Source organism: Pistacia vera, unplaced genomic scaffold, assembly GCF_008641045.1.
Source record: "Pistacia vera cultivar Batoury unplaced genomic scaffold, PisVer_v2 Contig849, whole genome shotgun sequence".
In the NCBI taxonomy this organism is placed as follows: domain Eukaryota; kingdom Viridiplantae; phylum Streptophyta; class Magnoliopsida; order Sapindales; family Anacardiaceae; genus Pistacia; species Pistacia vera.
Window position 1 is genome coordinate 1,258,853 of NW_022196722.1, and position 70,699 is coordinate 1,329,551.

Sequence of the window (70,699 nt, forward strand, 5' to 3'; positions counted from 1 at the left end):
GTATTTATAAGTCTGTTCTCCTTACTTAAATGACAAGTCGATTGGTTATAACAGAGCAATAAATTTTGCTTTAATACATCATGAGTCGGCAGCAGTTGGGTAGCAAGGCTTTGACCTAATTAATTCATGGCACACATAATCAAATTATATATTAATTTTCTATTGCAGAAAACCAATAAGTTTTTGCCAACTCATATATAATATGATAACGGGCATGTCCACGTAGGTGTCTTTGGATGGTGTGGTATCGAGAGATTTAAGATGCAATCTTCTCCAGCTCTTTTCATATTGCTTGATTTTGATTCTTGCCTTCTTGGGGGTGATACAGACAGTTTGAGAAAGACAAGGGTCAAGTGGGGTGGTGATACTCAATTAAATTTATTTAAATCAGGGCTTATCTTATAGTCCTTCATTTAGAAAGCTCCTTTCGTCCCTGCCGAATTTTCCTTTTTTGATGTAAACTATAAGCATATATATTCTTGTAAATTACACATACCAAGAAGCTCAGGATTTCCAGAAATTAACAATATACTGCACTCTCACATAAGAATAATTTAAATTAATTCTGATTTATATCAGTTTACTGTGTATTGATGATATTTCTCTTATCATTAGCCCAAACTCCTCAATAATTGGTATTTTTGTATTAAATGGGAGGGCACGAATTCCTAAAACTTAATTAAAAGAGTGAAGAATGGTTGATGAATGATGAATAGACCAATAAACACATCAATTGTTAGGTGCCGACGCCTCAACAGTTGAGATAATATTGTCATATCGCTATGCTCATAGCCATATGTATTCCGAATTAATTACCCCACAGTACCAATGGAGCCACATTGAGTCCAGTGAGGCATAAGCCCCCACTCGATAAGAAAAATTTCTCAAATTCTCCTAAGTTTTGTTTGTTGACATTAACACATTGTTGCTTTAACACCCAATATTCTTGCACATCTTTCAACCCCCTTCAAATTAACTCTTCATTTTAGTGTTTCTCAAGTTCCAAATAAATTTTCTTTTTAACCACCACTAGATGGTTGAGAATTCAACTATGACTATTAGGTGTATTACTTAGGAGGTCTTGAATTCGATTCACTTTGATTGCTATTAGAGATGGTCACTGGAGGTTTATCCGATCGTTAATTTTATGGTCTTAAGGGATTAGTTGAACTGCATGTAAGTTAGCCCAAACATCCTCGATAAAAAAAAAAAATTACAAATAAATTTCTAACTTCAATCTTTTTCTTTCCCCACACAAACAAAATAAAACTTACCATGTATGCATTTGTTTAATATATAAAACTAATTTCTTTTTTTTTTTAATATAAAAATAATTGAAAGCTCAACCTAAAATACATTTGTTATAATATTTTCTATAAAATGTTTAAAGTTTTTTATATTCAAAAATTAAGAAAAGAAAAGAAAAAACCTATCAAATATTTCCTTATGTGAAATTTAACAATGAAAATTAAAAAAAATTCATTGAACAAAAACATTTTTGAATTAATAATTTTTTTAATTTATTATTATTTAATTAAGTTGCCCCCACATCTCCCTCCAATTTGCTTTAATTCTTGTATTTTTATTTAGTGTTTTTGTTTTCTGTGCCTCATGAATATTTAATTAATTTACTCTTATTCACACGCCTATATATATGCAGTGTGAACCTCAACGCTTCCCATATTCAATCGACAAAAACTTTCTTTCCAAACACCACTCCATTTTCTCGTCACTGTCCATCAAGAAATTGACCAAAATGGCTCTTCATCCCATCAACCAAGCTAACGAAAACAGCCCATATGGAGATCTCACCAGAGAACAATTTCTCAAAAAGCATCAAATCCTCCACCAAGAATCCTACATGTTTAACAAAAAGAACATGAAAATTTTCACTCAAACATGGCGCCCCGATTCCCCCGGACCTCTCAAAGGCCGCGTCGCCATGATCCACGGCTACACCAGCGACGGCAGCTGGGTATCCGAGCTCACTGCCGTCGCCATCGCCAAAACCGGATTCCTCGTCTGTGCTCTCGACCTCCAAGGCCACGGCTCCTCCGACGGCTACCCCGGCCACATCCCAAACATCGAACATATAGTTCAAGATTGCATCCAATTTTTCGACTCTGTTAAAACAAACCACCCAAAGTTGCCGTCATTTCTCTACGGCGAATCCCTCGGCGGTGCAATATCAATTCTGATATGTTTAGAACAAAAATACGAATGGGATGGTTTGATTTTGAGCGGTTCAATGTGTGGAGTTTCAGCCAAATTTAAGCCAATGTGGCCATTGGAGAAGCTACTTCCAGTGGCGGCGCTGTTTGCGCCGAAATGGAAAGTGGTGCTGTCGAAGCCGGTGGCGAGCAAGTCGTACAAGGAGGAGTGGAAGAGGAGATTGGTGGCAAGGAACCCGAATAGGCGGACGTCGGGGAAGCCTCCGGCGGCGACGGCGTTGGAGTTCTTGAGGGTGTGTGAGTATATAAAGAGGCATTGCCATGAACTGGAGGTGCCATTGCTGATGTTGCATGGGGAGAACGATGCGTTATGTGATTATGAATCGGCAAGGCTTGTGTACGAATCGGCGGAGAGTGAGGATAAAACATTGAAGATTTTTCCGGGATTATGGCATATGTTGATTGGGGAAAATGAGGAAGATGTTGAGGTTGTTTTTGGGATTGTGTTGTCGTGGATTGCAGAAAGGGCGGGTAAAGCTAAAGCTAAATCAAATATAAATTAATTAAAAATAATACTATTGAATTACCTTAATTAATTAGTCCTCTTTCTTGTATGATCTTATTTTCCTTAATTTTATCTTTTAAAATGTGTTGTCTTGGTGGAATACAGACCAAGTTAATATGTTATATTATGATGGAGAATAGTAGTAATTCTATTACAAATTCAAGTTTTATTTAGATTAATATTAGATTATGGAGAGGAAAGTATTCTATTTTGGTTTTCAATATCATATGCAGATTTCAAAACATTTCAAGCAATCCAACTCCATCCACTACACTTAATTTGATAAACCTCAACTAATTCTTCAGGATTCTAGAACTATTGGCCGAGTAAGAACTCTAATGACTACATTTATTAGCATCCAAGAAGAGACTTGAACTTATAACCTCTTGATAATACACTCAAGAATCTCAATCAAACCATCCGACCACCCATAAATAATTCATGCATGAATATTCAATTCATTTATATTTTAATGTGCACTTTCCTAGTAGATTTATACTGAGTTTTAGGAATATGAGATTGATTTGATGAATAATTTTGTGTGGAAGGTAATAGAATATTTGTGTAACTTGTGATGAATTAGAAGCATATTTAATTTTTCGCGTAAATTTCATTTTTGTTCTTTTTGTTTTCAGTAACCGTCATGATTTCGAAATATTGTTGAGACATTTGAGACATTCATAATTTCTCAAAGAGGAATGAAGTTATGATATTTCTTCATCCAAAACATGCTTCTAACATACTATATAAACGAACAAAATTCTCACTTTTTAATTTAACAAACTTACTAACAAAATTAATGTATCAATTCATACATATAATTTGCTTATATGAGAATAATTTGTATTATTTTGTAAATACGTTCAATGATTTCCCTTGAGATTTTCTTGAATAATTCCTCTTTCACGTATTTGAAACAACAATTTAATCTTTATTGTAAATTTATTATCCATTAATTAACGAAATATAGAAAATAAGTATTTTTCAAATAGCTGAGTGGGGAAATTGTATTCAAAGAAACCATATCTTAATTTAATATAGGGCATTAGCTTGTTTTAATTTTTGTTGAGTTGTTTAGATGGGGTGAGGTGACGTTGCGATATGAAAATGACATTTTCAAAGAATGAAATGCTTAAAATTAATAATCCTTTTGTACTTTATTATTTCTGTATGGCTGGGAAAGCCGGCTTTAGCTCCCACTTAATTAATGAAGTTGATTTGAAATTTGAACACTCAATTCAAAGGCATAATCTATTTATTAATCTTTCCCATCATCTTAATAATTGGGTTGAAGTATTAATAAGTTATCAGTCTGACAGGATGGCCAATGGGCGGGTTGTGACAGCGATCACCAATTCACCATCCCGGTCTTTGTCTATATAATAAAGTACTGCATTAATTCTTAAATTAAAAAACAATAAAGGTTGATTGAGGTTCCTATTTAACAAACTTTGTCTTGTAATTCTTAATCCGTTGATAAGACTTATTATTAAATAAATATAATTTAGTGTAAACTGTTATTTCCGCATCATAAAAAAAATTTATAAGATTGAATTATAAATATGGTATTGTCCATTAGACAATTCAAGTCATATATGAAAAATACCAATTGATTTACATTCAATGTTACTAATTATGTTAATATTTATATTCATCATTTTTAATTATATACTAACATACATATATAAAAGTCTTATATTCTAAATGTACCAAAAAAAAAAAAAAAAACAAAAAAGAATGATAATTTCCTAAAAGATTAATGAAAAATTAATACACATTTATAATCACATGCACACATATATTTTACACTGAAGTTTCCATATGTACTTCTATTGAAATTAGAATCTAATCTAACAAAATATATAATAATTTTTTAATTGAACAATTAATTAATATTATTAACCGTTTCACATGTTAAAAATAAGATGTAAAAAAGCAATTTGATAATGTTTAATAACTTAAAATAGAGCAAATTTAACGTTAAAAGTTCATTAATATTATAAAGATTTTTGTTATTTCAGAATTACTTTAAGAGAATTATTGCTATTATATCATACCTCAAGGGGTCTCTTTTTTGAACCCAAGGTGTTATTAGGATTGTCAGACGAGTCGAGCGGCTCACGAGCCGGCTTGGCTCGACTCGTTTGAAGCTCGTATAGAGCTCGTCTGGAGATCGACTTGACAATTATCGAGTCGACTCGGCTTGAACTCAGTTTATTAACCGAGTCGAGTTCGAACATGGGAGAGCTCGACTCGTGGGCTCGCGAGCCTGGGCTGGCTCGCGTATGCACTATGCACTTATGCAGGGTGCTTTGGTGAGTTTTATAAATCATAAGGTACTAAACTATCATATGGCAGTGAAAATTTTTTAAAAAAAACTGACACTTATCTTGAATCAACCTCTCTGCTTGAACAACGGTCTTCTCCACATTATTTGGCCACTTCCTCACATTTTCTTCAATCTCTTCCACATTTCTTTCAGCAGCATCAGCCTTGCACTCCGCTCTGTCTTTCGCATCCTTTAGCCTATTGTTGATGCGTGATTTTGCACCAACGAAACGCACGTGTGAAATACCCAGAAGTCACACGTGAATGTAATGGATAAAGAGATAGTAAATGCAATGGGGACAGTTTTTAAAGTAGTTCGGATGCTAAGGTAGCAAGTCCTACGTCCACTGATGCTTATATTGATGATAAGGGTCAGGTCGCTATTAGCTGACTGACTTTACAATGATATTACAAGGTATCAAGTGCTCAGAATTCTAAAGAGAGAGAGAGAGTAATTAATCAAGAGTAAAAATGTGCGAATCCCTTTAATGAGAGATGAATTCTCAATTTATAGTCAGATGCCATGAGGCAATGATCACTAAATCTGTAAGTTGGTGGGATTATCCGTGCAAATCCTTCTTTATGTCACATTGCCCACCTTCCAGAGTGATTTACGCAATTTTGATCAGGGATTGGACACGTGGGAGCACCACAACCTCATGACTTGCCTGACGCGCACCCACTATCCTGACAGACGTAGATGGAGGTTGTTCCAATGATCTGACTTTTGTGGGCTAAATGGTCCTGACGTCAGCCCTTGTATTTTTAGGCATAATAGAAGCCCCCTAATTTTTAAGGTTTGAGGATTGAACCTTAGAAACTACAGGTCGTGCCACAACGGGATGATTTCTGGAAATTTTAGTCCGCTTGAAAGTAGGTCAGAGTAGCATTTTTATGAGCGCGACCTCACATACTCAAGGACGAGCGACCTGGTTTCATCTGACGTCACCCGTTTATTCTGGTGATAGGAAGGCATTTAATGAAGCAATCCCTGTGCTGACAGGTGTGTCCCTTGCGTGGTAAATGCCAGCCAATCACATTTAATGCCTTGCATGCTGAAACAATGCGCTTTATCAGAACATTAAATGCATTATGCGTTGGAACAGCGCACCTTATCAGAGCATTAAATGAAGATTTGAGATGCAATTAATGCTCTGAGAGTAGTATGGCCGTCGTTTGAGCTTTTCAACTGGAAAGATGAAAGTTTGACTTTATCCAGTCGTTTCGTTCACCCTTCCCCGCTGATGAGTGACACGTGGCCAAGATCAACGGTAAGAAGCCTTTATCGCTCAAACGTCATTTCGATTCCGGGGAATCCAAACGCCGATTCATGCGTTATAAAAACCTCAAATCGTTCTCAGGCAATATCACCAGAGCCTTCTTCACAGAGAACAAAAGATTTCCACAGGCCAGGAACCTTTGTTTTCCAAACCTGCATTTTTCCGGCATTTGAAGTAGAAATCGTCGTCGTACTCTGAGAGGTAAGAGTTTCCTTGCCATTATTTCATTTTTTCCATGAGTTAATGGCGTCGGTCTTCCGGTAACCCATCAGAGACTAGTCGTTTGTGCCGGGTTCGAGCCGCGAATGGCGGCTCAAATCATGTTACTAGGGTTTTTCTTTAGGATTTAGGGAGTTATTTCCTCCCACGTCATCGTTCGATATAGCGTACGGAGGCCAAATAACCCCTCTACTTGTTGCTTTTGCAGACTGGCAAAATGGACCCCTCGGCTACCAAACCTGAGTAGGGAACCAGCTTGTCCCCGCATGGTGCTCCTAGCATCCCTCTCGAGGTTTTCTCGATACTCACCGAGGAAGAACTCGAGAGGGTAATAAGCCAATTCGGCATCGAGGTGGACGTTTTCCACGACCTGACACACTCGTCGCGATACCCAGCAAGCGGCCTGGCCGCGATCTCCGAGGAGATTATCAACGGTGGAGGACTTATCCCCCTGCACCCTTTCATCAGGTCGTTTTTGGACCACTTCAGGGTCGCACCGATGCAGCTGACCCCGAATGCGTACGTCATTGCTGTTGCAATGTACATCGTGTGTCAGGAAAACGGGCTGGGCGAGCTGACCGCCTTAGAGCTCGGCTGCTCGTATTATCTAAAAAAGAGCAAGGACAAGGATTCGTATTACTTGTCCAGGCGACCTACTATTGCCGACGGGATACATAGTTATCCCAGTAACGCGGGGGCCTACAAAACGAAGTTTTTCTTCTTTCGTTACGATGGCCATTGCCGCTTCCAAGATTCGAGTAGGCTTCTTTCTCTTTGTTTGTATTTCTGCTTTACTTTGGCAAACTTATTGCGTTCGAAGTGTGTTCGCTCTTATGACCTGGTTTTTTCTTCTTGACAGTTAACAAGACGACCAAAATAGGGCTGCTCCACGACAGGAGAAGAATTGTGCAATTCAGCTCCCTACCTGAGGACAAGCGCGACGCGAGGACACTTGTGATGACCCCGAACTTGCGAAAATACAGTTTCTTTAACGCAAGCGCGTTGTTAGAGCCTCCACCATGTAAGTTTTGCTAGCTAATTCTTTTCCTGGTCGTGGAATAGAGTGCCTTATTAACCTTGTCTTGGATGCAGCAACCATGCCGCCGAAGGAACCAGAGCAGCTCGACGAAGGCCTATCAATTTCCTCGGTCGAAGAAAGCTAAGGCGGCCGAAGCTGCTCGAACAATCCCCCCGACTGAGGGCGTGACCCCGAGCCAAACGGCGCTACCTTCCAGAACTTCTCAACCGCAGCCAGCAGAAGATGCAACAACGGGAACCACGAAGGTTTCCCAGCCGTCGCCTGCTCGCCCAAGGATGAAAATGATGGCTCAGCGAAAAAAGAGAAGGCAAATTCAGGCCAAGGAATCAGAGACCGAATCTGAAGGCGAGCAGCTAAGGAGGTCGCAGAAGGACATCAAGAAAAGGCTGGGAAAGGAACCAAGGGTTGAACCGACCGCTACTGAGGGTGCAAAGACGGGTACCCCAGTGTTAGACTCGCTGGGGAACCTGCTGGAGTACTTACAGCCGGTGGTCAACAGTTTACTGGAAAGCGGACTCTCGGAATCATTCGAGCAGTTTGCAAGTTCCAACGATGTTGACTTGATGTCCACGTTGATTCAGCACATAACCAAGGTGAGCAAACTGTTCCTGGCAAGGACTACCCTTAGCTTCTTTTGATTGGCTAACTCCATCTTTCTTTATTCGCAGGCCCTTCTTTCCATGCGAATGTCCCTGGAGAAGGCTCAACTGGGGGCCGCAAAGGGGGAGGTTGCGCTAAAGGAAGAGAACGCGACGCTCAAGCGAAACCTGGAGGTCACCAAAATGGAGAGAAACTTATCTTCCGAATTGGCGAACCGATTCTAGAACAAAAAGGACGCGACTCTTCGCACAGTTGACTTCCAGAAGACGCAGCTCGAGAAGTAGGGGGAAGATATAAAGGAACTACAAAGGACCATAGCCAGACTTTCTAGGCAGGTCGGGGAGAAGGACCAGGAACTGAAAGCGACATTCCTGCAGATCGTGCAAGCAGCACAGGAGAGAGAGGCTTTTGAGAAGCTAAGGCAGGCTCTTGAAGTTGAACTTCAGGGAAGTCAAGGGAAAGTTGCTTCCTTGACAGAGGAGATGCAGAAGCAAGCTGAGGAGGTCGAGGAGAGGGTTACCGAATGGGTGATCGAGTCTATCTACGCCCTACGGCCGAGGAATCCGCAGCTCAACCTATTCGACCTCCCTGATGACTGGCGTGAAACACTTATGACAATGGCGTGGGAGGATGATGAAGCAGCGACCTCCCAAGCAGATGGTTCGAGACATGCTTCGGGCAGACCTTTAACCAACCAGCCTTAGGACGTGGAGGTCGCCTCCTTTAGGAGTCAATTTTGGGTTCTCAGCCATATCTTTTTGCCTGCTGTACTCCTTATTAATAAAATTCACATTTTTGACTTACACAATTTCTGTTCGTTTCATTACGCATGAGTACTTTCTGATTGTTTACATTCATTCAGCCAAAGATAACATAACTCATTCGCACGAAAAGGATTATACACAGAGATTGTTACAAACGTCCAAGATAAAATTTTACAAAGAAATGACTTACAAAAATCAGAAATTAATTTACAAGGAAAGGTGAGTTCGGAATTACTGATAGTATGGCCGAAGGTGCTCAGCATTCCGGGCTCGGGGTACCTTGGAACCGTTTAGCCTTTTGAGATGATAAGTCTCCGGTCTGATTACTTTATCAATGCGGTACGGACCTTCCCAGTTCGGCCCTAAAACTCCCATACTTGGTTCTCTGGTTCCGAGAAGAACTTCCTTTAACACCAGGTCGCTGACCTGGAAGTCTCTTCGCTTGACCTTTGAATCGAAGAACTTCTTCGTGCGTTGCTGATACGCTGCTATCCTTAGCGAAGCCTTGCTGCGATGTTCTTCAATAAGGTTCAGGCTTGCCCTTATGAGTGCTTCATTATCAGTCTCATTGTAAAAGTCTCTCCGAAGCGAACCAGTTCCTACCTCGACAAGAATCATTGCTTCGTAACCGTATGCCAGCGAAAAGGGTGTTTCCAAGGTGGAGGTTCTTGGAGTTGTTCTGTACGCTCATAGGACTTTGGGGAGGTCGTCGACCCAATTCCCCTTAGCTGCGCGAAGTTTTGCCTTCAGAGTATGCTTGATGGTTTTGTTGACAGCTTCAACTTGGCCATTTGCTTGTGGTTTTGCGACAGAGGTGAATTTCTTATGGATGCCCAGCTCGTCACAAAACTGTTTGAATTCCTCGTTATTGAACTGTTTTCCATTATCTTAAATGAGGGTGTGAGGAATTCCAAAGCGGCACACAATATTCCTGAAAACGAAGTCTTTAAGCTTTCTAGTCGTGATCGCGGCTAGCGGTTCGGCTTCTACCCATTTGGTGAAGTAATCTACCGTGACCATGACATATTTGACTCCCTCTTTTCCAACTGGCAAGGGGCCAATGAGATCGATCCCCCACATGGAGAAAGGCCAGGGGCTAGTCATAGTTATCAGTTCGTGGGAGGGAGCTCGCGGTATGCTTGCGAACCGCTGGCACTTATCACACCTCTTGACAAAGTCGAAAGCGTCATCTTGAATTCGGGGCCAATAGTCCCCTTGACGAATGACCTTGTTTGCAAGAGATCGTGCGGCGGTGTGATTACCGCAAATCCCTTCATGAATTTCCCTCATGATGTAGTCCGCTTCTTCATTGGTTACACATCGAAGGAGAGAGGCACTAAATCCTCTCCTGTACAGCTGGTCCCCGGGGTGTAGCAAGCAGATCTTGTTCGCAGGACCCTTGCCTCGACCTTTTCGTCCGGCAAGATCCCATCCTTAAGGTACTTAAAAATGGGAGTCATCCAGGAATCAGAAGGCATCATATTCATGGCTTGTTCGATCGGGCTGATACTTAGGGTTTCGACGAGCTGAACAGGAATGCTATCTGGTGCCTCTGAGTCCAACGATGAGGCTATCCTTGCCAGGGCGTCCGCCACAGAGTTGTTGTCTTTGGGAATCTGAGTGATTTCAAAATGCTTGAATGGCTCGAGTGCGGCCTTAGCTTCTTTCAGATAACGGACCATGTTTTCTTCCTTGGCCTGATATTCCCCCAAAATTTGGTTGATGACCAGCATGAAGTCATTGTGGACATTGATTGCGGTTGCACCCATTTCTCTGGCCAACTGCAACTCAGCGAGTAGGGCTTCATACTCAGCCTCATTGTTGGTTGCTTTAAATCCAAACCAAAGAATGCCATGAATGCGAGCCCCTTCGGGGCTCAGAAGAAGAAGACCTGCACCGGCCCTTTTTCTGTTCGATGACCCGTCGACGTAGAGGCTCCAGGTCGACAGGTTCTGAATACTTTCCTGAATGGCTTCGCCAGGCTATTGTTCGCTTGGAAGATAAGACAATTCTGAGATGAAGTTAGCAACTACTTGCCCCTTGATAGTCGATCTCGGCTTGTACTTAAGATCGAACTGACTCAATTCCATGGTCTACTTAAGTAGTTTACCCAATGCTTCTGGCTTCTGGAGGACTTACCTAAGTGGGTACTTAGTCACCACATGGATAGTATGGGCGTGGAAATAAGGTCGCAGCTTTCTGGAGGCGATCAGCAAGGCATAGGCTAATCGTTCCATCTTTGGATATCGCATCTCAACATCCGTCAAGCGCTTGCTCGCATAGTGCACTGGCCACTGCGCCTTTTCTTCTTCCCGAATTAGAGTTGCACTAACTGCGAACTGAGAGACGGACAGGTACAGAAGCAGGATTTCTTGTGGGAAAGGCTTGGACATGAGAGGTGGTTTCTCGAGGTGTTCTTTTATGCTTTGGAACGCTTGTTCGCACTCGGGTGTCCACTCGAACTTCTTGTTGGCCTTTAGGACATTAAAGAACGGTAAGCAGTGATCTGTCAATCTCGATATGAAGCGACTAAGTGCCGCTATTCGCCCATTAAGACACATGACCTGTTTTTTGCTGGTCGGGCTCTCCATATCAAGTAAAGCTTGAATCTTCTCGAGGTTTATCTCTATCCCTCACTGGTTTACCATGTACCCCAAGAATTTTCCTGACGATACTCGGAACGAACACTTGAGAGGATTCAGTTTCATTCTATACAGTCGGAGGATATCAAACATCTCAGCGAGATGCGCGATGTGCTCTGAGGTGACCTGGGATTTGATAAGCATGTCATCCACATAGATCTCCATTGTTTTGCCAATCTGGTCAGAGAACATTCGGTTAACCAACCGCTGGTAGGTCGCGCCAGCGTTCTTGAGGCTGAAAGGCATAACTTTGTAACAATACAGCCCCCGGTCTGTAATGAAAGACGTATGCTCCTCGTCTAGCCTATACATCAGAATTTGATTGTATCCCGAGTATGTGTCCATGAAACTTAGCAGCTCGTGCCCCGAGGTGGCATCCACGAGCTTGACAATTCTTGGCAGAGGGTAGCTGTCTTTAGGGCAAGCCTTATTGAGGTCGCTGAAGTCAACGCAGGTTTGCCACTTGCCGTTTGGCTTTTTTACCAGAACCGGGTTGGTAACCTAGGTCTGGTAGAGTGCCTCTCGGATGGACCCATTTCGAAGGAGGTTGTCCACTTCTAATTTCAAGGCGGCATACCACTCCGGATCCATTACTCTTCCTTTCTTGTGAACTGGCTTGGCTTCGCTGTCGATGTTCAACGCATGGCAAATGATGTCTGGGCTGATCTCGACCATATCTGCGTGTGACCAGGCAAACACATCGATATTTTCTATCAGGAAGCAAATCAGCACGGATGCGAGCTGGGGGTTGAGACTACTCCCAATTCTTAACACTCAGCTCGGCTCTTTCGGATCGACCGATACCTTAGACAAATCCTCAGCCAGGCCGCTAGGAGGGGTTTCCTGGATTCGAGGATCTATATTATCCTCCGCTGGGCCAGGCTGTTGCTCAATCTGGCTGATCGCCATAGCCTGTCGGGGCATACACCGCGAAATGCCCTTTCCTTTACACGCCATCTGCACTGCTTTTATGTAGCAATCGCGAGATGAACTTTGCGATCCGTTCACTTCCTCTATCCCTATTGGGGTTGGGAACTTCATCTTGAGATGGTATATGGAAGTGACTGCTTTGAAGCTTCTCAATAGAGGTTGCCCCAGGATTCCATTAAAGGCCGATAGGCAATCCACGACCAAGAATTCAGTAACCCTAGTCACCTCGTCGTAGTCACCCAGCGTGACTGGGAGCTGGATCGTTCCTTTGGGGATTAGGTGGTCCCCTGTAAAGCCGTAAAGAAGGATTGAGGTGGGCTTCAGGTCGATCTCGTCCAAGTTCATTCTTTCGAAAGCGGTCTGGAATAGAATGTTCACAGCACTTCCGTTGTCCACAAGCATTCTGCGGACGTTATTGCGCCCTATGAGGGGCGTGATCACAAGGGCATCGTCGTGAAGATGATACAAACGAGCTGCCTCCTTCTCGTGAAAGGCGATTGGCTCCTCCTTTCAAGCTTTTCGTGGTTGCTACGATGTGTTCATCACCTTGATCGGGTCGTGATGAGCTTCATGAGCGTACCTTTCCTGCGCACCCTGTGTGTTTCCTGCGAGGTGCGGTCCTCCAAAGATTATGTTAACGCTACTATACCCTCTGCGATCACGATGTTTTCTCCCTTGTTCCTCTTGACTCTTCTCTTTTGTAGGAGCGGAGTCATCAATATACTCCTTGAAGTGCCCTTTCTTGATGAGCTCTTCGATTGCTTGCTTTAGAGCTTGACATTCATCTGTATGATCCCCGTTGTCCCGATGGAAGCGACAGTATTTTTTGTTATTTCTGGCTGTCGTAGGAGTTTTCATGGGTTCTGGCTCACCGAGTAGACTGGCCTCCTCGGATTTATCAAGAATGGCCGATACAGATACATTCAGTGGAGTTTATTGAATTCTGTCACGGTCGTGACGAGGAACAGGAGCATAGGATTTTTTGTCCTTATAGTGGGGTTTTTTCCCTTTTCGCTGATCGTCAGCATCCCCTCTGCGATCAGCTCTTCTACTATCCCCCCGACCAGACATACTGCTCGATGCGCCGGGGTCGCGACCGCGGAGTGCCGCCAACGAATTTTCTATTCGGAGGTACTTCTTCGCAAGGTTGTAGAATCCTGTGAGGGAGACATCGTCCTCAGCTTGTAATTCTTTCCACAGGTCGGTTTGTGGGCGAACCCCACTATGATGAGAGTCCGAACAGACTCTTCGGGAGTATGAGCCACCTTGTTAAGTTCTCTATGGAAGCGGTCAATGTAAGACTGGAGGGACTCATCCCTTTCTTGCCTGATATTGCTGAGGTAGCTCAAAGGCATCGAAAACTTCCGATTCGCTTGGAAATGCCTTAGGAACATCGTACTCATCTGAGGCCACGAACTGATCGACCCCGCTAGGAGCGACCTAAACCATCGTTTGGCATGAGAGGTCAATGTCACTGCTAAACAGCGGTATTTTGCCAAGTCTGAGACCTGGTGAAGCTCCATTAGGTCGTTCAATTCATACAGATGATCCTGCGGATCAGAATTTCCATCAAACGCCTGCATGTCGAGCATTCTGAATCCTGGTGGGTGTGGAGTGGCTAACACTTCGGGAGAGAAGGGAGACACAGATGCGACCTGTCCCTGCTCATTTTGCTGAGCCCTTAGCCTGTCTAGAGCTCGCTACAGCTCCTCAATTTGCAGCAACGGAGCCGCTTGGGGGTTGCTTTCACCCACTCGAGCTTGATTCTCGCGGTTACGATTGAGGAATGTCTGGAGGTCGGGCTCTTCTTCGCCTCGGCTGGCGGTTCCAGCCACTCTCGACACACGCTGACTAGAGGCGTGCGATGGTGATGAAAGATGCGGGGTATTCTCATGACCTTCGCGGTGGTAAGAACCGCCCCGCAAAGTGTGGGACCCTCTCGCACGGTGACGACCAGGATTGGTTTGCTGACGGTGATAAGAATCACCCCGTCCAGCACTTTTATGGGTGTGTACCTATGACGTGGCATGGGACAGCTCAGGCTGCGTCTTTTCACCGAGTCTCAACGAGACTGGTGTTCTGTTTGGGACACAGTCGGTGTTTGTTGGCCCTTTGGAGCCCGTGGGCTTGCTTTTTGCCACTTGCTTACCCTTTCGTCTTCACGCTGCAGTGCTCACAGCACGGGCTATTTCCCTTTGTCGCGCTTTCGCATGACCTGCAGGCGTTTTTGGCGGTTGTACCGCCACAGCTGACTTAGATGGCGCGCCTTGGTCCAAGCGGTCCAACCTTTGGTTGACCGTCTAGAGAGTATTGTCAAACCTCTCCAGGTAGCTTCTTATAGCGGGGTCAAACTGTGAGCTTGACGGGATATCTCCCACAGCATTCTGCGAGGCTGAAGGTTTTCTGGAAGAAGTATCCCCCTGAACTTGGGGGGACCCCTCAATGCCCTGGTTGGTTTGGTCATGTTCTGGTTGGCGGGCCATTCGTTGCTGTAGGACTGGTAAGTTGGAGATTCTCCTGATGAAGGATGAACACCAAATCAGGCCCTCCTTCTAGCGCCAAACTGTTGATGCGTGATTTTGCACCAACGAAACGCACGTGTGAAATGCCCAGAAGTCACACGTGAATGTAATGGATAAAGAGATAGTAAATGCAATGGGGATAGTTTTTAAAGTGGTTCGGATGCTAAGGTAGCAAGTCCTACGTCCACTAATGCTTATATTGATGATAAGGGTCAGGTCGCTATTAGCTGACTGACTTTACAATGATATTACAAGGTATCAAATGCTCAGAATTCTAAAGAGAGAGAGAGAGTAATTAATCAAGAGTAAAAATGTGTGAATCCCTTTAATAAGAGATGAATTCCCAATTTATAATCAGATGCCATGAGGCAATGATCACTAAATCTTTAAGTTGGTGGGATTATCCGTGCAAATCCTTCTTTATGTCACATTGCCCACCTTCCAGAGTGATTTGCGCGATTTAGATCAGGGATTGGACACTTGGGAACACCACAGCTTCCTGACTTGCCTGACGCGCACCCACTATCATGACAGACGCAGACGGTGGTTGTTCCAATGATCTGACCTTTGTGGGCTAAATGGTCCTGACGTCAGCCCTTGTATTTTTAGGCATAACACCTATTAACTTCTTCTCGGAGATTATCAAAGTTGGTATTGTAATTGTACAAGTACGTAAATCGACGCCCAATCGGAGCAGCCAACCACTTGCTAACTTGGAGAACAACACCCAAGACACTCGAAATATTCCCGACAGGTTCCACCATTTCAACCCTTTTTCAAGTTTGAAAAATAGAAGACAACGAAAGAAAATGAAAATAAAACAGAAATAATAACAGGACAACTAGGGTGCAAACTCAACTAACAGAACAAGAATATGGAAAAATGTTAGAAGATGTATATATATAATTTTTTGTAAACGAGAAATAGGAAAAAAGGATTTTTATTTTTTTCTTTAAAAAATAAAAAAGGGAGCTCGTAAGCTCGAGAGCTGACTCGAGCTCGACTCAAAATCAATCGAGCTCGAGTTCGAGTCACAATTCCCAGGCTCGTCTGGCTCGAGCTCGAACTCGAGCTTGACCCTGTAGTAAAGGAGCCAAGCTCGATAAGTCGAAAACTCGACTCGTTTACAGTCCTACGTGTTATCATTAGATGAAATGGCAATTAGGGTAAATATATATTACATATTAGTTAACTTTTGTGTTATGGTTTAAAATTAGATTTTCAAAGTAAAAAGGAAAAAAATATATAATATGAGGTAATCTGATAATTAATGAAATGAATTAAGCAAATAATACGCGAATAGATTAGAGCATCACGCATTGAGTTTTAATTAAATGATGGGAGTTGAACGTTGTTTGCATGAATTGGTTGCGTGATTGAGAAAGAGTTTTGAGTTCTGTCTCTAGCGAATTCCACTTTGTAACAGACATAACTAAACTACATGTGGACACTTCCTGTAACGCAACTTCTAATTTGAAGCTTTCCAATTTTTATTATTTTTTTAGTTTATAAAAATGATTTCCTAAATCTTACTCAAAAAGATTATATTAACTCAATAATATTATCATCTCGATATTATATTTGATTAAATATAATTTGATTGTTGTAATAGAAAGATTATATTAATTCAATAATATTATCATCTTGGTATTTTATTTATTAAATATAATTTGATCGTTGTACATAGAGATTACAATCACAGACAGGCGTCACAAACCCATTCATAGATGAGTGAAGGCTCATAATCCCACTTACAAAGAAATTTATTAATATTTGTTTTTTTTTTTTTTTTTAATTTTGATATAATTCACTTTGTAAATTTATCCCACCCATGTAGAAGTAAAATCAATTTTTTATTGTTTATTAAATAAATAAATTTATGTTTGTTCAAGAAGATAAGTATTTTATTAATTGTTTTTATCAATTAGAAGTCAAAAAGAAAATGTAAATAAACTATTTCTTGGCCCCTAATGTCATTTTTATCATAAAATTTATATTATTTATATTAAACTTGCCCTCTCTAACATTAAATTTTGGGTCCATCCCTTATTACAATTTGTTTTATAAGAATTCATATGATCGTGTACATATTAAATATGAAAACCCTTATAAATTATGATATTATAAAAAAAATTGATAATACAATTTACGTTATATAGAATAATTAGAGAAAGGAAAAGAAAAATAATTAAATATGATATCCAGATAAGGATAATCAATAACTCTGAGTAGATGAAACTTTTCTTTTAACTTTAATTACTTAAAAATCTGCTTAATTATAATCAATTATAATTATGTACTGTTTATTGTAGTTAACTATCTTTAGGTGACTGAGTGGTTCAATTAGAACTTTTGAGTGTATTACTCAAGAGGTTCTGAGTTTGAGTTCCTCCTTGGTTGTTAATAGGAGTAACTACTGGAACTCTTACCCGGTCGATAATTCTAGGTCCTAGATGATGAGGTGAGCGTAAACTGACCTGAACACCCTAATTATAAAAAAAAAAAAAGAATTTTCCTTATTCGTCCCTCCAATGTAGAAATGAGTATATATGCAAAGGAAAAAGAAAAAATGAAATCAGCTCGAGGGACTTCAACTTCTATATACATATATTTATATATGTATTTAATAAAATTTTGATTATGTTTACATTCATCATAAAAACTAATAAAATATTTAAATATAATAAACTTTTAGACGATGTATATACGAAAATTCTTAGCTGTCAACCTAGGAATTATTCTCCCCTTCTTGATCTCTACAAATATTTTCTATATATAAAATCTTTCATTCTCATCAATCTCCTTCATAACAAAAATGTCTTACTCTCACCCTATTCACCAAGCTAATGAAAACAGCCCATATGGAGATCTCACCAGAGAACAATTCTACAAGAAACATCAAATCCTTCATCAACAAACCTTCATGCTCAACAGAAAGAACATGAAAATCTTCACTCAGTCTTGGCGCCCCGATTCCTCCACCCACCTCAAAGGCCTCGTCGCCATGGTGCACGGCTATGCCTCCGATAGCGGCTGGCTGTTTGAGCTGACCGCCGTCGCCATTGCCAAAGCCGGCTTCTTAGTTTGTGCGCTCGACCTCCAAGGCCACGGCTGCTCCGATGGGGCACCTGGTCACATCCCAAAAATTCAATACATCGTTCGAGATTGCATAGCTTTTTTCGACTCTATGAAAGCTAAAAACCCTAAGTTGCCTTCATTTCTGTACGGCGAATCGCTTGGAGGTGCAATTTCGGTTCTTATTTGTTTAGAACAAAAATATGAATGGGATGGTTTGATTTTGAGTGGTTCAATGTGTGGTATTTCACCAAAGTTCAAGCCAATATGGCCCTTGGAGAAGCTCCTCCCTCTGGCTGCATTATTTGCACCATCTTGGAAAACAGTGGCCTCAAAGCCGGTGGCTAGCAAGTTATATAAGGAGGAGTGGAAGAGGAGACTGGTGGCGAGAAACCCTAATCGGCGGACGTCCGGGAAGCCGCCAGCTGCGACTGCAATGGAGTTTTTGAGGGTTTGTGAGTATATAAAGATGCATTGCCATGAGCTTGAGGTTCCATTTATAATGTTGCATGGAGAGGATGATACAGTTTGTGATTATGAATCTGCTAGGTTTGTTTATAAATCAGCTGTAAGTGAGGACAAAACTTTGAAAATTTTCTCGGGAATGTGGCATATTTTGGTGGGGGAGACTGAGGAGAACGTGGAGATTGTGTTTGGGAATGTGCTTTCATGGATGGAAGAGAGAGCAGCCAAAGCTAAAGCCAGAATGAAGTAACTAATTTCTTAGGTTTATTTGTTATATATTATTTAATGTTTGTATTTAAAAGAAAATGAAAATAATTTGTATGAATATGTAACAGCATGCATTAGGAAATGTGATTTTCCTATTTGCAGTTCATGTTCAAATAATTAGTTGAATTTTCACTATTATCAAAAGCTAAATTATAAGTTGAAGAGGTTTGTATTAAATAAGAAAAAAATGGTTTAGAAAATGTTCAAGATCGATGATGCACTACCCATTTGTTAAAAATATGAATTAAAATAAGTAAAAATATTAAGTTTTACAATAAGAATCGAGGTTACTAATTATTGGTGTTTGTTTAATTAATTAACAAGTTATATGAGTTGACATTCAAATAACTATCTTCTTGCAAATCAATTTGATAACATGATTGTACTAATAGTTTCATGTGGAGGCTTAAGACTAATTTTTGTAAATAAAATTAAGACTAAACGACTTTTTCCGACCCAAGTTTTGCCTAATGACACTTTTCCACCCAAAAAATTTCAAAATACTACTTTTCCACCCAAAGTTAATATTCCGTTATTTTCCAAAGTCGATTTCGACGGCGAAAATTCTTTCTATCACCGCCATTTGAATTCTTAATCTCCTCTCTACAAAACCCCTCTCACTCAGATACTTAATTTCTCGCTGATTGTTAGCCACCGTAACGCTAAGGTTTCCTGTTCTTAACTGATTTTTGACTGATTCTAATAATGAATATTCAATCAATCACTACTATTCGATCCACTGACCTCCACACTACAAAAACCCTCTTACCTTAACTCTTAGTAACTTGCCGAATGTTGACTATGAAAGTGAAGTGTATTTTGGATATTAACAGAATATAAACATTGGGTGAAAAAGTTATATTTTGAAACTTTTTGAGTAAAAAATCTGTTTATTCATAAAAATAATTGTTGATACATGAGTCATAGATAAAAGAACTTGCTCATCCAATTCAAATTCATCTTCTCATAAATGAAAAAGCGTCAACAAATGTTCCTTAATCCTTACTTAACCCTTTAAATGAAACCAATCCTACTTAATTAATCCATACATAAAACTTATTTATACAAATGAAAAATAAAAAATTAATTGAAATATATCACATAGCAATCGTGATAGATACCAGATTTTTCTATTTGTTTTAATTTTAGCCGCTGTTGGATAAGTGTTAATTGAGTCATGCATTTATACATAATTTGTAGGAATTTAGTTTTATTATGAACGTTAAGAGTTATTGTGTAAATAAGAGTCCTGCAGTGATTACAAGGCAGGCAGTTAGCGTATTAATAAAATCTGGGAGGTTTTGGTTCCCTTGAAGCAGCCAAACTTACGTTTCAGTGATAGGTCCAAAAGGCAAGAAAACCTCTTTTGAAAGATCCTGCAGTCTGTATATTCCAAGCTCACCTTAAAATCGGGGTTATCAGAGATTGCTAGGCAGGGATTTGAGGTGAGACATAACTTCTCTTTGAACTTGATCCCTTCTTATTTTCCCAGTTGTGGTGAGTGGAAATGGCTTACTCCATATGACAAATACTTTTGGTATTTTAAACCTGAAGGAGGAAAATTTAAATAGTAAATAATCCATGAATTTTCAATTCCTCCACATGCTGATTCTGGATAGACATGAAATAGAGGATTCTCTGCCCTCAAGATGAAACATAATTTAGAAGAAAATACCCGGTTAAATTATTTTCTAGGCAATGTTGTCTGAGAACTTCACTGGATAAATATAGCTGCTTATTTTCAGCAGGTTGCTCACTTTTTTTATCAGACCATTGCCGATTTTCTCTTAATTTGACACATGCAACCACCATCTCTGTCAGGCGGGTATCTGGGATTCCCACGACAAGGACTGCAATAACTCCTTGATGTCGTAATAGGATTGTCTCTATCTATTGTCAGAAAAAATTTACATTTCAGATCTTGAAAAATGACCAGAAATTTCGTAAAGAGATCAATTAACAACATGAAGATTTACCTCTTCAGGATAAATATTCTCCCCTCCACTCTTGATACGACCACTTCTTCGTCCAATTAGCCATACATTACCACAGTTATCGATGTGTCCAATGTCACCAGTGTCAAGCCAAGCCTCATCATCCGAGTCTGATGACTTTTCTGGATCATGATCCCAATATCTTTGCATTACATGTGGACCTCTTGTCAAAATTCTTCCGAAATTAGATGAGCCATCAATGCATATCTTTAATTCAATATGTGGTGCAGGCTTGCCAACACAAACACCTTGTGGTTGGTGAACGGAATTGCAATGTGTTTTACAGGATGTCTCCAGTAGCTGGCTGGGGGTTTCAATTGTAGGGTCATAGATGGTCGTGAAGGTTAGTGAAGAGCATGTCTCTGTCATCCCTGCATATAATACACAGAAAATATGAGCTAACAAGAGCAACCCACTACCAAATAGTGTAAGACAAGTTTGTAAGAAAAACAAGAATGTGTATATAATTCACTTTCAACAACTTCTATATACATACATGTTCTAATAAATTTAGACCATGCTCCCTAAGGGTGTTTAGTAAGACAAATTGAGTTAAGCTTTCTGGAACGTGCAGTGAGGATGAATGAAGTCCTACAAGCATTGTAAGTTTAAAATGCTCTACCTTATCTAAACTATTGTAAAGACACAGAAGTTCTCATTGCTTAGAGGGCAGAGCAAACAAGGCCCTAGGATTATCAATTAAATCCACTTTGGCATGAGTGCATATATTTAATGTATCAATTATACAGATTGTGGCCTCTAGAAGTCATTACGCACTGAAGTAGCTTCCAGATTCCAAACAACTACTACAGTGTTACCCCAAAGATAATTTTAAAGCACAATGTATTAGATCAACAGTGAAAGAAAAAAGTGGGACAAGCTAGACAAACCATAAGCTGAAAAAAGCTTAGCTTTAGGGAAATATTTGGCAGCATCTTTGATAAGCTCAACGGACAGACTCCCACCTCCATTTAGTATCTTCTTCACATTGTCCTTTCCCTTCCAAGTTTCCTTCTTCCTGACAAAAGTAAAATTATTAACAAAGGCAATCAACTACCTATTACAGATACAAAAACACCAGTATTATAACCTTTTGGTTCAAGCTGCGGGGGAACAATAACTATTTTAGAGTGGGAAATAGGTACAAGGCTTTAGAAGAGTATTCTAATAAATTACACTAGGCAGCAAGTAAAACATTACATAGATGATATAAAGGGTTGTGGGATGAAGAAAAAGGCTTAGAAGTATATATCTGCAAATTAGAAGTTTATATTCGTTCATGCCAAAACTTCAAGGAAAAACCATTTGTTTAGTAATGTGTACAGGTAAAAACATGATAAAATGCAATATTAAAGATAGTAGATCCATATTCTAAATTCAAACTACAGATTGTATGAAAAATAATGGATCAAATAACCAAAGACATTCTGAAACCTAGCACATCGTGATTGTTTCATGACTATTAGGATGCATTATTTACCTAATTAGGGTGATCAAATCTGCCATTATCGTGGGGACAGTGATTAGAGAAGTCACAGAGTGTTGTTCTATGGCTTCAACCGCCGACGTAGCTTCAAACTTGGGAAACAACACATGGCAACCTCCTACCATTAGCATGGCCATGGCTGAGGACAAACCACCAATGTGGCACAATGGAGCAGTATGCAAGTAAACCTGCAAATCCAACAGCATAAAGATGTAAAGGTCATCCTTGAGTTGTATCTACTGTTCAATCCTGCTCATATATGAAACTTCACTCAAGAAATTCTCAGCTCTTTATCCATCAGAATGATTACTTCATTGCAATATTCCTTCATTCATCCTAAATTTGAATATTTATTATATGAGGAAAGGCATACATCATCCTCACTGTAGCCAATGATGGCAATTTTTGCAAGAGATTGTACAACTAAAGCTGAATGGCTTATTGTAACTCCCTTCGGCCTTCCAGTGGTTCCTACAATAAAGAAACAATCAAGCCAAAATCCAATCTTCAAAGGTAGAATTTTGTGTGAGCTAAGGGCGTATGCGAGAAACTTGAAAGAAAATATCTAAAAGTCATGGCTTCACATTATACAGAATGGGTGCCACAATCTCTTCATTTGTGAACATCACATTTCATTATCCCTTCCCAACTTAGTTAAAAGTGATCCTAAGAAATTTTGAATGTTGCAAGCTGTTGAAACTTTGTATGTATGAACAGTGAGGTTCAGGCCATAGCAATGCTAGGAAGATCCTCAAATTCTTTTATTATTTATTAGTTTCTAATGAAGTCCTTTGACCAAAATAAAAAATAAAAAAGTAATAATAAAGAAAATACTTTGCATGCTACAGATGATTAGAGAAGTCTGTAGCTAAAGCGTATTGAAGACAGAACATTGGAGAAGTTAACACCATATGGAATTTATTTTGTATCTAACACTCGAATTTCCCATTTTTATAATAGAATGTTGTAAATTCATGTAGAAAATTCTTATTTGAACGTTAAGAGTTATTGTTAAATAAGAGTCCTGCAGTGATTACAAGGCAGGCAGTTAGGTATTAATAAAATCTGGGAGGTTTTGGTTCCCTGAGAGCAGCCAAACTTACGTTTCTGATAGGTCCAAAAGGCAAGAAACCTCTTTTGAAAGATCCTGCAGTCTGTATATTCCAGCTCACCTTAAAATCGGGTTATCAGAGATTGCTAGGCAGGATTTGAGGGGAGACATACTTCTCTTGAACTTGATCCCTTCTTATTTTCCCAGTTGTGGGGAGTGGAAATGGCTTACTCCATTGACAAATACTTTTGGTATTTTAAACCTGAAGGAGGAAAATTTAAATAGTAAATATCCATGAATTTTCAATTCCTCACATGCTGATTCTGGAAGACATGAAATATAGGATTCTTGCCCTCAAGATGAAATAATTTAGAAGAAAATACCCGGTTAAATTATTTTCTAGGCAATGTTGTCTGAGAACTTCACTGGATAAATATAGCTGCTTATTTCAGCAGGTTGTCACTTTGTTACAGACCCTTGCGATTTTCTCTTAATTTGACAAATGCAACCACCATCTCTGTCAGGCGGGTATCGGGATTCCCACAAAACGACGCATAACTCCTTGATGTCGGAATAGGATTGTCTCTATCTATTGTCAGAAAAAAATTTACATTTCAGATCTAAAATGCACAGAAATTTGTAAAGAGATCAATTAACAACATGAAGATTTACCTCTTCAGGTAAATGATTTATGCAAAGGAAAAAGAAAAAATGAAATCAGCTCGAGGGACTTCAACTTCTATATACATATATTTATATATGTATTTAATAAAATTTTGATTATGTTTACATTCATCATAAAAACTAATAAAATATTTAAATATAATAAACTTTTAGACGATATATATACGAAAATTCTTAGCTGTCAACCTAGGAATTATTCTCCCCTTCTTGATCTCTACAAATATTTTCTATATATAAAATCTTTCATTCTCATCAATCTCCTTCATAACAAAAATGTCTTACTCTCACCCTATTCACCAAGCTAATGAAAACAGCCCATATGGAGATCTCACCAGAGAACAATTCTACAAGAAACATCAAATCCTTCATCAACAAACCTTCATGCTCAACAGAAAGAACATGAAAATCTTCACTCAGTCTTGGCGCCCCGATTCCTCCACCCACCTCAAAGGCCTCGTCGCCATGGTGCACGGCTATGCCTCCGATAGCGGCTGGCTGTTTGAGCTGACCGCCGTCGCCATTGCCAAAGCCGGCTTCTTAGTTTGTGCGCTCGACCTCCAAGGCCACGGCTGCTCCGATGGGGCACCTGGTCACATCCCAAAAATTCAATACATCGTTCGAGATTGCATAGCTTTTTTCGACTCTATGAAAGCTAAAAACCCTAAGTTGCCTTCATTTCTGTACGGCGAATCGCTTGGAGGTGCAATTTCGGTTCTTATTTGTTTAGAACAAAAATATGAATGGGATGGTTTGATTTTGAGTGGTTCAATGTGTGGTATTTCACCAAAGTTCAAGCCAATATGGCCCTTGGAGAAGCTCCTCCCTCTGGCTGCATTATTTGCACCATCTTGGAAAACAGTGGCCTCAAAGCCGGTGGCTAGCAAGTTATATAAGGAGGAGTGGAAGAGGAGACTGGTGGCGAGAAACCCTAATCGGCGGACGTCCGGGAAGCCGCCAGCTGCGACTGCAATGGAGTTTTTGAGGGTTTGTGAGTATATAAAGATGCATTGCCATGAGCTTGAGGTTCCATTTATAATGTTGCATGGAGAGGATGATACAGTTTGTGATTATGAATCTGCTAGGTTTGTTTATAAATCAGCTGTAAGTGAGGACAAAACTTTGAAAATTTTCTCGGGAATGTGGCATATTTTGGTGGGGGAGACTGAGGAGAATGTTGAGATTGTGTTTGGGAATGTGCTTTCATGGATGGAAGAGAGAGCAGCCAAAGCTAAAGCCAGAATGAAGTAACTAATTTCTTAGGTTTATTTGTTATATATTATTTAATGTTTGTATTTAAAAGAAAATGAAAATAATTTGTATGAATATGTAACTGCATGCATTAGGAAACGTGATTTTCCTATTTGCAGTTCATGTTCAAATAATTAATTGAATGTTCACTATTATCAAAAGCTAAATTATAAGTTGAAGAGGTTTGTTTTAAATAAGAAAAAAATGATTTAGAAAATGTTCAAGATCGATGATGCACTACACATTTGTTAAAAATATGAATTAAAATAAGTAAAAATATTAAGTTTTACAATAAGAATCGAGGTTACTAATTAATTATTGGTGTTTGTTTAATTAATTAACAAGTTATATGAGTTGACATTCAAATAACTACCTTCGTGCAAATCAATTTGATAACATGATTGTACTAATAGTTTCATGTAGAGGCTTAAGCAAGGATTAACTAATTTTTGTAAATAAAAATAAGACTAAACGACTTTTTCCCACCCAAGTTTTGCCTTAATTACACTTTTTCACCCAAAAAATTTCAAAATACTATTTTCCACCCAAAAAAAAATTCAAAATACTACTTTTCCACCCAAAGTTAATATTTCGTTATTTCCCAAAGTCGATTCCGACGGCAAAAATTCTTTCTATCACCACTATTTGAATCCTTGGTCTCCTCTCTACAAAACCTCTCTTACTCTGACACTTAATTTCTCGCTGATTGTTGGCCACCGTAAAGCTAGGGTTTCTTATTCTTAACTGATTCCAATGATGAATATTCAATCGATCATTACCATTAGATCCACTGACTTCCACTCTACAAAAATCCTCTTATCTTAACTCTTAGTAACTCATCAAATACCGACTAAGAAAGTGAAGTGTATTTTAGATATTAATAAAATATAAACATTGGGTGAACAAATAATATTTTGAAACTTTTTGAGTGAAAAATCTGTTTATTCATAAAAATAATTGTTGATACGTGAGTCATAGATGAAAGAACTTGCTCATCCAATTCAAATTCATCTTCTCACAAATGAAACCGCGTCAATAAATGTTCCCTAATCCTTACTTAACCCTTTAAATGAAACCAATCCTACTTAATCCATACATAAAACTTATTTATACAAATGAAAAATAAAAAATTAATCGAAATATATCACATAGCAATCGTGATAGATACCAGATTTTTCTATTTGTTTAATTTTTAGCCGTTGTTGGATTAAGTGTCAATTGAGTCATGCATTTATACATAATTTGTAGGAATTTAGTTTTATTATGAACGTTAAGAGTTATTGTATAAATAAGAGTCCTGCAGTGATTACAAGGCAGGCAGTTAGCGTATTAATAAAATCTGGGAGGTTTTGGTTCCCTTGAAGCAGCCAAACTTACGTTTCAGTGATAGGTCCAAAAGGCAAGAAACCCTCTTTTGAAAGATCCTGCAGTCTGTATATTCCAAGCTCACCTTAAAATCGGGGTTATCAGAGATTGCTAGGCAGGGATTTGAGGTGAGACATAACTTCTCTTTGAACTTGATCCCTTCTTATTTTCCCAGTTGTGGTGAGTGGAAATGGCTTACTCCATATGACAAATACTTTTGGTATTTTAAACCTGAAGGAGGAAAATTTAAATAGTAAATAATCCATGAATTTTCAATTCCTCCACATGCTGATTCTGGATAGACATGAAATAGAGGATTCTCTGCCCTCAAGATGAAACATAATTTAGAAGAAAATACCCGGTTAAATTATTTTCTAGGCAATGTTGTCTGAGAACTTCACTGGATAAATATAGCTGCTTATTTTCAGCAGGTTGCTCACTTTTTTTATCAGACCATTGCCGATTTTCTCTTAATTTGACACATGCAACCACCATCTCTGTCAGGCGGGTATCTGGGATTCCCACGACAAGGACTGCAATAACTCCTTGATGTCGTAATAGGATTGTCTCTATCTATTGTCAGAAAAAATTTACATTTCAGATCTTGAAAAATGACCAGAAATTTCGTAAAGAGATCAATTAACAACATGAAGATTTACCTCTTCAGGATAAATATTCTCCCCTCCACTCTTGATACGACCACTTCTTCGTCCAATTAGCCATACATTACCACAGTTATCGATGTGTCCAATGTCACCAGTGTCAAGCCAAGCCTCATCATCCGAGTCTGATGACTTTTCTGGATCATGATCCCAATATCTTTGCATTACATGTGGACCTCTTGTCAAAATTCTTCCGAAATTAGATGAGCCATCAATGCATATCTTTAATTCAATATGTGGTGCAGGCTTGCCAACACAAACACCTTGTGGTTGGTGAACGGAATTGCAATGTGTTTTACAGGATGTCTCCAGTAGCTGGCTGGGGGTTTCAATTGTAGGGTCATAGATGGTCGTGAAGGTTAGCGAAGAGCATGTCTCTGTCATCCCTGCATATAATACACAGAAAATATGAGCTAACAAGAGCAACCCACTACCAAATAGTGTAAGACAAGTTTGTAAGAAAAACAAGAATGTGTATATAATTCACTTTCAACAACTTCTATATACATACATGTTCTAATAAATTTAGACCATGCTCCCTAAGGGTGTTTAGTAAGACAAATTGAGTTAAGCTTATTGGAACGTGCAGTGAGGATGAATGAAGTCCTACAAGCATTGTAAGTTTAAAATGCTCTACCTTATCTAAACTATTGTAAAGACACAGAAGTTCTCATTGCTTAGAGGGCAGAGCAAACAAGGCCCTAGGATTATCAATTAAATCCACTTTGGCATGAGTGCATATATTTAATGTATCAATTATACAGATTGTGGCCTCTAGAAGTCATTACGCACTGAAGTAGCTTCCAGATTCCAAACAACTACTACAGTGTTACCTCAAAGATTATTTTAAAGCAGAATGTATTAGATCAACAGTGAAAGAAAAAAGTGGGACAAGCTAGACAAACCATAAGCTGAAAAAAGCTTAGCTTTAGGGAAATATTTGGTAGCATCTTTGATAAGCTCAACGGACAAACTCCCACCTCCATTTAGTATCTTCTTCACATTGTCCTTTCCCTTCCAAGTTTCCTTCTTCCTGACAAAAGTAAAATTATTAACAAAGGCAATCAACTACCTATTACAGATACAAAAACACCAGTATTATAACCTTTTGGTTCAAGCTGCGGGGGAACAATAACTATTTTAGAGTGGGAAATAGGTACAAGGCTTTAGAAGAGTATTCTAATAAATTACACTAGGCAGCAAGTAAAACATCACATAGATGATATAAAGGGTTGTGGGATGAAGAAAAAGGCTTAGAAGTATATATCTGCAAATTAGAAGTTTATATTCGTTCATGCCAAAACTTCAAGGAAAAACCATTTGTTTAGTAATGTGTACAGGTAAAAACATGATAAAATGCAATATTAAAGATAGTAGATCCATATTCTAAATTCAAACTACAGATTGTATGAAAAATAATGGATCAAATAACCAAAGACATTCTGAAACCTAGCACATCGTGATTGTTTCATGACTATTAGGATGCATTATTTACCTAATTAGGGTGATCAAATCTGCCATTATCGTGGGGACAGTGATTAGAGAAGTCACAGAGTGTTGTTCTATGGCTTCAACCGCCGACGTAGCTTCAAACTTGGGAAACAACACATGGCAACCTCCTACCATTAGCATGGCCATGGCTGAGGACAAACCACCAATGTGGCACAATGGAGCAGTATGCAAGTAAACCTGCAAATCCAACAGCATAAAGATGTAAAGGTCATCCTTGAGTTGTATCTACTGTTCAATCCTGCTCATATATGAAACTTCACTCAAGAAATTCTCAGCTCTTTATCCATCAGAATGATTACTTCATTGCAATATTCCTTCATTCATCCTAAATTTGAATATTTATTATATGAGGAAAGGCATACATCATCCTCACTGTAGCCAATGATGGCAATTTTTGCAAGAGATTGTACAACTAAAGCTGAATGGCTTATTGTAACTCCCTTCGGCCTTCCAGTGGTTCCTACAATAAAGAAACAATCAAGCCAAAATCCAATCTTCAAAGGTAGAATTTTGTGTGAGCTAAGGGCGTATGCGAGAAACTTGAAAGAAAATATCTAAAAGTCATGGCTTCACATTATACAGAATGGGTGCCACAATCTCTACATTTGTGAACATCACATTTCATTATCCCTTCCCAACTTAGTTAAAAGTGATCCTAAGAAATTTTGAATGTTGCAAGCTGTTGAAACTTTGTATGTATGAACAGTGAGGTTCAGGCCATAGCAATGCTAGGAAGATCCTCAAATTCTTTTATTATTTATTAGTTTCTAATGAAGTCCTTTGACCAAAATAAAAAATAAAAAAGTAATAATAAAGAAAATACTTTGCATGCTACAGATGATTAGAGAAGTCTGTAGCTAAAGCGTATTGAAGACAGAACATTGGAGAAGTTAACACCATATGGAATTTATTTTGTATCTAACACTCGAATTTCCCATTTTTATAATAGAATGTTGTAAATTCATGTAGAAAATTCTACATTCTGTTTGTTTAGCAACCTTAGTTTAAAAATGACTCTAAGGATAACAGGTGATCCTCCTGATCAAAAGTTAGGAAGAGCTGAAAGTTGAGGATAAGATATTAAGTAGAAACTATGGTCTCCAACATTATGAGCAGTAATAATTTACAAACTAAAAATCCTGCGAGCCTCAGAATTCTGAGCTAAAATACCAGTCCTTAGCATATCACAGCATTCTAATAGTGTTACCTTCTACAAGCTTTTTTCTTGTAAATGGCAGTTCCTTACTCTCACTGAGCAAGGACATGAAATAATTTTTCATCTTAGAAACTTGCACATGTACAAAGCATTCTTTGATAAGAAATTTACAAAACAGACAGTCGCATATCCATATCTGGCCTATACTGCCATCCTATTCATTTGCCTGAGGAACACAGGCTTTTGGAATACTTGGTGAAGATAAAAGCCATTCTTCCTTCAGCTTGCATTCATATGTGCTCTATGTGAATAATAGATCAGAAAAGAAGTAAACTTTTACCCGAAGTGAAGCATATTATAACAGTTCCCTCAGGTGCCCAGGAATAATTCAGTGGTGGAGATGTTAGACAGTGCTCCCTAATCATATCAGTAGTTAATACTGGCAAAATGAAGAAAACAACAATGACATTATTAGAAGCAAATTACTGAAAGTTTAGTTATCATATTAATTGAATATCTTATGTAAATATATGATCAATAGATTGCAAGGACATTACATACTGCTCCATATTCTCCTAAAACCCGACAATAGGGAGCCCAAAGACACATGCCACTTCAAAGAAGGTATGGCATTACTCTGCAGTTCTGAGTACCAATAGTTACAACTCTCATCAGTAACCAACATTACTGGCCTTATAGTTGTCATCGCTGACCTTGCTTCTTTGAAACTCTGCAAGTTGATAAGAAGCTGATATTAGATCTGCAGTAATGTACAAGGTTATTCTTATGCAAAGTTCACTTTTGTACCATCTCCCTTCATGTGAGACAACTACAATAGAGGATAATATATGAATTTCTCCTGTGGCCAGTTTAATTTCACAGAAGTTGGAAATGCTTATGACTTTATATCTGCTCTATCATATTCAGTTGGCAAAACCTAGATTACCATTTCCTTTCTCCTAGCTTAATTGCTTAAATGAAAATCATTTCATCCTTATCTAAATAATGTAAGTGATATGGGGAACATGTTGCATCAGTATATCATGTACTATTCTAAAAAAATAGTTTTCCATGCATTTGGAATAATTATGGCATCAATAAGAATATGTATATATTAATAAATGAATGAAAAAGCCAAAACATGGAAACTTTATTCTTATAAATTTCATATATACTGACTTAAAAGTTTATCAGATTCTGCATGCTAAATTCAGCAAAGCTTCTTGTTATAAATACTGGCTGGTATTTTGTATCTTGGTTCCCAAAATTGTAATTCTCTTGAATTTGGGTCAGTAATTGATGGACCTGGCATCTCTAAGTGGTATATGCGCAAGACAGGAAATAGGAAAAAGAGGCAAAAGGGGTAAATCACGTGGGGACAGGTGGCTTGGTAGTTTGTTGGAATCCTAATGTCAGAATAAAAGGGAGAGAAAAGTAGGAGTAGGGAATATCTGATTTTGTACATGAATTGTACCTGGGAGGTGCTGGCCCTCGAAAACCAGCTGGTGGTACTGTTTTATTCACTGAATATTATCACCCATATTTTCTATTTTAATCTGATTATCTGATTATATTGCTCTTATTTGTTGCTGTTTACTGGTTGTGTTCTCTGTGTGTGTGGATTATTGTGTTGTGTTGTGGTGATTTGCTGATATTTGGCGTGGTAACTGGAAGATTTAGGACTGGTATTCATCAGTGATATACATTAATTTCTATAGCTCATTCATTAAACTATTGGCACTTACACAATACACATGGTTACCAATTTGGCTCCAGGAAACCTCTTAACTTAATTCTATGCAGTGTCTGCCTTTTCAATTTAAGAATTTGTCGCAATGGAAATATCAAAATTGCCAAGTCAAACTGTAATCAAGGAATCAAATTACATTAAGAAAATTTTTTTATGAACCATGTACTAGCTGCACTGTAAAATACAGCATCAATGACATTCAAGTGTCTTAAAATTATTCTAAATGTCTAAGATATATGCAGTCAAGAAAATTCTCAAATATTTACATCTAACCACCCCAGGTTCTAGATGTTACCACCAAAGGAGCAATGTAATACTTACCCATCGATAATTTAAAGGAGCAACTATGCATCCAATGAATGCAACAGCAAGCAACCACTGTAAATACAAGTCACTGGAAAACCACAGTTTATGCTCATCAGAAATTAACAACAGAAATAGAAAATTACAAGGCAATCATTCCAAAAACTAACATGAAAGCAGAGCTCATTATATGCTTATAAAAGAGCTACCACCGAAGTGAGATAATGATGCGTAAAATAAATAGATCCGATCAATATATTATTGCTTATACTTTCACATTTACTCACCCCAATTAAGATGATTTAGGGTGAATTTGGAACATGCTGTTACACAATAAAAAATTAATATGAAATAAAAAAAAAAGGAAAGAAAGAAATGGAAGTTCTTTTTTTGAAGAATTACCTTATAATCACTTTTTAAAAGAGATTTTTATGACAAGAAAAGCATTTGAAATTCTAGCAGAGAAGCAATTAATAGATATATTTTTCTTAAAGAACTTCCAAATGTTATATCAAATAAACGTTCATATTAGGAAACACATTATGATAAGACACTTCCAAAAGCAGCCATATTCCTTGATTTCTAACTTCACAACCTTATTTTCAAATGTATACACCTTTTCTATTTTCTTGAAGAATAGCCTGATAAGTGCTATTTAACAAATTACTTTCTAATATTATTCCTGCCTATTCACACATTTGCTTAATTTAATTAATAAACAAGCAAAAGTAGCTCCTATTCAAGCTTGAAACCAATAATACTAACTCCTACTGCCAACAATAAACTTATTAAAATTCCTTTAAACATTACTCTGTAAACTTAAACGCCGCGTTTCGATTTCCAAAACAGAAAGCACTTTCCACAGTAATTCACCATTGCAAAACTTCCGATCGTTCTACTTTATCATTTCAGGAAAAAAAAAAAAAAAAAAAAAAACTGTTTTCAAAAACATGCTTTCGGGAATTGAGTAGCAAAAATTGGACCTGTTAAAAGCGGAGACAGCGACAATGTCACCGGAGCGGAGGCCGAGTTGAAGCAGTCCACGCGCCAAGGTCAACACGCCATGAACGAACTGCTCACCGGTTTTACGGCGGTTACCGGAGACGGTGACGACGGAATTCCGCTTGAGAGTAGCAAGGCGGCTCAAGCAGTGGCAAATGTGAGCCTGAGAGTAATTTAACATTGTGATTGGGGGTAAATCGGGAAAATTTTGGAAAATTCTGTTGAGAACAGAAGACTGAAGAGTAGAATGTGGCGTTAGTGTTTTTGAAAAGAAGAGTGGAGGTTGAAAGCGCGGCTTTTGTTATGTGGAATTGTGGATATTAAATCCTATCTAGTAGAGAGGACTGATGGAGTCACGGACCGGTGATTTTGGGTACGTCACAATGGAATTTTATTGGAGGATGTGATTACCAGCTATCTTATCTCACTCAATTATTTGACCAAATTGAATTAGAATTTAATAATCATTTTCTGAAAAAAAAAAAAATATATATCCTTAAAGCTTTCCCAGTTATACTTTGAGTGGAACAACGGAAAAAGAAATTTTGTATGGAAATGGGTAAGTAGCGCTCTGAAATGCTGTTCACCGGTCAAATTGTTGCATTTTGCATGCATCCCAGAAATTTCTATGTCTAAAGTGTAGGATGTAATCCTTTGAATGCATTCACAACAGGATGACAGAGAAAATTGAATCAAAGCATTTGAAAGATTAGTGTGCTCTCAAGGGGCACGGCCACAGCTTCCTTGAACAAGTAAGAGAAAGTGATCCCTAAAAAGAGAAGATAAATTTATACGTTATAAATCAAGTGACTTGATGGTAAGAGAATAAAAAGAGATCTTAAGAGTTTCTGAATTTAAGTCTCTCCAAACATTAATAGAGATAATCAGTAGAGTTTTTATTTGTTTGACATGACAGTTTTAAAACCTTGAAAGATTAGTTAAGGTATGCACAAACTAAACTGATTATAATTCTTCAAAAGTGACGATACATAATGTCCCATTCCACTAAACAGTTCAACGAAAGTAACATATAGCACAAGTCATGTGAGATTTAGCAGACATGGAACTGTCCAATTATCATTACATCCTAAATAAATTAAACAATGTTTGGTTTCATATTTCTGGAGCTTTATACATCTGATATAGCAGAAGAACACATAAAGGGCGTGTTTATTTCACAGTTTTCCAAAGGAATGGGCAAGGGAATGCCCATTCCCTTGTTTATTTTGGCAAATGCGGGAATGGGTATTCTAAGGGCAAAGAATGGGTCGGAATTCTATCCTTGTCCCTATTTCAAACAAATATTCCTATTATACCCTTTAATTATTTTATTAAATATTTAAATATATTATAATTTAATTATTAAATAAAAATAATTTCTTATTAAAAAATTTTATTTAAAAAATATAAGTAATTATTTAAAAAATAAAAATTCCAAATTTTCAGAATTACTCAACGCCGGTCAAAGTTCCCGGACGGCAACGTTCCTTCACGCTTCCGGCGTCACAGCTGGCACATGAAGGCTTTCCGTCCGTCGATCTCCCAGCCTTGGCGGAAAAAAGGCCGCCGCCTGTCGGAGAATGGACGTCAATCGCGGCGACGGAAGATACGGCAGCCGTGCATGACGTCCAAACGCCAGTAAACACCTCTGAAGAAAATTACACAGGGCATCATGCATTGAGAGACGCTAAAGCGTGGTCAAATTTTGTTAAAGGATATTTCAGAAACATCAATCCAACAAGTTCAACGCATGAAACAACAACCAATACCCAATTAATTATTGGCATGTAAAATACGCACATAAAATCGGCAATGAATGGTTTAATACGCGTTAGATTTAGTATTCAACCATCAATATAACAAACCCAGAAACACTGACCCAGTCCAAAAATTCAAACAAAAATAATCAAACCAGTAAGAGAAGCCCAGTTCGAAAATTCAAACCAAATAATCAAACCAGTGGCAGAAACCCAGTTGAAAAATTCAAACAAAATAATACAAAACCAGTAAGAGAAACCCAGTTCAAAAAATTCAAACAAAATAAACATCCAGAAACAAGAAACACAGTTCAAAAATCCAAACCCAGAAAGAGAAATTAAAAAAGAAATTTATACCTCGAGAAACAGAATCCCAGTTCAAAGGAGAAAGATGAAAAAAAATTTGGACCATTTCTCGATTTGTGCGTGTCATCCTTGCGCAGGGGCCATGCTAATCTTCTCTGTATCGTTCCAATTTTATCGGATGTCTCCGAAGAGACAATACGCCATGGTCTTCTCTTTATTTATAAATAACTATACTGTTTCTCAACTATACGATGTGGGATAGTCCGTTTCCAATTTGATGACTGGTTTGACACGTCACGTGACGTATTGACTTTCCAAGAGAACGGGTAATAGGACTGGTACCCGGGTTGTTAATGTTGGGCCGAGATCCCCACAATGCTATATTATGTAATTAAATTTATTAATTTCATCTCTGTAATTAAATTGTTCCCTTTCAGGGAATTTATTTTTTGTAATATATTTAATGCATTCATTAATTGGTAAGATTTCTTGTAACTGTACAAAGTAGTTTAGAACCTAATAATCACACCAAATGTAGACACAATAAACTTTATTTAAATTAATGACACATTTTCAGTTTAAAACTATTTTTGTGAAAACAAATATTTTATCTAGAAGTATTTGCGAAAATTATTTAATTAAGAATTAATAATCAAGATTAGACTAGTTAAGAAATATCCATTCAAACTAACAATTTCTAACTAAATCCCAATTATTATTATTATTTTACAATTGAATTACGAGTGAATTATTTATTTTCTCTTAACGTGTATGAATGAATTAGCAGTTTTATCTTTATGTAGGTTAACGTCAGTTAGAATTACGGGTATTTATCCTAGACCTAGTAAATAAACGGTAGAATCTAGACTATAATAGACCCAAACCTAGGAGAGTAAATACAATTATCTCTAAATTAAATCTAAAAAAGTTTTTGTTCTATATATTATATTTGATAAATCTGAAATGAGAGATATAAATTAATTTACATATATTTCTATTGAATTTTAAAAGAACTTATGGAATTTATAATTTCTAGTTACAAAAAGTTATTGATTTCTCATGTTTAACAAAATATTTTAGCAAATATTTTCTTAATAATAGTAGCGACTGACCGGGCAATCTCTTATAATCAAGAAACATATTGAGGGCTTAAAATATTTTACGGGGTATTGGAGATAGAGTGTAAACTATAGGGTCCTCATAGATATTTACATAACGCTCAAAAGTCACTCATATACATTGACTTGGCATAGTCTTCGTTTCAGTGTCCCGTTTTTCCCATTTTCTCCACAGCTTGTTCGACTTAAAATTTCATGGTGGATTCGTCGTTAGATCTGGTTACATTATTTGCTTGGAATGAAAAACTTCTACCATCTTTGTGTTTTTGAGCTGATTTGCTAAGTAAGTATATATTAACTTTTACATATTTTGTTTGCTTGAAATTTGTATTGGATTTTTCTGGATTTGAAGTTTATATTGTCTCCTTGAGTCAATTTTATATTGTTTGGTGGAAGTTTAAGTAGAGAAAAAAATAAATGGATTTAATGCAACCCCATACTTCGATTAATTTGATGCAAATGCCATTTATATATCGAGTTACCATTAATTTATTATTTATTGTATTTTCTACATTTTAATTTTAATTAAGAATTAAATGAGCTTTTTTGTGTTTTAATTAATTAAGAATTAATTGAATGATTTATTCGTATGATTTATATACTTATTATTCTATGTTTTTTAGCATTTATGCTTCATGACATAATTTAATATTCATATTATGTTGTTATACTTAATAATATACAAAACCTAGGCTATGTTTTTGTAGGAGTGATTCATATTCGCAATAGCACTTTGTCCTATGGAATGAACAACTTTCTCGTAGTATTCTTACTAAGTTTAAATTTTTTGGTAGTCTATCAGATTTATTGTTACAGGTCTTATTTAAATGTATTATTTTTACTGGGTATTATATATGTCTTCACAAGATAGTTGAGCAAGGAAAAACGATGGATCAGTGGAAGAAGCTTAGTGGCGCTGAGAACTGGAATGGTCTCTTGGAACCTCGTGACAAAGATCTGGAAAATCTTTTAAGTCTCTGTATTGAAAGTATTGAAGTTATTCCTGACTCCGTTAGCCATCATGATAAAAGAAAACCAGCCCATCAAGAGAAAGATTTATTCTCTGAAATGGGAAAAAAAGAATTGGAAAAGTTATACACTGTGACTCACTATATATATGCAAGGTCAGATGTTCCTTCCTTGGTTAATCGGATTGTTAAAGACAAATCTGCTTGGATTGGTTATGTGGCTGTAGCCACAGACCATGGAAAGGAAGTGCTAGGAAGAAGAGACATTTTGATTTGTTGGAGAGGAACTAATTCTAAGACCGAATGGCTCAAAGATTTTGAATGCAGTTTGATCTCAGCGTCAGAAATTTTTGGGAAAACCCATAATCCACATGTGCACAAAGGATTCCTCTCCCTCTACAAGTCACCAAATATTGAACCACCCTCGTACAATAAGTGGAGTGCCAGACAACAGGTAATTTTTTATTTTTTCTGATAAATCATAATTTTTATTACTTCTAATACATAATCCACTAGTTGATATATGCTTTCATTATTGGTGTATAAATGTTTAGGTGTTGCATGCAGTTAAGACACTGGTGAATAAGGTTAATTACAGAGATGAGGAAATCAGTATAACTGTAACAGGTCACAGTCTTGGCGCAGCGCTTGCCACATTGAGCGCAACTGACATAGTTGCCAATAAGCATAATAGGCGCGCTGGATCAGACAAAGTATGCATGGTCACGGCCTTCGTGTTTGCGACCCCCAAGGTTGGAGATAAAGGATTCAGGGACGTATTCGATCAACTCAGCGAACTTCATCTGTTGCGTATTAAAAATAAATTGGACGTTGTACCTAAACTTCCTCCTTTCCCTGCCTATGAACACGTGGGAATAAAGTTAAAGATTAAGAGTTACAAGGAACTGTTATCGAAACTTAAGGAAGGGCTTCATTTTCATGGTTTGAAGCAGCATCTGGTTGGACTTGGACGAACCACGAGGTCCATGTTTCACAGGTAATTATCTTCTAAAATGCTATCTTCGATTGGCATTTAGGAAACCATTTCACTCGTGAAGGAATAGTTAATCCTCCCTGCGCCTAATGAACAGGGGAGGAGTCAGATTCAGGTTTCCTTTACTGTTCAATCAATTAGCTTTGTTTACTGTGTTGTGTTGTGCTGTTGGTTTTGTCTCTGTTTCCCAAGTCTTTTATCAATGTACATAGAGACGACTCTCTTAAGACGGGAATTAGAAAAATTATAACTTATTACAATGTGAAGTTTATTCTTATTTATAACTATCTCAAGTTAGGTTTAAAATTTTGAGGTTATTCTCATATAATGTATCACTGTAACTAGAGAGGTTTTACTGTATTTCTTGTCAAATAGGTAGCCTATCGAAGAAAATTAAAAGTTGTCTAATTAAGAATATTCAAATTTTTACATCTAATTTTGTTGAAATGTCATTGAATTAAATAAATAAACATACATATATGTCAAATTTGAATGTCAATTGGTGAATTTTGTAAAAAAATCAAGTTACATGTTATAAATTAATTAGATTTTTATAAGCCCCCCAAAAGTAAATTAAATAGGAGAAATACTTAATCCGGCCACCATGAGTCTATTGTCTAATAATCAAGATCCTACCTTTCAAATACTAAGAAATATAATAATTGTTAATCAAATTTTAAACTCTTTTTTTTTTTTTTTTTTTTTTTTTTTTAGTGAATTATCTGTTTTGTCCTTACATGTATGAGTGAATTATCAATTTTATCTTTACGTGGGTTAACGCCGGTTAGTACATAAACTACAGAATCTAAATTGCAATAGACCCAAACCTAGAAGAGTGAATACAATTATCTCTAAATTAAATCTTAATGAAAATAGAATCAACATGAAACCTTGAACAAGTACAAACATAAGATTTCACCTGCAAATCTCACCCTTAATGTAGGCATGGAATCGGTTGGGGGGGGTGGGCGGGGATCTCAGTCACTGTACCCATCCCCGCCCTCAAAATCACTCCCCACCCCCGTTACGGTAATGACAGAAATTCTCCTTCTCCGTCCCAAAGGGGAATGTTGGAGGCCCGTCCTCGCTCTGTTAATTTTACATGAACATAAATTAATTTGAGCATTACCAAACACAATAGTTAATTCTTGTTTACATGACAAATACTTAAATTAATTGTTTAAACATAGTTAATTTTACATAAATATGGGTTAAGGTTGTTCTTGTTCAATTGTTTAGGGTGAGAAAAATTGGGAAAATATGGGTTTATATAGATAAGATAGATAAGATAGTTGTGTAATTAGGTGAAATGTAGGGGAATTAGGGAAAAGCAATATATATATATATATATATATAATTTTTAATTTTATATATTATATATGGGGCAAGGCAGGGGAAAGGCATCACCCACCACCGCCCCACCCCGAGGAACGGGATTAAAAGGCCCCTCACCCCCACCCTTATCCTTAAAAACCAAGGCTTCCCCACCCCATATAGGGCGGGACGGGACGGGTCCCCGAAATTCCGAGGAACATTACCATGCCTACCTTAATGTTAAAATTGACATGCCTTATTCCTCAAAACTAAACTATAAACAAACAGTTTCTCAAATTAAAATATACAAACATCTTGGAGCTCAACTTCTCATACATATTTACTACATAGTTATTATTTAGTGATCTTTTTGATCTCTCTAGCTACAAAATGTCAGGATTTGAAGAAGAAAATCAAACACAAAGAGCTTTCGGATGGGCAGCTTCCGACTCTTTAGGAATTCTTCATCCTGTCTATTTCACTAGAAGGTGCATGGATGCCCCAACATTTTTCTTTGTTATTTCTTACCATTCATTTTCTCTATAATTTTGTTTTGCAATTAAGTATGCAGGCCCAATGGTGAGAATGATATAACACTCAAGATTCTTTAATGTGGGATTTGTGGAACTGATCTTGACATTGTCAATAATACTTATGGAATTTCTCTCTATCCCGTCCTCCCCGGGTAAATTAAATTAATTATTACCCTCTCTTTCATTACCCATCATCAAATTTCGTTACACTCTGAAGAATAGTTGTATTATTACAGAGATGAGATTGTGGGAGAGGTGATCCAAGTGGGGGCCAAAGTGCAAAAATTTAAAGTTGGAGATAAGGCAGTAGTGGGTTGTTTTATAGGTGCATGTGGCAGCTGCGATGGTTGCCAAAACGACTTGGAAAGCTATTGCCCTAAGAGCATCACCACCTACACAATCTTTGACAATGGAGGAGATAAAAACTACGGCGGATATTCAGACACTCCTGTTGTTGATCAACACTTTGCAGTTCACATACCTGAAAATCTGGCATTAGAGGGAGTTGCTCCGTNCTAACCCAGGGGGATACCCCTTCCAGGATAATTCCAGTTTCACAAAATGCTGCGGGGGATATCTCGACAGCTTCGCAGCTTGACCCCGTCATCAGAAGCTACCTGGAGAGGTTCGACAATACTCTCCAGACGGTCAACCAGAGGCTGGACCGTTTGGACCAAGGCATGTCATCTACAACAGCTGGGGCGGTGCAACCGCCAAAAACGCCTGCAGGTCGCGCGAAAGCGCGGCAAAGGGAATAAGCCCGTGCCACGAGCACTGCAGCGCGTAGACGTAAGGGTAAGCAAGTGGCAAAAAGTAAGCCTACGGGCTCCCAAGGACCAGCGAACACAAACTGTGCCCCGAGCAGGGTGCCGGCAAAGCTGAGACTCGGCAAAAAAGTGAATCCTGAGCTGTCCCATGCCACGTCGCAGGTGAACCCAAGCAAAGGTGCCAGGCGTGACGATTCCTATCATCGCCAGTAGAATGATCCCGATCGCTATCATGTGGGTGGTCCCCACACCTCGCGGGGCGGTTTGTACCACCGCGAGGGTCATGAAAATGCCCCGCACAATCCATCGCCTTCACACGCCTCTAGTCAGCGTGTGTCGAGTGCGGCCGGAAATGCCAGCCGAGGCGAAGAGGAGTTCGACCTCCGGACTTTCCTGAATCGTAATCGCGAAGGCCGGACTCACATGGGTGAAAGCAATCCCCAATTGGCTCCGTTACCACAAATTGAGGAGCTACAGCGAGCTCTAGACAGGTTAAGGGAGCAGCAAAACGAACAGGCCTAGGTCGCCTCTGCATCCCCTTTCTCTCCCGAAGTGCTAGCTGCTCCATTCCCACCGGGGTTCAGGATGCCCAACATGCGACCGTTTGATGGGAACCATGACCCACTGGATCATTTGTATGAGTTCAACGACCTGATGGAGCTCTACAAGGTTTCAGACCTTGCAAAATATCGTTGTTTGGCCTGACGCTGACTTCTCACGCCAAGCGGTGGTTAAGGTCGCTCCCAGCGGGATCGATAAGTTCGTGGCCTCAGATGAGCACGACGTTCCTACGGCATTTCCAAGCAAATCGGAAGTTTTCGATGCCTTTGAGCTACCTCAGCAACATAAGGCAAGAAAGAGACAAATCCCTGCAATCTTATATTGACCGTTTCCACAGGGAACTCAACAAGGTGGCTCATGCCCCAGAAGAGTCCATCCGAACACTTATAATAGTTGGAGTTCGCCCGCAAACCGACCTGTGGAAAGAACTGCAGGCTGAGGATGATGTTTCCCTCACCAGATTTTACAACCTTGCAGAAAAATATCTCCGAATAGAGAATTCATTGGCGGCACTCCGCTGTCGCGATCACGGCACTTCAAGCAGTATGTCTGGTCAGGGAGAAAATAGGAGAGCTGATCGCAAAGGAGACATTGATGATCAGCAAAAAGGGAAGAAACCTTGCTACGAACACAAGAAGTCCTATGCTCATGTTCCTTGTCGCGACCGGGACAGAGCTTAATACACTCCGCTGAACGTGTCCATATCTGCAATCCTTGACAAATCCGAGGAGGCCAGCTTGCTCGGTGAACCAGAACCCATGAAAACCCCTGCTACGGCTAGAAACAGCAAAAAATACTGCCGTTTTCATCGGGATAACGGGCATTACACTGATGAATGCCGAGCTTTAAAGCAGACAATCGAGGAGCTCATCAAGAAAGGGCATTTCAAAGAGTATATTGATGACTCTCCAAAAGAGAACCAAGGGGAACAGAAGAAAAAGCGTCGTGATTGTAGCAGATACAGTAGTGTTAACATAATCTTCGAAGGCCTCACACAAGGTCCGCAGGAAAGGTACGCTCACGAAGCATATCACGACCCGATCAGGGTAATGAACACTTCGCAGCGACCGCAGAAGGCTCGAAAGGAGGAGCCGATCACCTTCTGCAAAAAGGAAGCAGCTCGCTTGCACTATCCTCACGAGGACGCCCTGGTGATCACGCCCCTGATAGGGTGCCATAACGTCTGCAGAATGCTTGTGGACAATGGAAGCGTTGTGAACATCCTGTTCAAGACCGCTTTTGATAGAATGAACCTAGACGAGGCCGACTTGAAGCCCGCTTCGATACCTCTTTACGGTTTTAAAGGGGACCACCTGATCCCCAAAGGGACGATCCAGCTACCAGTCACGCTCGGTGACTACGATGAGGTGACCAGGGTTATCGAATTTTTGGTCGTGGATTGCCCATCGGCCTTTAATGGAATCTTGGGCGACCTCTGTTGAGAAGCTTCAAGGCAGTCACTTCCATATATTATCTCAAGATGAAGTTCCCCACTCCAACGGGGATAGGGGAAGTGAGCGGATCGCAGAGCGCATCTCGCGAATGCTACGTAAAAGCAGTGCAGATGGTAGGTAAGGGAAAGGGCATTTCACGATGTGTGCCTCGCCAGGCTATGGCGATCAGCCGGATCGAGCCACAGCCTGGTCCGACAGAGGATAGCATAGATCCGCGAGTCCAGGAAATCCCTCTTAGCGGCCTGGTTGAGGATCTGTCCTAAATTTCGGTTGATCCAAAAGAGTCGAGCCGAGTGTTAAGGATTGGAAGCTGTCTCAACCCTCAGCTCGCTTCCGAACTGATAAGCTTCTTAAGGGAAAACATTGACGTATTTGCCTGGTCGCATGCAGATATGGTCGGGGTCAGCCCGGACATTATTTGCCATTCATTAAACGTCAGCAGTGAAGCCAAACCGGTTCGCCAGAAAAGAAGAACGATAGATCCGGAGCGGTACGCTGCACTGAAATCAGAAGTGAAAAACCTCTTCCGAAATGGGTCCATCCGAGAGGCTCTCTACCCGACCTGGGTTGCCAACCCGGTCCTGGTAAAGAAGCCAAACGGCAAGTGGTGGACCTGCGTTGACTTCAGTGACCTCAACAAGGCTTGCCCAAAAGACAGCTTCCCTCTGTCGAGAATCGACCAGCTCGTTGATGCCACCTCGGAACACGAGCTGCTAAGCTTCATGGATGCGTACTCGGGATATAATCAAATCCCGATGTATAGGCCAGACGAGGAGCATACGTCTTTCATTACGAACCGGGGGCTGTACTGTTACAAAGTCATGCCTTTCGGCCTCAAGAATGCCGGCGCAACCTACCAGCGGCTAGTTAACTGAATGTTCTCCGACCAGATCGGAAAGACAATGGAGGTCTATGTGGATGACATGCTGGTCAAATCCCAGGTCACCTCAAAACACATTGCACATCTCGCTGAGATGTTTGACATCCTCTGACTGTATAGAATGAAGCTAAACCCTCTCAAGTGTTCATACGGGGTATCGCCAGGAAAGTTCCTAGGGTATATGGTTAATCAGCGGGGCATAGAAATAAACCCCGAGAAGATCCAAGCTCTGCTCGATGTGGAGAGCTCGACCAGCAAAAAGCAGGTCATGAGTCTAAATGGGCGAATAACAGCACTTAGTCGCTTCATATCGAGATTAACAGACCGCTGCTTACCATTTTTCAATGTTCTGAAGGCCAACAAAAAATTCGAATGGACTCCCGAATGCGAACAGGCGTTCCGGAGTATAAAAGAACACTTAGGGAAGCCACCTCTCCTCTCTATGCCTCTTCCGCAGAAAATCCTGCTCATCTACCTATCCGTCTCTCAGTTTGCGGTCAGTGCAGCTCTAGTACGGGAAGAGGAAAATGCGCAGTGGCTAGTGTACTATGCAAGCAAGCATCTATCGGATGCCGAGATGTGGTATCCAGAAATGGAGCGACTAGCCTTTGCTCTGCTGATTGCATCCAGAAAGCTGTGACCTTACTTCCACGCCCACACGATCCACGTAATGACTAATTATCCCCTCAGGCAGGTCCTCCAGAAACCAGAAGCCTCGGGTAAACTGCTCAAATGGGCCATGTAAAAATAGCGACTAGCCTTTGCTCTGCTGATTGCATCCAGAAAGCTGTGACCTTACTTCCACGCCCATACGATCCACGTAATGACTAATTACCCCCTCAGGCAAGTCCTCCAGAAACCAGAAGCCTCGGGTAAACTGCTCAAATGGGTCATGGAACTAAGCCAGTTCAACCTGAAGTACAAGCCCAAGTCGACCATTAAAGGGCAAGCTGTTGCTTACTTCATCTTAGAATTTTCCTATCTTCCAAGCGAGCAACAGCCTGGCGAAGCCATCCAGGAAAGTATTCGGAACCTGTCGACCTGGAACCTTTATGTCGACGGGTCAGCAAACAGAAAAAAAGTCGGTGCGGGTCTTCTCCTTGTAGGCCCCGAAGGGACTCGAATCCATAGTATTCTCCGGTTCGGGTTTAAAGCGACCAACAATGAGGCTGAGTATGAAGCCCTGCTTGTCGGGCTGTGACTTGCCAAAGAAATTGGTGCAACCGCGATAAGCATTTACAGCGACTCCATGTTGGTCGTCAACCAAATTTTAGGGGAATACCAAGCCAAGGAAGAGAACATGGTCCGCTATCTGAAAGAAGCTAAGACCGTTCTTGGGTCGTTCAAGCACTTTGAAATCACTCAGATTCCCAGAGATAGCAATTCTATAACAGACGCCCTAGCAAAGATAGAACCAGTAACTGAACCGAAAAACTGGTTAATCGAAAAAACGGTTCGATTACGGTTTGAAAAATTTTAAAAACTGTATTTCCGGTTTGGAAAAAATAAAAAGCGGTTAACCGAAACCGGTTTTTTGAACCGATTTTACAAATATATATATAATATATATTAAATAAAAATAAAAATTATATATTAAATAAAATAATTATATATTATATATTAAATAAAATAATATTAATATTTTTAATGTATTGTTAGTAGTAGTCAATAGATATGTATGAATGTTTAATTTTTATTTGGATATGTATTGTTTATATTTACAATTTAATTTAGGAAAAAATAAAAAAAAAGTTTTATAAAAAAAAGGGAAAACCGATTCAAAACTGATTAATCGGTTTTTCCTCCAAACTAGTTCGGTTTCTATTCAGAAATTTTTTCGAACAGAAAAACCGATTCAGTTAAAAAAAGCGGTTAATCGGTTCGGTTAACCGCTTTTAAACACCCCTATATATGTATGTATTTAGTATCATGAATCATGGTCGTTTTACAAAATAAATTTAATAAAATTTTATATGAAAAATGTTATGTTACTTTAATATTAATCCAAATAAATAGGACTATAAAAATTCCCTCGCGATAGTATACTAATAGAATTGACTCTAATACGAGCTAAGAAAACATTAACAAATTTTCCTCTTTTACTCAATTAAAAAATATTAACTTTTATTACTTATCTATCGTTTATTTTATCACTGAAAACTTGTCGATGGGTTATTTGTAATTCAATAAAGACTTGGGGGTATTATGTCATTTACCAAGTATTTTTAATAGCTTAAATAGCTTTCCAACAAATAACACGACAGCCCAAAACTAATAAAGCTGACTTAGAAATTTGGACCGCGTTATTGTTTCTTTTCTTACACTTTTACCCCACTTTTTTTTTTTTTAATTGTTATTATTATTATTATTTTTTAATTTTTTTTAATTTGAGTAAGAAACAAGAGACAACATAAAAACACATAATTTTCTTTTCAATTTGGACCCAAATGTTAACTTTAAACTTTGATGTGCATAGCACGGCATGGCTAGCTAAGAAAGAAGAAAGGGAATCTTTTATCCTCAATGCTTCTTTTTAATTTATTCATGCTCAGCTCTTAATCATATGCTTAAACCCATAAATATGTATAAATTATATATTATATGATCGAAATAAAATTCAAATTATCAACGTGTGTAAAATATGTTTTGTATGGCAATAAGATTCTCATTACATGTGACCTTAAATATCGGGTCGCATTATTACATGTATATTAAAAAACGTATGGCGTTATATAATCCTTTACATTTCCTAATTCAATTAAGTTAAAACACATTGATTTGTTTTGGGCAAACTGGGTAGTCGAGTGGTTAACTAAAACTTTTGAGTGTATTATTCAAGAGGTCATGAGTTCGATTCACTTTGACTGTTAATAAAGGTGATTATTGAAGCTCTTACTCAAACAGTAATTTTAAGGTCTAGGGGATCAACTGAGGTGTGCGTAAGCTGACACGAACACTCCCAATCATAAAAAAAAAAAAANTCCAGTTAGCCTTAATGGCAAGTGGGTGATAATAATAATTTTGTTTAAGGTAATTAGTACCTTCTTTGTCAACGATGTACACTCAGGCTTCCACTCATGGCACTTTGATGTTTTCTTTCAGTAACATTTGACAATTTGTAACCCATTTTTTTCTCTTTTCCTAACATTTTGTCCCTCCCCTCTGCACCTCCATGTTACCTTATATCTCTTCCATTGAGAAATGTACTTAAAATGATTCTCCCGTATCCTTTGTCAAACATGTCAGCTGGCTTATCTAGATTAAAGCTTTCTCAAGATTTTTGCAACGCTCTCAATGAATACTTTAGTCGGAATATTTTTACATACTATTACATTAAATAACTTTTAGATTCTCCATTTTCAATGGGTATTTACAACCATTGGATCCATGCAGAACGTAAAATTATTAGAATGAGATGTGCAAACTTGAGATTTTGTGAAAAGTTGTTCAAATGATTGTGCAGTAAGCACCCATGTAAAGGGTAAGGTTAGATGTAATGTTTATCTAACGATTTGGGTAGATTTGAGGTCCTTTTCTGACTAATTTTCTTTCCCTCAGCATGTCCGTGTCGGTATCTTCCTCTATTGAGAGATTAGATGGATTGAAATAAAATGGATTTTCCCATTCCTCCGTCAAAAAGGTCAGGCTCATCCAGCTCTCAGCCTGGTATTTCTGAACTTTCTGCAACATTCTCCGTCTCTATTTTAGTTGATGAGCTTGTGGGTACAACTACACCCCTCAGGTTTGGGAAAGCATTCATTGGATCCCCATATTATAAGGATATACATATTCTTAACTTAAAGTTTGACAAAAAGTGACATTAGATCCCTTAAAGTTTAACAAAAGTGACAATTACATCCCTTAAAGTTAAAACTTGGCATGACTTATAACTTGTTTAAGAGCTTATAAAAGTAGATCTTCTAATTATCTTGCGAAATTCTCATTTCAAATTATGTGTAATCTTATAGGGTGTTGTTAATTGTTGAAGCCCACAATGACGCTGTCTAAAGGAAAATTAAAGAACTACAGTTTTATTTCTCTTTAAATCCTGATCATCAATTCAAGAGGCATCCAACGGCTGCAAATGACCTTGAAGTCAACACTATAAAAGAGCCCAAAATGTTCCTGTTCAACAGATTGCAATATCTCTCTTCTCTTTGTCTTTATTCATTCACTTTTGCCGAGGTTCTTGTTAATACTCAAACTGATTAATCTTTGTACAATCTGTGAGATTGTTCATTGGGGGTTGTGATTCCTTCAAGGATTAGAGGAGCTGGGTAGTCTTTCTCTAGGATCAAAGATTATTGTAAAGGGTTGTGTGAATAGTTAGCTAGTGAGTGAGCAATTCTTGATGAATAATTGTTGTGCTCTGTAAACACATTTGATAACTCTAGTGCAGCGGGCCACAGTGTTCTAAAGCTCAACGTGAACGTAGCTTGTTCATCCTTTAACAAGTGAACCATGGTAATTTGGTGTTTTTGTGTTCTTGATTGATCTTTGTGATTTGGTTGATTTAGTGTGTGTTTAGACTCTAAGTATAACAGTGGTTTCAAAGCCTTTCATCTATTGCAAAGATCGTTCATGATTTAGTGATTTCGTGATTTTTAGGGTTTGTCAAAAACTTGGGGGTTTTTTATTTTGATAGTTTCTAGAGTTCTAGCGTCTTTAAATCATCGAGTCTTTAACTAAATCTTGGTAATCAGAGATCAATTTCGATCTCTAAAGGTCAAGTCAGAAAGCAATCTTGATTTCTTGAGTTTGCTACTGAACTCAACACCATGAGTACGACGCGAATGGAGATCTCCCAGTATGATAGGAAGATAGACTTCAACAGCTGAAAAAAGAAGATGAAAGCCCTCCTGTCACATAACAAAGTTTGCATTGGAGAAGGACGCTACCAAATGGCCAGGGGAAAAGCTGAAGAAGAAATCAGAAGTAGATGAGGAAGCTTACAACCTCATCATCATGAATCTGTCAGACAACGTGTTGCGAAAGGTAGACAGCCTGGAAACTTCAATCGCACTCTGAGGTAAACTCGAAACCTTATATGCCATGCAATCTGGTCCCAATCTTGCTTTTTTAAAAGGTGCATTGTTTTCATATAAAATGGACATCACTAAGTCACTAGATGAAAACCTAGACGAGTTTTTTAAGGATGATACTAATACTGAAAGGGATTGACTAGGAACTAGGAGACTTTAGCTTAGCCGTGATCTTGTTAAACTCATTGCCTGAGGATTACCTAGTAATACAGAATGCCTTACAGTATAGTGGGACATTCCCTAGTGTTGACTTGATAGAAGCTGGATTGAAATCTAGGGAACTTGAATTAAACATCCAAAAACGTAATGGAAATAATTTGTTTGTTAAGGGCAGGATAGATTCAGGTCAGATTAGTAAGGAGGTTGGAAAAGGTTCTCAGTATAACATAGGCTTAAAGAACAAAAAGAAGGGAAAGGGAAATGGTAGACCTAAGGGAGAAAGTAGGAAGTGCTTCAATTGTAACAAACCTGGTCACCTAAAAAAGAACTGCTATGAGTGGATAAAGAAACAGAAATAGGCTAGCACTGAGAGTAACCTAGCTTGCACTAGTAGTAATATTGAAATTTCTGAAGCCCTCACAGTCTCTAACTCTGCTAGTTTCAAGGAATGGGTGTTGATTCAGGATGTTCTTTCCACATGAGCCCTAACAAAGATTGGTTTCAAAATCTTAAAAATGATGAACAAGAAACTATATCCATGGGCAATAACCACTCCTGTAGGGTTTAAGGCATGGGTAATATTACTATAAGACTTGATAATGGCAAGGTAATATTGCTTACTAAAGTAAGATATATACCGGAACTTAAAAGAAATCTGATTTCTCTGGGAACTCTTGATGAAGCTGGCTGTAGTTACAATGCACAGAATGGATGCATATTAGTATAAGAATGGTAAATTACTGCTTAAAGGGATTAAAAGCATGGCCTGTACATATTGTGTGGGCAATAGTACTCTAATGTTTTTAATTCTGCTCTTTTATCTACTAACATGTCTATTGCAGAGAAATGACACTTGAGAATGGGTCATATGGGCCAAAAAGGTATGGCTGTACTGAAACAGCAGGGGCATTTTGGAAATGAGTCTATTTTTTACCTAACCTTTTGTGAAACCTGTGTCTTCGGAAAATAACACAGAATGAGTTTCCAAAAGGAACTCACCTAGCTGCAAATTGCTTGGATTATATGCAAGTTGACCTATGGGGACCCGAGAGAGTCAAATCATATGGTGAGAATAGCTATTTCCTATCCATTGTGGATGACTATAGTAGGAAGGTATGAGTGTACCTTCTCAAGACTAAGAGTGAGGCCTTAACCAAGTTTAAGGATTGGAAAACCTTGGAAGAAAACCAAGTAGATAGGAGGGTTAAGGCCCTTAGGACTGATAATGGGCTAGAGTTTTGTAACTCTAAATTTGACTCTTACTGTAGTAGTTAGGGGATTTTGAGGTATAAGACTGTTAGGGGAATCCCTCAGCAAAATGGAGTAACTGAGAGGATGAATAGAACACTTCTAGAGAGAAGGTAAGATGTCTTTTATTCATTGCTGGCCTGCTTAAAACATTTTGGGGGGAAGCTCTAACAACTGCAGCCTACCTCATCAATAAGAGCCCATCTAGCTCAAAAGAGTTTGACTGCCCTAAAGAGAGATGGTTTGGGAGAAGAATAACTTTGAGCCACTTGCGGGTCTTTGGGTGTGTTACACATGCTCACACTAGTGGTGGGAAAATGGAACCTAGATCCTTTAGGTGTGTATTCTTGGATATCAAGAAGGGACAAAATGGTATAAACTTTGGGAAAAAGATGTTCAAGGAATTAGAATTATAATCAACAAAGATGTGATTTTTAATGAAAATGAGTTCCCTTGCAGGATTACTAACATAAATGCAGGTACCTCTAGCAATAATTCCCTGAATTCTGATCTAGTTGAGACCACTCAGATTGAGGTAGAGCCAGCAAACCATATTGAGCTGGCTGTCCCAAAGAATGACATAGAACCAGCAGATGAACTACTACCTCCTGACCAGGACCAAAACAATGAAGGAGAGGTGATATAAAACATGGAGGAGGCCCAACATGAAGACCTAGACCAGTACCAGCTAGCAAGGGATAGAGTCCAGAGGGAGATTAAACCTCCAACCATATTCAGCTATGCAGACTTGATCTACACAGCATTAGTTGCTGGTGTAGACATTCAGAGGTCTGAGCCTGACTCATTTGAAGAGGCAATAAACTCCAAGGACGGCAAGAAATGGCTTGCTGCCATGTGGGAAGGAATGGAGTCCCTAAAGCAAAACAAGACCTGGTCCCTAATCCCAAAGCCAAAAGACCAGAAGCTGGTGGAGTGCAAATGGCTCTTTAAGCTAAAGGAAGGCATCGGCATGTCAGACCCTCCAAGATACAAAGTCAGGCTCGTGGCAAAGGGCTTTGCACAGAGGGTAGATATTGATTTTAATGAAATCTTCTCACCTATAGTTAAGTTTAAAACCATTAGGATAATGTTGTCAATTGTAGCTCACCATGACTTAGAATTAGAGCAACTAGATGTCAAGACTGCCTTTTTGCATGGAGAGTTAGAAAAACATATTTTTATGAGTCAACCTCCTGGTTTTAAGGATAATAGTTTAACTGAACATGTGTGTTTACTGCATAAGTCCCTTTATGGACTTAAACAATCCCCTAGGCAATGGTATAAACGTTTCGACTCATTCATAGTAGGAGTTGGTTTCACTAGGACCAAATATGACAATTGTTTCTATTTTGCTTGCATTAATAACATGTATATATACTTGCTGTTATATGTGGATGATATGTTATTAATAAGTAAATCTATGGCTCATATAAATGACTTAAAAGCAAAATTGAATACTGAATTTAACATGAAGGATTTGGGTTGTGCAAAGAAAATATTAGGGATGGTGATTGATAGAAATAGGAGGCTTAATAGGTTGAAACTTCACCAATTGCCTTATTTACAGAAAGTGTCCTCCAGATTTGGGATGGTTGGTTCTAAATTAGTCATCATGCCCTTAGCAAGTCATTTTATCCTTAGCAAGCTGCGGTGCCCCAAAACTGAAACTGAAGTGTTAAAAATGGAAAACATCCCTTACTCTAATGCCATAGGATCAGTGATGTATGCCATGATTAACACTAGGCCTGATTTGTCATTTGCCATATCATTGCTACGTAGATTTATGTCCAATCCTGGAATGGAACATTAGATTGCTCTAAAATGGATGTTGAGGTACATTAACAGCACTGTACATGTTGGCTTAGACTTTTGTAAAAGAAACACCTCACTTGATCTGGTTGGGTATGTAGATTCTGACTTTGTAGGCGATAGAGACACAAGAATGTCTACAACAGCCTAATATTTCACTCTTGGGGCTAATTGTGTAAGTTGGAAGTCACAATTACAACCCTTAGTTGCACTGTCCACAACCGAGGTTGAATACGCGGCCATGACTGACTCATTCAAGGAAGCTATATGGCTTCAAGGAATCTTGAAAGAAGTCAACCTACTGGATGGGCTTGTGACGGTATACTCAGACAGTCAAAGTGCCATCCATTTGAGTAAAAATCTCGTATACCGTGAGAGAACAAGCACATGGAGTGTAAGGTTTCACTTTTAAGAGATCTCATCTCAAATGGCCAACTCAACCTGAGGAAGATACCAACTGAAGAAAATCTAGCAGATATAGGGACCAAAGTGGTGACTATCACAAAGTTCAAGTATTGCTTGGACTTGCTGCACATAAGGTGATGTATTAGAGTTGAGAAAGAACACTTGAGAAGTCTGTTGTACTAGTGAGAAGCTGCTGAAGGGAAGTTGTAGGCTTCAAGGTGGAGATTGTTAATTGTTGAAGCCCACAACGACACCGTCTAAAGGAAAATTAAAGAACTACAACTTTATTTCTCTTTAAATCCTGATCATCAATTCAAGAGGCATCCAACGGCTGCAAATGACCTTGAAGTCAACACTATAAAAGAGCCCAAAATGTTCTTGTTCAACAGATTGCAGTATCTCTCTTCTCTTCGTCTTTATTCATTCACTTTTGCTAAGGTTCTTATTAATACTCAAACTGATTAATCTTTATACAATCTGTGAGATTGTTCATTGGGGGTTGTGATTCCTTCAAGGATTAGAGGAGCTGGGTAGTCTTTCTCTAGGATCAAAGATTATTATAAAGGGTTGTGTGAATAGTTAGCTAGTGAGTGAACAATTCTTGATGAATGATTGTTGTACTTTGTAAACACATTTGATAACTCTAGTGCAGCGAGCCTCAGTGTTCTAGAGCTCAATATGGATGTAGCTTGTTCAACCTTGAACAAGTGAACCACAGTGATTTGGTGTTTTTGTGTTCTTGATTGATCTGTGTGATTTGGTTGATTTAGTGTGTGTTTGGACTCTAAGAATAATAGGTGTTAAGATATAAATGAAGAGATGATTTGATAAATGATACAATAATGCTAAACAAGATATCACGTCGACAAAAGTAGTTTTGGGTTTAGTTACATTGACTAGGTTAATAACTATCAACCTGTTAAAAACACTTTTCATGATGGGTTGTATTTGAGTTTAGTCTTAAAAATCGTTTGACAAATTAATTAAAGGATATTTGAGTTATTTTACAAACAAAATAGTTAAAGAGCATAACAAATAAGATGCAATATTTTGATTATTTATTTATTTTCTAAAAAAATTAACCTATTTATTCCTTTTTTTTTATTTTTAGTTTCTATGATATTCAATGGTAAATAAAGAGTAGTGACCCACCCATGGGTAGCCTACTTCTAAGGGCGATCTAAGAGGGTTGCAAATGGTCTAACCCATAGTCTCATATTCAATTCTCCTTTTAGACGCAAAAGTAGTACCTTTGTCCATGATTTATTTGGGGGCTATGACGAATGGTTGCTGTGGCATAGTTTCCCCTAAGGATTAGTTAAGGTGCGTGTAAGCTGATCCAAACACCAAGTAAATACAAACTATTTGTACAAATTGATGGGCAATCTTGCATGCTTATTTGTTATTTTAACTTAATTTTAAAATTAAAATTACCTAATCATCTTAAAACACATTAGTTTGTACGTGAGAGTTTGTATATGAAGTATTATCTGTAAATAAAAGTCTTATTCATTGTCTCCAATATGAGCCCCAAGAATGAATTGAGGTATACGCAAGTTAGTCCAGACACCCTAATTACCCACAAAAAAAAAAAAAAAACTTGTATTATGTATAGCTACCACATTTGAATGAAATGGGAGTATTATCTTCTAGGAGATGTCTTTAAATTTCTTATAGTTTCTTTTTTCCCACTTTTTTATGTTCCTTTTTCTATTATAATATTTAATTCATGATTCATTCCTATCATTTAGTAATTTTATTTTTAGAGTTTATTTTATTTACTATGTGAGACCGCTTAATATGAAAAACATCCACTATTATTGAAAACTATCAAGTAACTAGGGTTAAGTTTAGTTAATTAACTTTAAAGATAAATTTATAATTATAAAAGTATCTTTAAAAGGTTTTATTTTTTATTAAACTCTCTTGTGCTTGGCCTTTTTTGTAGTGAGCATCATTTAGTTTTGGAAATGTGACCTTAAACCCCATTTTGACTGATCATTAGATTATAAATAATATTAGATGTATAAACAAATCTTACAAAGATTTATATACTAATTAATGTGTCTGAAAATGAATAAAAAACTGAATATAATGAGTTTGACTTTTTGTATTTACTAACTTTATTTTCTATCACATTAGTTTGTATAAAAATCTTTGTAAAATTTGTTTGTACGTCTATCATTATTGTTAGGTTATTTTGTTTAAATGTGAATGAAATGCCATTTTTATTATTCACCCAAATTCAATTAATCTAATATTCAAAATTTGTCAACAATGTTAAGAGATTAATACATTTTTTGGAGGTTAAATTGATGAAATTATCAATAAATTTGAAGGTTGAATTAATAACATTTCCAAAATCAGTGAGTGCTCATTACAAAAAATGTTAAATACACGGGGTTAGGATTGCATTTCCAAAACCAGTAGATGCTTATTATAAAAAGGCCAAATATATAGGGATTATGATTGCATTTTCGAAACTAGCGGATGCTCATTATAAAAAGGTCAAACACACAAGGTTTACTTAAAAAAAAAAAATATGAGCATACATGATCCAACCTTGGGGCAAGATGTATGCAAATTCAATAAATTCAGGTTATTCTGATCATTTAACACAAACTACCGCCAATACTAAATTCTTTTGTAATTTAATGACTTGTTAGATACAAATTTAACATTCATTTTTTTTTTTTTAAATTAAGATATTATCAATTAAGGTACAAAGTTCTCAAACTTTATTAATAGGAGGATAAAACTTATAAATTGTTCAATTTAGGGACACCTAATGGTTGGTTCTCATTGACTTTAATGGAAAAATGATATAATTACTTAGATGCCCTTGATTTTTTTTTCTTTTTTCTGAAGTTAGTTTAGTATAAAGTATAACTTTAACAAATGTTAAAAAACTGAAAAAAAGACCAAAAAGCATTTTTTTTAAGGAAATAAAAAAACTAAAAAAATAAAAATAAAAATAAAAACTAAAAGAAAATTTAATAAATTAAAAATGAAAGGAAATTAATAATAGTATAGTAAAACCCTCTATAGTGATACTATATATAAGAATAACCTGCTTGTAGTTGTAAAAAATGATAGTTCTAACTTGGACCAATTATAAATAAGAATAAAGGTCACATTGTAATAAATTATAATTTTTTAAGTCCCGTCTTAAGGAACTTGCCTTCATATAGTAATAATTATATGTATTTTACAAAATATATATGTTATGTTATATTAAGGTTTAAGATGAAATAAAATATTTATCTAAAGTTGTTTGAGATAATGATTTATGTTTTAAAGTTGTTATCACATCTTTGAACTTGCAGGTACGTGATAACTCGTCGACATGAGTATCTTCTAACCACCCACGAGATCTTTTTGTTTCCAATTGGGATTTGATTCTTTCATTTTGCACAACTCAACACGAATATGTTCGGTCATCAAGCCGTTGATTGTGATCATTTGGTTGTTTTGTTTTCTTGTTATATATTTGTTAGTGTATCTTGTTTTTTAGGAGTTTTTTTATTTCTTAATTATTCTTTTCTTTTTATAAGAAGATTAAGTTCCTAATTGTTAAATCTTAATTGATTTATTTTTATTTTTTCCTTTTTAAGAGAGGTTTTTTTTTTTTTTTCCTGGAATTGTTTCCCCATTGTAACCTACTTATTTATGTCTTCTTTATTCAACAGAGAAGAATATCACTGAAGAAATTAAGTCTGTGTTCTTTCATACTTTCATTCTTTATTTTCTTTGAAATGAGTTCATGTTTTAACTTTGGGTGGCCTGGTTGATTTGCTAGAGGAAGAAGGAAATGTGTCACTTGAATTGGTTAAAATTGCATGAATTGTGTTATAATAGAATTTATAGAATTTACACTGAGAGAAAAACATTAAATAGAACGCAAAATTTCAGACTTTTAAGATGACTTTGCATATTCCAAAACCATATAGATATATATACAGTAGAACCCCTCTCTAGTCATAATAGTGGGACCAAACTAATTTTATGAGGAGGTTATAACCTAATACAGTAAAACCTCTCTATAGTCATAATGATGGAACTAATTAATTTTATTACTATAAAGATGTTATAATTGAATAGAAGTGTAATTACAAAAATTTTATATTTTATAATTCATGTTTTAGTAGTACAGTATTAGGATTTCAATTCATGTTTTAATAGTATTATGATTTCAATTAAGCGCTTCTAAACGAATAGAAGATCATGTCTTAGAACCAGCAAAGATAAGTGTCCTTGATAGAATTATAAATATAGTTGCTGCATGATTAAACTGATGTGAAGCCACAGACAATTGCTAATTATTTTAAACATTACAAAATTAGAACCTTTGATGTCGATGTGTTACAAGTTGTAAATAAAATGGATGAGAAGAATCAAATAGCCATTGTAGAATTGAGTGATCAGATTTGACAACTTCACTACACTAATCGAATGGATATTAATGTCTTCCTCAATAATTCAAATGAGCAACAAGTCATGTATACTTTAACTGAAGAAGAAATCATTGCTACAATTGCACAAGAAAAGAAAGGAAATAATCATGAGGATGATAGTACGGAAATACAAAAAGTTTCATGCCAAGAAACTCTAAACATGCTTGAGAAGTTATAAATATTTTGGCTTCAATAAGAACATATCCATGCTAGCGAGTAATGTACTCGCAAGTCAAAAGATATGGTAACAATTCTAAAGCATAAATCATTCTCCCAAACAGTTTTAAACAAATATTTTATTTCATCTTAAACCTTTAATGTAATAAATAATATATTTTTTTTGGAATATACACATAATTATTACTATGTGGAGATAACTTTCCTTAAGACATGAATTAAAAAAATTATAACTTATTACAAAGTGGAGTTTAAACTTCTTTATAACTATCCCAAGTTGGGAATATAATTTTTTATGACTATGTAGAGTTTATTCTTATATAGAGTATCACTATGGAAAGGTTTTACTGTAGAGGTGTAATTACAAAAATTATTGTTTTGACTTAATTATCATTACTATAAGCGGTATAGAGATAAAATATGCACTGTATTAATAATTAATTAATGGAGCATGTTAAATCCAAAGTATAGACATTGATAAAAGAGATATACATAGTTTCGTGCCAAAAAGTTCTAAACATACTTGAAAACTTAGAAATATTTTGTTTTAATAAGATGTTCACACTAGCGAGTTATTACATATCCGTAAGTTCAAAGACGTGGTAACAACTTTAAGCATAAATTATTGTCCCAAATAACTTTAGACATATATTTTATTTTATCTTAAACCCTTAATGTAACATAATATATATTTTTTTTTGCAATATACAAATAATTATTAATACGTAGAAGCAAGTTCTTTAAGACGAAATTTAGAAAAATTATAACTTATTACAATGCAGAATTTATTCTTGTTTATAACTTACCCAAATTAGGACAATAATTTTTTATGACTACATGGAGATTATTCTTATATAGAGTATCACTATAAAGAGATTCTATTTATTATTAAGCATATATTGTTCTCTAAACTTAATAAATTATGGTTTTGATGTAAAACAAATTCTTCACCACTTTAGGAACCCTATGCTAACTGGTTTCCTTTAATTTAGTTTTATCTTCAGAAAATTAGGGTTTTTTTTTTTTTTTTTTTTAATGGGCTTTCCTTATGTTACTATGATTTTTTTTATTTGATATGTTTAATTGTGTTGATGATGATCACTTTTGAAGCATTAAGGCCTCGTTTCGATTGACAGATTCTAAATGAATGATTTCGTTAAATCTATGGATTTGGTAAAATCCTTCGTTTGGTTTTAAAAAAAAAAAAAAAATTGAAATCCACAGATTTTAGAAAATCCACTACCCTCCAGAATCCTTCATTTTTTAGGGTTTTAAAATCTCACTTCATAGGTGGAATTTTGCCAAATCCATCAGATTTAATAAAATGAAGGATTTTGTTACTATTTAAATTTTCCAATACTATCTTTGTTAATAATTTAATATTTCAGTAATTATCATTTACCCTAATTAAAATAAATATATTTGTCATTCTCCCTAATTAAAAGAAATATATTTGTCGTTCTCTCTTTTTGAGCTCTTCACCTTTACATCATCAGTATCTTGAGAGCATAGTAAAGAAATAATATAGTATACTCTAAATGAAGATAGTTGATAATGTATTATATTAACTTCGAATTCTTTTTTTTTTTTTAAAAAAAAAAAAAAATCATTTATTATACAATTGGACTTCTCTATCAAACATAATTTGACTTGTATTTAATTAGATAAAAGTTGAATTTTTGTTGGTTTTGGATATTGAGGGTAAAGTTAGAAATTATTTATCAAATCCATGAATTGTATTCGCGAACATGGGTGCATAAAAATTTGAATCAATAATCTATAAATTTTATATTTAAACTAAACAATGAAATTTATCAAATACATGGATTTTGAATCCATGGATGGTACAAAATCCATGGATTTTAAAATCCCTCGATCCAAACGAAACCCAAAATGCGTCAAGGACAGTTGCAACTAAATTGAAAGAAAATATTGTCGATAATTATTAAACTGTCAATGCTAATCATTATATTGAAAATTTTAAATTTTATCACATATAGTAAGATAATAAACCAAAATTAAAAAGATAACTCCTCCCTATCTTCTTTGAAAATATGAGGTCCAAAATGTAAGAAATTCTAATTCCAAATTTTTAATAGAAGTGGAAATTTCATATGACAAGCTAATACTAAGTTTTCAAATGCTAGAATTGATTATATATCATGTTTAGCTTTGTACCTCCTCCAACATAACCCCTTGTCATCATCATCATCATCATCAATTTGATCTTCATCACTATCAACTTGATCAAAAGAAGAGCTTGTTTGCTCGCGCATGCGTCGAGGGATGAACACATTATAGTAATAATTCAAAATGCTCCTCTTGCACTTGGATGGGAAAAGCTTGGAGATAGCTTCCCAAAAACCTGCTCCATCCGACAGTGGATTTTTTTTCACAAAGGATTCAAACGTATGTTGTTCCCTCAATGTCCATGCTTTTGAAACTACTTCTCCCATCTCATCAAACTTCCAACTCAAGAAAGCGGGACCAAGACTAGACTGCAAATCATGCCTAGCCGAAAGCACATGACATTTAATGCAGTCTTTAGATCCTGGAGAGTCACAAGAACAAGAGTCAGGTCTACCTCTCCCAATAACTTTAGAGCTGTTCCTTAATCTAGTTTTTCCTTCAAGGGGCCACATTTTGGTGCCCAACCATTTTAAACTTTCTGAATGATAAAGGTCCTTCCTGCTGATTGGGCCCTTCCACTCTGGAATTTCAGCTTGGAATCCAGGCCCTATAGGAATAACAGCTCTTGGAAGATTTTCACCTTCACTCTCAGTGATCAGTGACCTGACTTCTTGTTGAAGTTTCTCTTCTGAGCTTGATGACTTTGAATTGATAATCAACTCACAGGAATCCTCCGAGGTTGGGTCCTTGACAATAAAGTTTTCCAAACTTAATGGATTTGAACCATTAATCGATTCCTCCGTGTCAACTAAACAAGAAACATTATTGCTGTATGGACTCCAGTTTGTCCTGTTATCCAAATTGTTTGACTCAGTACTTGGCTGCTTCCATTGGAAAGTACTGTCAAATGTCAATACACTTCCCGAACTGCAAGAGTTCCTTACAGCTAAATTGGGTAAGCCTGAAGCAGAACCTAGCTGCTTACAACCCAATGTCTTAACATTTTGATTATTAGAATCCTGTGAAGCCAATCCAGAAGCCTTAGTGAAATTTCCTCGTTGTAGAAACTGCTCACGCTTTCTCTTTTTCTGAAGAAAGTGGGAGAGGAAAAGGATGTTCTCATAGGATTCAGGAAAAAAAAAAAAACTAAAAATTATCTTGAAGGGACAGGTTTTAACATTTTATTAACTCACTGTTGCCTTAAAGTGTAGATGGGCTAAATTGAAAAAGGAAAGCAAGTATGGTTGTATTTTGGATCTGCCAAAGGGGGAGGAAGATACACTTCAATTTTATTTGACAAAACATAGCAGCTGTTGAAGGTTTCACCAAAAGTTAAAGTCAACAAATTTTATGGTAGTCAAGGATTGTTAGTTCAATATTTTATCAAGTGAAGAGTGCAAAGCTGAATGGAGATGATTCAGCATGGAGTCAAGTGCATAAAGAGCACTTGGTATCTATATATATATACTGATTTAGCTCTCCTTTGAATTCACTTAACGACAAACTTTAGATGGGACAAACTGAAAAGAACAGCCCAGCTACATAGGAAAGTGAAAACTGAAAACTGAACTGAAGCCAATCAGATGAAAGCATAAGACAATCTATCTAGTACTCCATTCAGCCACTATCCATAACGGACTCTCAGTCTTCCAGTCACTAACAAAACTGTAAGGTAATTACTTTATTTCTGAATTATTCACACTAAGAAGAAAAAAAAAAAAAAAATGAGAGAAGATAGCTCCTTATACTGAAAAAGAAGCTTACCATTTATATATAACCTTAAATGCAAGCATCAATTCTATTTTCACGGCATGAATCTTTACTCTCAGATCTAGGCAACACCCTCAAAACTGGAATCAGCTTCAATGATCCCTTCTTAATCATCTTAAGTCATTTCTGTAAAATTCTTGGGAATAATGTCCTAGCTTTTCTTATCTTGTTTTCCATTTCAACCTAATTATATCACTTCTCTAACTAAATCCTTAGCTGATGTCAGAGTAGTACTGACAAAACCATCTCAGGCAACTTCCTCATCTCATCCGTGATGAGCTGATGCCATAAAACACATAACTCATTGCAGTACTTAATCTAAGCCACCACAATGAGAATCACTCATCACTCCTATAGTACTCCTAATAGTCGCCAACCCACATAATTGTGATTGAACATAGGTACTTCACCACATTTTCTCTCCAAGGAGCCTAAATGTACACATTATTGGATTTTCTTTAATTGCTCCACTGCTTAACCCAAGTATATATCTACTAATGACTAGCCTACATGGGGCCAAGATCTAAAGGGAAAGAAGCTGGATTAAGGTAGTAGGTATATATCAACCAATTGATGAACACAACACACAGCCCCAAAAAGGGGATTATGTTAAGCTGAATCGAGCCAAATTTGCTCAATCCATTTTACCATAGTTATGTCGCTAAGAACAATATTTTCATTATACCTCTAAATTCAAGGAACTACCAGTGACTAGCTTTAATGAAATATATGCAAGGGCTACAAATATAACATTGGAAACACAAAAAATAAAATTGAATGCAACAATTATACGGAAAACAAATAATCATGAGTAAAAGAAAAAGATTCAGTTGGGCGCTTACTTGAGAACATTCACCATCATTAGAACGCCAAACTTTCCGCAACTTAAGAGTCTGATTCCGCAACTTTCTGACCAAATCTTTCAATGTTTCTGGTTCGCATGGATCCAACGCCAGTCCTTTTAAACACAGCAGCATATTTGAACAAGTATTTGAATTAACAACCCATTTTTTTGGACCCATTTGCTCTACCTTAGACAATGAAGCTTTCTGATTCTTATCCTTATTCCTCTCCTGCACTTTACCATTACCACGCATTCGCAAGACTACCATTTTAGCGATGATTTATTTCTTCAATCTCTTGAATCCACTCCTGGAAACAATATTAGAGTCCATGAACTTAGAATATTATTCATCTAAACAAACAATTAAAACCCAGTTCATTTAAAGCACACTCCATGTAATCACATTGTTTTCTTATGCAATCCCACATTTCACAACTACTCATCATCACTATCTGTTCATGCATGAAAGATTAAAGGCCGGAAAATTTTCCCCAAAAAAATTCCCAGAAGCTTTTTTCACCAAATTTCTACAATGAAAACACATAAAAGTATAGATGATTATGTAAGTCAACGAATAAATTGATAAAAACTGTTAGTAAAATAAAACCCTGAATTTTGAGATTTATAGTTCAAAAAAGAGATTTGTTAGAATTAGTCAATTAGGATCATGGAGAGATAATAGGGTACAACCAAAAGTGGGATGGGAAAGAACTAACCTCTGTCTACAGTGGGATGGTGAAAGTGAAACTTGATGGGGTTTGAAAGTTTGATTGATTGGGATTCTTCGACTACAATTTAAAATGGAGCTTGGAATTTCTTGAACTTGTGAATTTAGAATTTTAAGGTAAGAATAACGAGTATTACGCTCATAAACCTTTCTCACAACTATGATATGACAGATCGTAATTAGTTAATCGTAATTTATTACGTAAAACCCATGTGAGATTTATTATAAGTTGACCAATTATGAGCTATCACAACAGGATTATGAGAAGAAGTTTGTGAGAATAGATTATGGATATATTATTTTCTACAAATAATATTATATATATTTTTCTTTAATCAAGACGTACTAATGATTTTTAACATATGACGTTAAATTTGAGTCGTTGGATTTTATCGATGATTGAGATTTTGTAAGGGCATCTCTAATGGGTTGGTATGATACTATTCATACACCAATTTGGTGTGACTTTTAGATTTGGGTTGAGCTTTAGAGTAACATTTATTTTGATGTTTTACATCAATTCAGTGTGGAGAAAAAGAAAAAGAATATTCTAAGAAACATTTCCCTTGTTTGTTTCACTCTTTTCAATCATTTTTCTGTTATCATATTTGGATTAAAAAACATAACATTTGTTTGTTTACTTATTGAGATCATTATTTTGAAAATCAATCTGAATTAAATAAGATTTTTTCTATTAAAAATGAAAAAGGGGGGACTTGTTTTTTATTATCTTATGGTAACATTTTTCCAACTCTATTCAACCAAAAACAATTACGTTTTACAATAAAACTTTATAAATTAACAAAAACACCCCCACCAACCTAAGCTATTGTTGACCGCCAGCAACCACCACTGGCCGCCGGCACCGAAATGACGCACGATTGGTCGGATCTGGTCGGTCGTGCGTCGATTTGGCTGTTTCTGACTAGATCCATGGTGGATCTGGCCAGAAAAAGCCAGATTAGCCAGATCCAGCCAGTCGTGCCCCATTTCGACAACTATCGGCTGATGATAATGGCCGGTTGCTAGTAGTTTTTGGGTGGGTGGGGGTATTTTTGTTAATTTATAAATTTTTATTGTGGGGGTGTTTAGCTAAATTAACAAATATAGGAGATTAAAAAATAATATAAATATTTTCAGAAAATGTTTTCCAAAAAATGTACCAAACAACAATTCTAATTTTTATCCTATTTTTATCTAACTCATTTATAATTTTCAAATATTATATCAAATATATTTTTAGAATTATATCCTATTTGATTTAATCCTATTCTATCTTATTGAGATAGTTTTTCAGAATAACATTTTTTCACATAACCTACCAATCAGGTCATTCTATTTGTGTAATAAGTTAGAAATGCAATAATAAAACAGTGTGAAAGTAGCATCATTTTGGTGTTTATGGTTGGAGATGGTCATTAAAAAGACACTTGATATTAAAGTTGTATGAAATTTTAACTTTCTTTACCTTATTTTTTTCACTCTCTCTCCTATGAATTTTGTTTGGTAACTAATTTTAATAAGAATAGATGTCAACCATTAAAAAAATCTATGGCCTCAAATTCAATATCCTAATAAGAGAAAGACTATATATATATATATAGAGAGAGAGAGAGAGAGAAAGTGTTTATTTATCGAGAACAAAAAAGAGTTTGACATATATTGTCATGACAATGAACATTCATTTGACATGTTTATCTAAAAATAATATTTTAAAAATAATATTTAAAATCATGTTTGATAATAAAACATATTCAAAATAGATCTTAATTTGATCTGAATAAAGAGTTGAAATAGAATATGGATATAAATCCAATGAAAAAAATCAAATGACAGAGAAAAATAAAGGTTTAGGTTTCCTATAAGTTTTGTGTAAGAGAAAAAAAAAAAAAAAATGATGAGTTTTCTCCGTTCCGTGATAATAAAAAACAAAAACATAAGGAATAGAGTTGAGGCCCTTGAGGGTTCACAAGTGAACATCACCATATTATTATCTAAGAGAGAATACCATCTTCCCACCCAAAGTTTGGTGAACATTCCTTTTCCACCCATAAACTTTGGTAATTTCCGACCCATTGTTAGAATTCAGACATTAGTTTTAATGGCAAAAGGGCATGCTCGTTAGTTTGCACAATAAATATCATACGGTTAGTATTCCTTACGCTCCTAAATTACTAACACATAAAATTACCTTCATCAACTTGGGAATTAGCCATTTAACCCCCTATCTTCAATTTTTATAATTACAATGGAGGTTTCACTTTTAAAGTATGCATGTTTCTAAAAAAATTTAAATTTGTATATATTATTCTTAAAAGTTATAATAATATCTGTCAATTAAATATTTATAAAGCTACAAAAACAATATTTTATTAAAATTGTATATGTTTTATGAAATTATATTTATAATTTCAGAAAAAAAAACTGAAAAATTATAAAAAAAGGAGAAAAATTTTGAAAAAAAAAAATCGCATTTGACTGGGTGCGAATCTGCTAGAATCACACCTGGCTACGTGCGATTTGACAGAAGGCGATTCGGCCCGCCTGATGACCACTGAGTTTTTTTTTTCAAATTTTTATAATTTTTTCGTATTTTTTAATTTTAATAATTGACTTTATTTAATTTTTTTAAAATTTAGTACCTTAAAATTAAAATAAACTAAACTATGAGTGAAAATACATTTAATAAAGTTCTGGTGGGAAAATGTGATTCAACCTCATTAAAATTTATAAAGTCAAATAGTAAAGGGTATTATAGTCCTTTCGTAACTTTAGCTCTGTCAAGTAATATAGATTCCATTGACAGAGATTAACTATGGGTGGGCAGATGTTTCTTCCAAAGTCTGTGAGTGGGAAAACATCCTTGTGATTGGTTATGAGGAAAATATTCTAGTATCTAACATCAAAATTGAAAAAAAAAAAAAAAAAAAAAGGAAGAAACATATTGTTCAAAACATACCTTGATCATATTGTTCAAAAAGAAAGAAAGAAACCTGATTGTAAATATTTTGATTTAGTTTTTATAATGAATTGAAAGAAAGAGTTGTATTGAACATAAATAATATAAAACATACCTTCTGAAATTGTTGAACCAATTGGATGATAAAGAAATATTGAGCAAGGTGTGTGGTGGTGGTGGTGGTGGTGGTGAAGAAAGATGGGATGTAACTTATATAGAACCAAACCCTAATAGGTTTTAGTTTAGAGTCAATTTCAGTTAAAAAGTCTACTTCTTAAAGAAGTCCATGTATTAAGGACTCTTTTTAGGAAGGTATGACTTATTTGTTATGTAACTGATTTTTCCATTCAATAATTATTGCTTAATTTGAAATTTTTGTATACAAATTGATGTGAATGATCAAATGAGACATAAATTATTTATCTCGATTGGCAAATTCATATTATTTTGACGGTTCTTGATATATATATCAAAGTCTAGTCACAAATTCGTGGTCCTTTCATATTATTTCTCTTCCTAATTGGGACTTGATTTCTTATTTCATATTATTTTCCTTTTGAGATTTTACATGTTTTCCCTTTTTGGGACTAGGAAAGATTTTATTTTAGGAAGATTAATTATTTTTTTGATAGCCATTTTCTTATTCTATTAGAAATTACCTATTGTTAAGGATTCTTATCCTATAAATATCTATGTAATTGCTAAGTTTTATTCATTAAATTTTTTAATAAAATCTCTTATTACTTTCTTTGAGAATTTATCTGTGTCATACTTTTAGTATTAGATATTAAGATATGTTACCCTAAGTTATGTGTTTCCCACTTTCCCTTTGAGAATTGTGGAGAATAATAAGTTCGTTTTATCCAAGGTATAGTTTATTAAAGGGAGAGATAAATATGCAAGGCAACGAAGACAGAAGAAAACGACATGATAGTCAAACATTTACCTGTCAAAAGGCCATGCATTTAACTCTAAAATGTAGTATATATTGTATAAAACAATACTTATTGGTGTGCCAAAAATACACACTAATATCAGCACTATCAATCAAAGTTCAATAAGCACTTAAAGATAAGATGATATTAGTTGTCAAAAACTCAGATCGCCTTCAAGAGATATTTTATATCAATCCTATCCCGTTTTAAGATAACAGCAGTGCTAGTCTTACAAAGAAACCTACAAAGGAGGCATACAAAGTTAACCTCCACCCTTCATCTTCATCATTTCTCTCTCTCTCTCTTTCTCTTTTTCCGTTTTTCTTTTGTTTTTTCCTTCACTTTGTAAGCTTCTTTGTAGACTTCTTTGTAAGGATAGACTTATTGTTAAGATAAGGATTAAAGAGTGGCTCCCACGTGTCAAGACAACTTACAAAAACACTCGTTACATTTACCTCAAAGGTATAAATGGACATATTTCTTTGTGAAAAAGAGAGGTTGGGCATATGAGAGCTGGACATAGATTTGAGCTTTATTATTTTTCTCTGTAAACAAAGTATTTCTCTATCTTTGTACGTCTTACAGACAATATCATAAAAATAGTTAAAGAATAATAAGATAACAATGGATGTAGGATTCGCTTTAAGCATCCGAACCACTTTAAAAATCCCTCTTGTCCATCTTTTATTTATGTTTCATTAAACATATATCATCTCAGCACCATAAACACTTCTCATGAATCATTCACGTGTAATTTCTGAGGAAAGATTAGTATTTTACACCTGTGAGTCATTGGTGTCAAAATCATGCATCAACAGTTTGGCGCTAGAAGGAGGGCATGATTCACATCAGCTCTCCATGTTTTTCCAGCAAGCCTCAAAATCTTCACGTTATCAGATGAGAAAATCTGAAGCTTGTTCCTCGTAAAAGCTCTCAGATTGCGTGGTCAGATCGCAGATCGCACGCATCAGAGCTCTTAGATCATAGACTACACGTATAAGAGCTCTCAGATCTTGCTTCCGAGCACTCAGTTCACCACTCAAGGTCGTTGAGATCACGCGTTCATAACATTTAGATTGTGCTTCCGAGCAGCCAGATCATACTTATGATAGCCCAAATCGCGCTTCCGAGCGCTTAGATTGCTGATCTTGAGTTCTCAGATCAAGCTTCACGCTTTCTGATCGAACTCCTTGTGCTCTCAGATCGCAAAGAGTTCTTGAGTTCTCAGATTAAAGCTCCTTATGCTTCATATTGAGCTCCTTATGCTTTCTGATAGAGCTCATAAGCTTGCTTATTTGCTTCAGATCTCACGCAGTGGCTTGTTCAAATCGCACGTCTCAAGCTCTCAGGTCGAGCCCATATCAAATTGCGATCAGCTCCTAGCTCTCAAATTGCAATCAACTCTTAGCTCTGAGATTACGAACAGCCTTAGGTCATGTTCTCAGCTCTCAGATCACGAACAGTTCGCAATTCTCTAATCATGACCAATTGCCAGCATCAGAAAAAACGCATAGAAAGCTCAAAAAGCCCCGAAACATGCTGAAACGGTGGATTTTGGACCCTAAAATGGCCAAAATTGGGTTCCCCGATTACTATGATGTAGAGCTCGGAACAAGTTTTCCGTGGATATCTTACGGGCTTCAAAACTCTTCCCAGATCAAAAGTTATGACTGTTTTAAGTTGGCTTATTCGTTTAAGGCCTCTAAGCCGTGCGTTTGGGCTTCTGACGTCAACTCTCTCCAGGAATTCATCTACTGGACATTTTATGTCAGTTATCAGATCGCGTTCAGCTTCGGATCACTCCAAGCTTTTAGATCATAGTCCTAGCTCTCAACACTCATTATGCCAGACATAGTTCGAGCTCTTCAGTTTGAGACTGTAGCCTATAGTGTGACAACCATTTAAATCTAAGACATGAGTTTTTCAAGTGCAATTAAGCACTCCAAAAATTATTTCGGGGGGGGGGGGGGGTGTGGGTGTTTGGTCGTGGTTTTGGGGTGGTTCTATTGTGCCAAAAATATACACTAATATCAGTACCAACAATCAGAGTTCAACAATCACTTAAAGAGATATTTTATATCAATCTTATCCCATTTTAAGATAAAGATTAAGGAGTAGTTCCCACATGTCAAGACAACTTGCAAAAACATTCATTATATTTACCTCAAATGTATAAATGAACACCTCTCTTCATGAAAAAAAGAGGTTTGACATATGAGAGCATATCTTTTAACTTGCTAGTACGTAATAATTCGTCACCATTATTACCTTCTTGTTGAAGCCAAAATATTTCTAGGTTCTCAAGTATGTTTAGAGCTTTTTGACATGAAACTTTTTGTATTTCTAAGTTCTCAACAAGGAAAGGTATCACTTGAATTGATTCAAGATTGCATGAGTTGTGTTATAGTACAATGTATTTATAAAATTTACATTGGATAAAAACATTAAAGAGAATGCAAAATTGTAGACTTTTAAGATGGTTTTACATATTCTTAGTGCATACTTTACTTCTAGGCTACTTGCATTAAGGATAATTAAATCAAAATAATAATTTTTGTAACTACACACACCTCTATTAAGTTATAATTTTCTTATAGTAATAAAATTAGTTTAATTCCACCGTTATAACTACGGAGAGGTTTTACTGTATATAATAATGATATTATTTAATATTTTAATTATTATGAATACTTTAACAATAATTAATTTATATGAAAACATACACATTTATATATTATTTCAAAACATTTGATTAAAATAAAATTTCTTTTGAATGATTATTACGAACTGTCTAGTTATTTCCTTNTCGAAAGGCTTATCTGGGCTGAAAGCAGTTGTCCATATCGTCTTCACATAAAAATGGAAATTAATTTTTATTTGTATTTAATTGATCAATATCTCCCTTTTAAATTTTTTTTTTTTTTTTTTTTTTACAAGTTTAATCTAAACGAAAATGATTAGATTTAGCATTTTAATTTACAAATATATTCATACTCATAAAACTAGAAATGACGTTATTATTTATAAATGTACTTGTTGATGCCAAATTTTGCACCAAACATAGGATTATTGTCTTGTCCTCCAGAATACAATGCCTTTACGCTTCTACCTTTGGATTTGTTGACTCTTTGATCTATGACTTGACCGTTTGCTGTAGCACCGGTCTATGTCCGTGCAAAGAACTACAAAGGCAGGGTTAGTAAATGGTTGTAGGCTAATTCTAACGATGACCAATTTCAAGACAGAGTGCCTAAGTATGAGATGATTGTGTGATCATTCCATGCTGTTTAACCCCTCTTGACTTTGTCATTTGGGTTGTAGAATAATTTGGAGTTTTAAGAGCACGATTTTCTTCCCTTTTTGGATATTTTTCCAAATAAATTCTGAATTTGGCGAAGTGGTAAACATAAAAGCTATAGGCCTTCAAGTTAACTTTCTGATGGTTTAAGAATCATTAAAATCCGAGGTCTATAGCTCAAGTTATTGTCAAAATACTGAAGCCTATTTTAGAGAAGAGCTCTTAGATCACGTGGCCATATCGCTCAGATCGCACACATAAGAGCTCTCAGACTGCGTGGCTAGATCACTCAGATTGCACGTATCAGAGCTTTCAGATCACGTGGCTAGATCGCTCAGATCGCACGCATTAGAGCTCTTAGATCGTGTGGCCAAGACACTCGGATCACTTTGATCTTCAGATTCAGATCATGCAGCCAAATTGATCAGATCGTACATATTAGAGCTCCCAGATTGTGTGGCCAGATTGGTCAGATCGCACGCATTAGAGCTTTCAGATTGCATGTATCAGAGCTATCAGATCACGTGGCCAGATTGCTCAGATCGCACACATCAGAGAAAAAATAATAAAGCCCAAACGTATGCCTAACTTTGCGCTTTCTGATTGAACTCCTTGTGTTCTCAAATCAAGCTCAGCGCTTCTTGGTCAAACTCCTTGTGTTCTTAGATCAAACTTCGTGCTTTCTGATCGAACTCATTGTGTTCTAAAATCAAGCTTTGTGCTTTCTGATCGAACTCCTTGTGTTCTCAAATCAAGCTTCCCGCTTTCTGATTGAACTCCTTGTGTTCTTAGATTAAGCTTCGTGCTTTCTGATCGAACTCTTTGTGTTCTCAGATCAAGCTTCCTGCTTTCTAATTGAACTCCTTGTGTTCTTAGATTAAGCTTCGTGATTTCTGATCGAACCCCTTGTGTTCTTAGAACAAGCTTTGCGCTTTCTAATCAAACTTTTTGTATTCTTAGATCAAGCTTCACGTTTTTTGATTGAACTCCTTGTGTTCTCAGATCAAGCT

At 36.8% G+C, this 70,699-nt stretch overlaps 7 protein-coding genes and 1 non-coding gene across 22 annotated transcripts; 4 read left to right on the plus strand and 4 right to left on the minus strand.

Annotated features, from left to right (window-relative positions):
• Positions 1-1,698: 1,698 nt before the first annotated feature.
• Positions 1,699-2,863, plus strand: LOC116118614 (caffeoylshikimate esterase-like). Its single transcript, XM_031404606.1, has one exon. The coding sequence runs from the start codon at positions 1,757-1,759 to the stop codon at positions 2,732-2,734; it is 978 nt and encodes a 325-aa protein (XP_031260466.1). The 5' UTR covers positions 1,699-1,756; the 3' UTR covers positions 2,735-2,863.
• Positions 2,864-17,875: 15,012 nt separating this feature from the next.
• On the plus strand, positions 17,876-18,850 carry LOC116118595 (caffeoylshikimate esterase-like). Its single transcript, XM_031404582.1, has one exon. It carries the CDS (start codon positions 17,876-17,878, stop codon positions 18,848-18,850), a length of 975 nt encoding a protein of 324 aa, XP_031260442.1.
• A 1,260-nt stretch (positions 18,851-20,110) lies between these two features.
• On the minus strand, positions 20,111-23,033 carry LOC116118605 (2-succinylbenzoate--CoA ligase, chloroplastic/peroxisomal-like). 4 transcript variants are annotated; one of them, XM_031404595.1, is made up of 6 exons: positions 22,721-23,033; positions 22,342-22,535; positions 21,752-21,879; positions 20,844-21,232; positions 20,543-20,757; positions 20,111-20,415 (listed from the first exon to the last, which is right to left on the minus strand). In XM_031404595.1, the coding sequence occupies exons 2-6, from the start codon at positions 22,482-22,484 to the stop codon at positions 20,286-20,288; spliced, it is 1,005 nt and encodes a 334-aa protein (XP_031260455.1). In that variant the 5' UTR covers positions 22,485-22,535; positions 22,721-23,033; the 3' UTR covers positions 20,111-20,285. The 4 variants fall into 4 exon arrangements, with proteins under 4 accessions (XP_031260455.1, XP_031260456.1, XP_031260457.1 ...); XM_031404596.1 differs by having other exon boundaries at positions 22,732-22,819; XM_031404597.1 differs by having other exon boundaries at positions 20,625-20,757; positions 22,342-22,806.
• A 1,322-nt stretch (positions 23,034-24,355) lies between these two features.
• Positions 24,356-25,330, plus strand: LOC116118596 (caffeoylshikimate esterase-like). Its single transcript, XM_031404583.1, has one exon. It carries the CDS (start codon positions 24,356-24,358, stop codon positions 25,328-25,330), a length of 975 nt encoding a protein of 324 aa, XP_031260443.1.
• Positions 25,331-26,539: 1,209 nt separating this feature from the next.
• Positions 26,540-33,692, minus strand: LOC116118540 (2-succinylbenzoate--CoA ligase, chloroplastic/peroxisomal). Of its 4 annotated transcripts, none has more exons than XM_031404520.1 (10): positions 33,062-33,692; positions 32,097-32,169; positions 30,587-30,755; positions 30,366-30,464; positions 29,232-29,329; positions 28,853-29,046; positions 28,263-28,390; positions 27,355-27,743; positions 27,136-27,268; positions 26,540-26,926 (listed from the first exon to the last, which is right to left on the minus strand). In XM_031404520.1, exons 1-10 carry the CDS (start codon positions 33,259-33,261, stop codon positions 26,859-26,861), a joined length of 1,551 nt encoding a protein of 516 aa, XP_031260380.1. In that variant the 5' UTR covers positions 33,262-33,692; the 3' UTR covers positions 26,540-26,858. The 4 variants fall into 4 exon arrangements, with proteins under 4 accessions (XP_031260380.1, XP_031260379.1, XP_031260378.1 ...); XM_031404519.1 differs by having other exon boundaries at positions 26,541-26,926; positions 27,054-27,268; positions 28,338-28,390; positions 33,062-33,688; XM_031404518.1 differs by having other exon boundaries at positions 26,542-26,926; positions 27,054-27,268; positions 33,062-33,558.
• Positions 33,693-35,234: 1,542 nt separating this feature from the next.
• Positions 35,235-35,337, minus strand: LOC116118617. Its single transcript, XR_004126177.1, has one exon. It is a non-coding gene; the product is annotated as a U6 spliceosomal RNA (small nuclear RNA).
• Positions 35,338-36,419: 1,082 nt separating this feature from the next.
• LOC116118569 (phospholipase A1-IIgamma-like) lies at positions 36,420-40,578 on the plus strand. Of its 7 annotated transcripts, none has more exons than XM_031404551.1 (6): positions 36,420-36,544; positions 37,129-37,683; positions 37,784-38,226; positions 39,921-40,025; positions 40,102-40,222; positions 40,307-40,578. In XM_031404551.1, the coding sequence occupies exons 2-5, from the start codon at positions 37,150-37,152 to the stop codon at positions 40,118-40,120; spliced, it is 1,101 nt and encodes a 366-aa protein (XP_031260411.1). In that variant the 5' UTR covers positions 36,420-36,544; positions 37,129-37,149; the 3' UTR covers positions 40,121-40,222; positions 40,307-40,578. The 7 variants fall into 7 exon arrangements, with proteins under 7 accessions (XP_031260411.1, XP_031260410.1, XP_031260414.1 ...); XM_031404550.1 differs by having other exon boundaries at positions 40,109-40,222; XM_031404554.1 differs by lacking the exon at positions 40,307-40,578 and having other exon boundaries at positions 39,935-40,025; positions 40,109-40,138.
• Positions 40,579-58,983: 18,405 nt separating this feature from the next.
• Positions 58,984-65,609, minus strand: LOC116118616. Of its 3 annotated transcripts, none has more exons than XM_031404610.1 (3): positions 65,572-65,609; positions 61,769-62,078; positions 58,984-60,244 (listed from the first exon to the last, which is right to left on the minus strand). In XM_031404610.1, exons 2-3 carry the CDS (start codon positions 62,036-62,038, stop codon positions 59,180-59,182), a joined length of 1,335 nt encoding a protein of 444 aa, XP_031260470.1. In that variant the 5' UTR covers positions 62,039-62,078; positions 65,572-65,609; the 3' UTR covers positions 58,984-59,179. The 3 variants fall into 3 exon arrangements, with proteins under 3 accessions (XP_031260470.1, XP_031260468.1, XP_031260469.1); XM_031404608.1 differs by lacking the exon at positions 65,572-65,609 and adding an exon at positions 62,487-62,554; XM_031404609.1 differs by lacking the exon at positions 65,572-65,609 and having other exon boundaries at positions 61,769-62,189.
• Positions 65,610-70,699: the final 5,090 nt, after the last annotated feature.

Bases quoted from the DNA above. Each gene is read 5' to 3' on its own strand.
- LOC116118569 (XM_031404548.1), top strand. From the start codon at position 37,150: ATGGATCAGTGGAAGAAGCTTAGTGGCGCTGAGAACTGGAATGGTCTC. The intron at 37,684-37,783 runs GTAATTTTTTAT...ATAAATGTTTAG, and splicing joins AGTGGAGTGCCAGACAACAG to GTGTTGCATGCAGTTAAGAC. The intron at 38,227-39,920 runs GTAATTATCTTC...TGATCTCTCTAG, and splicing joins ACGAGGTCCATGTTTCACAG to CTACAAAATGTCAGGATTTG.
- LOC116118614 (XM_031404606.1), top strand. From the start codon at position 1,757: ATGGCTCTTCATCCCATCAACCAAGCTAACGAAAACAGCCCATATGGA.
- LOC116118595 (XM_031404582.1), top strand. From the start codon at position 17,876: ATGTCTTACTCTCACCCTATTCACCAAGCTAATGAAAACAGCCCATAT.
- LOC116118616 (XM_031404610.1), bottom strand. From the start codon at position 62,038: ATGGTAGTCTTGCGAATGCGTGGTAATGGTAAAGTGCAGGAGAGGAAT. The intron at 60,245-61,768 runs GTAAGCGCCCAA...CACTTTCTTCAG, and splicing joins ATGATGGTGAATGTTCTCAA to AAAAAGAGAAAGCGTGAGCA.
- LOC116118605 (XM_031404594.1), bottom strand. From the start codon at position 22,553: ATGCTGTTGGATTTGCAGGTTTACTTGCATACTGCTCCATTGTGCCAC. The intron at 21,233-21,751 runs GTTTGTCTAGCT...TATTATATGCAG, and splicing joins TAAGCTTTTTTCAGCTTATG to GGATGACAGAGACATGCTCT. The intron at 20,758-20,843 runs GTAAATCTTCAT...TTCTGACAATAG, and splicing joins AGAATATTTATCCTGAAGAG to ATAGAGACAATCCTATTACG.
- LOC116118540 (XM_031404518.1), bottom strand. From the start codon at position 33,261: ATGTTAAATTACTCTCAGGCTCACATTTGCCACTGCTTGAGCCGCCTT. The intron at 32,170-33,061 runs GTCCAATTTTTG...GTGGTTTTCCAG, and splicing joins GCTGTCTCCGCTTTTAACAG to TGACTTGTATTTACAGTGGT. The intron at 30,756-32,096 runs GTAAGTATTACA...ATCAACTTGCAG, and splicing joins CTCCTTTAAATTATCGATGG to AGTTTCAAAGAAGCAAGGTC.
- LOC116118596 (XM_031404583.1), top strand. From the start codon at position 24,356: ATGTCTTACTCTCACCCTATTCACCAAGCTAATGAAAACAGCCCATAT.